Source organism: Bombus vancouverensis, chromosome 13, assembly GCF_051014615.1.
Source record: "Bombus vancouverensis nearcticus chromosome 13, iyBomVanc1_principal, whole genome shotgun sequence".
In the NCBI taxonomy this organism is placed as follows: Eukaryota; Metazoa; Arthropoda; class Insecta; order Hymenoptera; family Apidae; genus Bombus; species Bombus vancouverensis.
In genome coordinates, this window is record NC_134923.1 from 101745 (window position 1) to 173833 (window position 72089).

Consider the following 72089-nt stretch of genomic DNA (forward strand, 5'->3'; position numbering starts at 1 on the left):
CGTTTGCTGACTGTCGGAGGCACATTGTTGCTGTCTATGCAAAGACAAGTGCCCATTTCTTGTCGAAGAACTCCAGTCAATTCTAGCGTTTCACCCACATAAGTTTTCAACGCTGAAACATGAAAATATATAGTCGTTATTTTTTAGCTTTGCCTCTATTTCATCTTCATCTTATCTGCTTACGCGCTTAATAATAGAACTAGGTTTGGTCTACGTAAAAAGTAACTTCTTTTTATTAAGACTCATATTTATTAAGATTTAATAAGATACAATTTATTAAGATACATGTAACGAAAGGCAGGAAGTAGTAACATTTTACGTGAATTTGCATGGATCGAATATGCTGATGTGCTTACGAATAAGAGAGTATTGATCGATAATTATTAAAGCCAATTGTTTGTGACATGGGAATAAGCAAAAGTCATTTTTAAGTTTAAAGATCTTTAGTTTAGTATTGAAATGTGTTTAATGTATTTTAGCAAAAGTAGATAAAATAGGAATATTAAAAAGTTGTGTTTGGAAGACAAAATTTGACAAAAATGCAAAAATGCATATACAAATTCTATCTGTGGTCATTAATATATTTTTTCGTTATCGACAGAACATTTTCCCTTGATTTTATTGACATACTGGATTAATCACTTCTTTAAGTTACTCGTTCTTGAAACAACATCAAAATCGTATATTGTTTCGTGCTAAAGAATCTACTAAATCCATTGACAGTGAAACGATATTTCGTATACGGTTCTTACAAGAATTATTATTATTTAAGACTTAGGAAAACGTATATACAGTAGCCACGCACACTGTGCGTATTTCTGGCGCGCGTTTCCGTTCAGTGACAGTACTTCGGCGGACTGGATTGCCGAAGCGAAAGGGTTAAAAAAATGCGATAAAATCACATGTAGCTCTCTATTTGTCTAGTCGCTTTTGTAGCAATATCACTATGTCCTCTGACATACTTGAGGTTTCTTACAATTCACAAATTAAATGAACAACTGTGCAAGCGAAATCGCTGCTGTAGAATCCCCGCTTCTGTAGAATCAGTCGTATGGATTTCAAAATTTAGTGTGTCGCCGGGATTAGCGTTATCCAAAATACGCCACAGGAATAGAACATAAAGATATTTCTCAAAATTTGTTATTGCTGGTATGATATTGCTGAAATACAAGGCTGCAGTTTCTTAATGTCGTCAAAACATTCAGTTCTTTTTTGGTCAGTCACTTTTCGCGTGTGTCACGACCGGCATACTTCAAATCCGACGGACTGACGATAGAGATAAAGCACTCGGCGACAATGTATATCGCAGAAATGCCTAATGAACCATCAACATCCCAACGGTCCTTCCACCGAAGGTTCTAGAAGAAAGAGCACGTGGCAACGATCGCGGACGCCTAGCAAATGCATGGACGGTGGGGATGTTGAGGGATGACAAAAGAAAGTAATCGGATCCGATCGAAAGTAAAATCATAAGAGTCAGTCTTAGAAAGTCACGCCTAGAGTTCGGAAGTAGATTGTAAAGTGTATTGATGTTAGAAAAAAATAAAGTTTTCTTTTTTTATTTTTTACCTCAAATTCCTTTTTTATTTTGTTATTTTACGTGACACATACATCGACACTCTGTGTTACCACAGATTTTATACGAAATAGTGAAATTGGAAATTGAATACTGTATTCAGAGTTAAAATATAATGCTATATGGAAATGAAATAGCACTTCAAAAACTTGATAGATTTCGTTAATAAAATAAAGCAAAATAAATCTTTAATTCACTCACTACGAATTTATGGTATTGATTAAAATCAATGAATGTAGAGTTACTTCCGATTAAGGGTACAACTGTTATAAATTAAGAGCATAATTACATTGAATTAATGGGAAAATGTTGTTATAAATTATTGGTATAACTGTTAAGAATTAATGATGTAATTGTTTTAGATTAATGGCTTAAATGTTATAAATTAATGGCTTAGAAGGTATAAATGAATAGCTTAAATGTTATAAATTAATAGTTTAAATGTATAAAATAACAGTTTAAATGTTGTACATTATTGGCTTAGATGTTGAAAATTAATAGCTTAAATGTTATAAATTAATGGCTTAAATGTTATAAATTAATAGTTTAAATGTTATAAATTAATGGCTTAAATGTATAAAATAATAGTTCAAGTATTGTAAATTAATGGCTAAGATGTTGTAAATTAATAGCCTAAATGTTATAAATTAATAACTTAAATGTATAAAATAACAGTTCAAATGTTGTAAATTAATGGCTTAGATGTTGTAAATTAATAACTTAAATGTTATAAATTAATAGCACAAATGTTGTTGAGAATTGTGGATCTTTGAAGTCGAAATAATGTTATAAGAACACTAAATTTATACTGAGGATTAATTTTAAAATAGTAATATATTTATTTCATGGACGATTTCTTATATATTCATCGATACACACTTGCACGCGTCTCAGCACTTTCTTCTATACCCGACTGTTAACCGACTGAACAGTTTACATTCATCTGTTTTCGAAACGCCGCGCACACACATACATCCACACGCTGATATTCACATACAAGTATCTCTACTACACATTTAACCCAGTCCAACACAGAAAATTATACATATCTCAACAAATGTTATAAATTAATAGTTTAGACGTTATAAATTAATTGCTTATATGTTATATATTAATGGCTTAAATGTTATAAATTAATAGCTTAAATATTATAAATTAATTTCTCAAGTATTGTAAATTAATGGCTTAGACGTTATAAATTACTAGTTACAATGTTGTTATTTGATATTTTTTTTTATTTACCTTATATTTAAATTCTTCTTGGATGTTCACTGTCCGGAATTTCAGGCACGAAAGAGCTCGCGCGCGACTTCCGCGTTCCTTATATATCTTGACAAGGTGTCGAGATGTCAATAAAACGTTAACGATCTCTTGACATAGCGAAGGACGGGTTTTCCATGATAACAAAATCAAATTGAACAATTTCTTAATTTTTATCGTAAATTGGCGCCTTCGACGATTTAATACGGTATCCATTTTTATCATTTTAATAGTTTCTACAAACTAAGACTAAATTCACACCTCCTTGATACTAGTTTTCGACTATCAATTAGTTTGAACAAAAAGGGGAAGGAGCCTAACGGCAGTCGATGACGTTACTGTGAAATATGTTATGGTATTTAAATAATCAGCCAGATAAAATTCATATTAATCATTATATTATATTATCGATATTCGTTCATTTACTCGTGCTAATTACAAAATAAAATGTTCTCTTTTCTTGAATAACACCTACATCACCGTCTGCGATATTTAAATTTCTTATTTAATGCTTATTTAAAAGTCAGGTACCTTTTTAATTTCTCTCAAGTTAAACGAGTAAATTTACTCGTTATAGTTGTAACATAAAATGGCTATTTTCTTCAATACCACTTGCATCGCTGTACGTGATACAAATATTAATTATGTATCGAATAATATGTACCAATTGGCTGTAATCGCGGTTAGGTATTTCTTCGTTTGATCTATCAAGAGATCTATTAGGCTATTAGCGAAAGACTTATTGATTCCTCCAAGATGTATCTTAACTTAAATCTTAAAGATTAACTAAATGATTATATTTGATTAGTATTCGACAGTGTCTATCATATTCAGCCATCTTCTTTTATAATTGATACTGCTCGGATCAATTATTTTATAATAAATTGCAGATTATGCCACGGTATATTATAAGATATTTGTCTATAGCTCTTTTTTTCTAATTCGTTGATTTTATTATTAGTCTCGTTGGTTTTTCCTGTGAGTATCTGCTGTACGTACATTGCAAATACATAATGGATACGTACATTATATATATATTTTAAAATATAAAAATAAAAAATTAACAATACTATTATAAATATTGCTATTATAATTAATTAATAATAATTTAATTAGATAATTAAATTAAAATAATTTATAAATATTTAACGTAATAAAATAAAATTTTTTAATAAAATTGATAAAAATTGAATTATCTTGTATATAAGTATATATTAATATATAATTATTAGTTTTAAATATATTAATTTTAAAATCTTTATACATATATTTAATTTTATAAAAAAATTAAAATATAAATATAAATATTTTAACTTTAAATTGAAAAAATGCATTATATATAATTAAGTATTTATATATAAAAATTAATATAAATTATAAATATTTTATTATCTTGAGATATATAATTAAATTATTATTAATAATAGGTAATATTAATTTATAATTATTTATTTATATATATATATATATACGTCAGGTTTACATTAGAATTAGGGTTAGAGGCGTGAAACGAATCTTCGTTTGGGTTACACGTTGTCGTTATGCAATAGAGAAGACATTGACTAGTGCAAATACGATTACCATAGAACCGGACAAGTAACCGTGGTTATTAGATATTCGAGAGACTAATGACAATGATCCTAGGTTCAATAACGAATCCGCGGACAACGGAACGGTAGTCGTACGCACTCGTAAAAAATCTAAGTCGGATTCTGTGTTAATATTCGCTGACCGTAAGCAGTTAATCCTTTTTTGTCGATGAGACCGCAAGAGAGAGAGACTTTCCGACCCGGTGATACCCCAGAGGAAAAATATGACGGGGTGTGTCTAAGGACACGAGATCATCGGATTCGTCGGGGACATCCTACGTTCGGAAAGTAAGGGAAATTGACGTTGCTGCTAATTGGCCAATCTCCATATCGGTAGTTAGAAAAGGATGCTAGCCGCCCTTGAGGGAGGGTTGCTAGTGGAAAAATAGGTCTCTCCTGTCTTCCCGTAACTGGGACAAAGACTGTGTATCTGTTGAAGGATTTTAGGTAACTAGATATTAGTGTTTATGACGGTCCTCGGGCTAGCCGATCACGTACTGTGGAGACGCGTCGACATCTGGTAAACATCCTGCCCGGAGAATAGGATCTGCGTGTGGCGAGCTACGGGACAGAAACCGTTGGAATGTTTACTGCCATGTGCCGCTACAAATCTTTCTTTTAAGGATAGCTATAGGATTACTTAATGCCTTTGTTAGGTGGAGAGTTCGTCCCGTTGACCGTGTGACACCAATTACCTCTCAGAGAAAAGACATCGACTCCCGACTGTCGGACGCCAACGCTGCGACGCATCTTAGTCCCCATCAGAGATAAGGCCCCAACCCCGACTTTCGGACTCCTTGGAATCCACACCAAACCCCCCAACATCCCCAAGCCAGGGTGTATATAAGCCGAGACTTCACCCAGCCCGGGGAGTTCTCGTTCTAGTTGCTGTTCTTGTACAACACCCCTTTCTCTGTTCAACGTTATTCTACTGTAAGTGCCAAAGTCATAATAAAGTTCGATAAAAGAGAATTAATAGTTGGGCTACGACTCAGCTTTCTTTTCTCTCGCAACCCAAGTACCAACTTTACGTGACATTTTGGCGATCCGTGCCAGGATCCATCAACTTCAAGAAAACGAAATTACGCATTTCGGCATACGTGCATCATTGAAGATTGAGGGATCAGCGGACCTCTGCAGATCAGCTCACTTTGCGTGAAAACGACTTCTACGGAAAGCGGACTACGGTCATCACCAAAATTGAAACTGGTCACGAAAAGAAGAATATTCAGGTAAAGAACTGGATTCTTTTAAATATTATCGTACTCGTCGCAATAGCTTCGCTAGTACAGACTCCAACAACAGTACAATAACCACTATGAGCAAAAAATCAGAAGACACATCTTCTGTTAGCCCTATGGCTACTGGTGTGGATCCAAGTATTCGGGCCATACTAGACGCTATGCAGAAGCAGAACGAAATCAATTTAAGAAAACTGTTAAAGGAGACTATTAAAGCAGCGACTAGTCGGAGTTATCAGGGTAGTTTAGTTTCTAATAATTTGAACAAAAGCTTGGAGAAAACAGACGTTACTGTGGGAAATGAAGAAATGGTTTTGAAAGAATTTTCAAAAGAATTGCAGTCTAATGTAGAAAATTCTTATGAAAAGAAAGTATCAATTGACACCGCTTCACAGGATTATATTTTCATTAAAACAGACTTAATGTTTGATGTCAATAGCTCAACAGAATACCAGAAAGAGTCTGTGAAACGAAGGAAAGAAGATATTGCAGTATTGTATAATGATTTATCACCATCTTCGTCACAAGATACTCAAAATTTACAAGAATGGTTTGACAAAAAAAGTAAAAGTTTAGGAGAAGCAGAAAAAGATCATAACAAGAAGGATAATATTTCAATGAGAAATATTTTGGACGGCGATACAAATAAAGAAAACCAAATTGAAACGAAGGAATTAGAAGCAGTTAGTAAATCAACTGCTGAAAATGATACAAAATCAATAGACAACGTTGAACAAAATATATCGTTAGAATCCATACAAAAAGCAAGAGATAATGCTTACAATAATGAACATTTGCTTATAGAAGAAGACCAAATGATGACAGCGAAAAATGCGTGTGACACTACAGAATCAAAAACTTCAGCAGATCTTATGTCGAGAAATTTAGATGCTAATACACAAGAGAAGTCTTTAGAGAATAAAGATGACAAGAATCCATCTCCATCTATGTTAGATAGTAGTAAACGGAGCAGTCGTTATAATGTTGCTGCAAAGCCTGCTACTTCGCCAAAATTTGAAGAAATTGTTTATAATCAAACCAGACAATCAAACACAAATAAAATTTTGCGAAGCGCTTTAAAGACGAAATTAATCGAAGACAAGTCTGAAATAATTAATAAACAAAAGGCATCGGAAAATGTAGAAAATAAATTTGCCAAAGAAGAAAAAAGAGGTGTTAAACAAAAATCAATTTCAGATAGTGAAACATAGTATATAATTTTATATTTTAAAAATATGAGGCATACTATTTAAGATTGTCATCGATTTAAAATCAAAGTATGAAAAGGATACCCTGGAGAGAGTAAAACACAGAATCATTCCAACTAAACATTCAGATCGTAGCGACACCTAGGTATCGTCTTACAATTAAATCTCGGTCTCGAATGGATTAAAATGAAATACATACTTGCAGCTTCAACATCTTCAATATCGAGGAGATTCAAACTTTACAAATAAATGTAAATTGCGATGTAAAACAAAGCGATGTAAAAAGGGAAAAAGGAGGAAAGAAGGAACAGGGAAGCAAAGAGAAGAAACGAATTTTTCATTTTCTCGAAACTGGATCAAGTTTCAGGAAGACCATCCAAGTAATTGATGTCCTCTGTAATTATTTGTTAATCATGCGCGGAATCAGAACGATTCGACCTCGTTCCAAAGCAAATCGTTACTAGAGTAGAGACGGGAATTAATAATTCGTGTCAATTGTTCGATCGTGTTCACAAATTCAAATGCGGTTGAGTGGCGGAAACCATTTATAACACGTCCCATACAGCGTAGATCGCATACACGTCTTAGGGTGTATTTTTGGTACTTATATATACTCTATATATATTCTTACTCTATATATACTTATATGTACTCTATATATATTCTCTATCTTAGATATACCATAAAATATTTCGTGAAATCGCGTATTCGTGTCTAATGTCAGGGATTCTCTTTCCATAAGTCTGCGTTCTCTATATTATCTTTCTTCCTTATCAGTAGGCATTCTCACAATTTGATTAATACTGCTCGTACAGGAATGTTAGGTTTTTGACGTTGTAAAATTTCACGTGAAATAATAATGCCTATATATCGACTAATTTATCAATTAATTAAATCCGTGTATATCAAGTTTTCTATAATTTAGTACTTTCGTGTAACTACAGAAATTTGATGCAATATAAAACTTGATTAAAACAGCGATTCATTAGGAAACGAGAATAATGATGCAAATATTTTTTGTAGCCATTATATAGGATTTCGATCGCATAATTAATCAGTATCAACTTACCAGTCTTTAACGGAAGAACAGAAAGAAGGGCAGGCGGTACACAGACCGCAATCATGATCATTTTCATGTAGACTGTCAGACTGCCGTACATCTTCGTTGGTCGTTAGAAGTAGCGACGAGAAGCGTAAAAGAAGTGCACTAGCCAGAAGTATCTGCGACAGAAATCAGAATACACTCGTTTTCGCATGGTTGGATCAATTTCGCGTGGGACTAACCTGATTGAACCTAACGCGGGATAATTGCTCAACTCACGACCTTAACCAGCCCGCTTGATTCTCTGTAAATGCTTGAAATTGACGCTTGGATTCTTTCCAGATTAACTAGCTTTGCCCCTCCCTCCCTTTATCTATTTTCTTAGATCGACTTAGAATGGATCGAACAAAGGCACAAAAGAATTCGAAGAAAACAACAACTTATTATCCAAATTGTTCATCGAGGGTAATCAATGCTGTATACTTCCTAGAATTAGGATGAATAGGGATTTGGAGAAACCCACCGGCCATGTCCAGAATAATAAAATATCTCGCTTTTGCAATCTCGCGACTCGATCCGCAATGAGGGGTAAAGGATACCGATCCGCGACCGTATATTTATTTAGTTCTCGAAAATCTGCCTATCATCTATCTGAACCATTGTTCGTCTTCACGAGTAACACGGGGCTCGCGAACGGTGAATTACTAGGCTTTATGATTTTTGGCTGTAATTAAGTCGCTTGTTCTATCACGTACTACTCTGCGCTCGCGAAGTCTATTAGGACTCCTTGTACGGCGATGTTAGGATCAATTAATTGTACTTCTAACTGTCCTGTATTTTTTTTGTACAAGTACGTAGGGAACCCGTAACGGATGAATCTCTGAATTTTTGAAAAGAAAGATTAATCGACTTTTATCACTACCACGTACCTCATTGTCAACTTCATTGACGTCGATCTCGTTTTCAGCGTTTTACACATAGCGAGGCTAGTTTGTGTAATATTACGTCAAGATCTTGGCTTAAAATTTGACGAGCAATCGCGATATCGTATTTTTAAATAACTATCAGCCAGGACATGAAAAATTTATCTCTAACCACTAACACCTGCAACGGACAAGATTTGAGCGATACGTTTAGTACCAACATCTCTTATTCCTCGCATTACTACTATATCAATCGTTCTTTTGCCAGAAATTCTCATGACTACGGATTCTTTAATTAGCGAACACTCGGCTCCGAAATCGGGGTAAAATGGAAACGACTCACCCGGATGGCTTGATCTACCAGTTAGCGCGTCCACTACGTAGAAGTCGATTCGACATTCGGTATTGAAATTATATTCAGGGCACTGCTTTGTAAAGGATTTTCCTCCATAATCAGATTGGTAGCTGCGCACCATGCAGCGGAGTCGAAAAATTGTTAGATTCCACACTCGATTTTTTGCACTAGCGACGGAATTAACTCGCGCACGATGGTCGTAAGCTCTTGCACTGTTATAACCGGCACTGATCCCACTTCTGATGTCGGGTTTACATTAGAATTAGGGTTAGGGGCGTGAAACAAATCTTCGTTTGGGTTACACGTTGTCGTTATGCAATAGAGAAGACATTGACTAGTGTAAATACGATTATTATAAAACCGGACAAGTAACCGTGGTAGTTAGGTACTCGAGAAACTAATGACAATGATCCTAAGTTCAATAACGAATCCGCGGTCGACGGAATGATAGATGAACGTACTCACAAAATCTATGTCGGACGCGTAATGTTCACTGGTCGTAAAGAGTTACTCCTTTCATCAATGAGATCGCGAGCGAGAATGCCTTTCCCGTCCCGATGATGCCACAGAGGAAAACTATAATGGGGTGTGTCTAAGGACACGAGATCATCGGATTCGTCGAGGAAAGCCTTCGTTTAGGAAGTAAGGGAAATTGACGTTGCTGCTAACTGGTCAATCTCCATATCGGTGGTTAGAAAAAGATGCTAGCCGCCCTCGAGGGAAAGTTGCTAGTGGGAGACGCCGCTCGTTGAAAAATATGTCTCCCCTATCTTCCCGTAGTTGGGACAAAGACTGTTTGTCTGTTTGAAGGACTTTAGTTAACGAAACCTTAAGATTTATAACGGGCCCTCGGGCTAGCCGAACATGTACTGCGGAGACGCATCGACATCTGGCAATCATCTTACTCGAAGAATAGGGTCTGCGTGTGGCGAGCCACGGGACAGAAACCGTTGGAATGTTTACTGTCGCGTGTCGCCACGAATATTTCTTTTAAGGAGAGCTATAGAATTACTCCATACCTTTGTTAGGCAAAGCGTTCATCCCGTGACCGCGGCTACGTTCGGCGATTGACTGTCGCCTCGAGCCCAAGCTCATTATCACAACTCTCGAACAATTACAATCGGATTGAATAACTACAATTGTTCAATTACAGCTATAGTAGACTCTAGGTTACAATGTTGCGGGATTATCCAAAATTCCAAAGGCTCCGGTGTTCTTTCATCTCCGACATATATATACATATACATAACTGTGTGCGTATATATATAATATACGTATAACAGCCAAAGTTCAGCTCTCAAGTGTACGCAAAACTTTTATGTTCATTTTACGCTATACCAGTATGTTTCATGAATTTGTTTGCTAACAGTATCGAAACAAATAACAAGCAGAGGACGAGCTATTCATGAATTGTTTTGCCAGCGTGTACGCTCCCAATATTTTCTATTTGAGAAAACATACTTGTTGCTATTGCAACTACAAATATCTTTACAGTCGACGCTTTTGCCGCGAATCATTGGCTAACATGTAAAATCGAGAAAAAACATGGTTTATTGTGATGGAAATGTGGAAAACCGCAAAACCGATATAGAAGGGAAAATAAAGGAAAGGAAGGTAGGGATAAGTAGAAGCTTGGGGCCAAGTTTAATTCACTGAAACCGAGCTGCTTGTATTATCACAAAACAAAATTGCCAGTACGTCATTTCCGTATTCTCGTCCTCGCGAAAATGGTTTTGCTCGTTAAGAAAAAACGAAGAGACAGGGAAGAGAGGAAAAAGCAAACGGAGAGCGCTTTTAAAAAGCTGGCGAACCGTGTGTTACCACAACGAGATACGCGGTGCTATTTGTCGCTTTAAATTGTGTCGCAACTCGTTTTTGAGATCTTTGCCAGGGACGCGTTAAAACACGCTGCAAATATATTTCTGGCTTTTCTGGGGTTTAACTGAAATATGACAAATAACGTTGTAAAACATATGTACTTATGACTTACAGAGTAATTGAGTGTACAAAATATATAGTATACAAAATAGCCAGCGATTTAGGGCTTTAAAAGATCAAAAGAAAAGAAAAGAAAAGAAAAGAAAAGAAAAGAAGAAAGATAATATGTTGTGGCAGTCTAAGTCGATCTAAGAAAATAGATAAAGGGAGGGAGGGGCAAAGCTAGTTAATCCGGAAAGAATCCAAGCGTCAATTTCAAGCATTTACAGAGAATCACTATTGAAAGTTCAAAGGCCGACTAGTGAGCTTCATCCTATCTCATTTTTTAATCAGGCGATGGATCGACGAATCGTATTGATTTCGAGGATTATTATGGTTCTGTGGCAATTTTAAAGCGTGGTTTGTCTAATCTTGTCTCGTTAGCTACAGACTCTTTGGCGAGCAGCCTGAAACTTGATCCAGTTTCGAGAAAATGAAAAATTCGTTTTTCCTCTTTGCTTCCCTGTTCCTTCTTTCCTCCTTTTTCCCTTTTTACATCGCGTTAAGACCCGTTAAATAATATTGACTGCCGTGGACGCTGGCTGAGAAGTGCACTTTATAACTAGCTTTAAAATCACTGACGTCGATGAGGACAAAGGTAAGTTAGAGGGTCATTTATCTGAGCTGGTGTTATTCCGCTGTATAAACTATTTCCGGCCAGTACCTTTTATGTACTTTCGCTTCCGCTAACAAGCAACGCGCCATGTCCATCACTGTTCTATTATACCTTTCCGCTGTCCCGTTTAATTCATGTACGTATGTTGGGCAATTATTTATTCTTATACCTTTATCCCTAGCAAATTTATAAATTCGATTATTTAAATATTCTTTACCATTATCGCATCTTAATATTTTTAACCTCTTGCCCGTTAAATTTTCGGCTTCATTTACGAACTGTACGAAAGAATCAAAGACCTCATCTTTTGATTTTATACAATAGATCCTAGCTATTTTACTATAATCATCGATAAATGAAATGAAATATTTTTCTCCATTGAATCCGGTAGTCTTAAAGGGACCACATACGTCCGTATGAATAATTTCCATTATTTCCTTAGCCTTAGTTCGATTATTTTTGAAAGGTAAGTTATGCATTTTGCTTTCTATACACACCCTACATTTCAAAAGTTCCTTTTCAAATTCATTCGGTATGCCAGTCACTAGCTGCTCTTTACCCAAAATCTCTAAATATTTAAAATTTACGTGTCCTAGCATCCTATGCCATCTTTCCTTTTAACTCATACCACTACGTTCGGCGCTGTTTACTAAGTGCTTCTTCCCTTTCAATATACTTTTTATTCTATATGTCCCATTCTCTTTGAACGCTACAGCTGTAAGTTTATTATCCTCATCTATTACTTTCGCAATATTTCCTTTGAAAATAACCGTATTCTTATTGTCTGTTAGTTTACCTAAACTAATCAAATTTGCGGACATTTCTTTCGCGTAAAATACTTTCCTCATATTTATTTCATTTTGTTTTCCGAATGCTTCAAAATAACTTATAACATTCCCAACTCTTGTCGCTTTTATCGGTCTATTATCGCCTAAATATATAATATATTTACCGGTTCTTTTAGGTCGATAGATTTATCGAAATAATTTATATTATTAATTATGTGATCGGTACAACCGCTATCTAATAGCCACACTATTTCGTTCTTACTTATTTCATTCGTCTCACTGCTGTTTGCTGCGTGCGCCGTTGCTGTCCATATGCCTGCTCTTGAGTTTCCATGCTCGCCCGTGCCGGTTGCTGATTGACGATGAAAGTTTCCACGTCCTCTGCTCGTATTGCCTTTGTTCCCTCTTCCTCTGTTTCGACCACGTGTTGGCCCATGCCAATAGCCGTTACTGCTTCCCGCTTGGACGCCATTTTGACACTCTCTCGCAAAGTGTCCTAATCTTCCACATCTGAAGCATCCTTCCTTTTTTGCAGAAAAGGCGTTGGTTTGCCTTTCTCCTCGATTGGATTTATTTTTCTTCTCTGCTATCTCTATTTTATTTTTTACATACGCTACCGTTTGATCCTCTTCTTTCAATGCGTCTATTATGTCCGCTATGTAGCTGTATTCTTCGGGTAACGTATTCAGCATGTAATTCAGCTTTTCCCTCTCACTTACTTGTGCGCCCGCACTTTTTAATTCATTGATTAATTTTTCAAAGTCGTTAAAGAATGATGCTGAATCACTGTAGTTCTCCAGTCTTATGTTTTCCAATCTCCTTCTGCATACGATCTGCAGTGCCGTCGACTCTTTCAAGTACATTTCATCGAACCTTTTTATTATATCATACGCCGTTTTTCCTTCCCTAACATACTCCAATTGTCTGTTCGATATTGCACTATAAATTATATTAATCGCCTTCAAATCCTTTTTGTCCCAGTCTTCATCGTCTCTTTCGTTCTTCATTCTAGTTGTAACAACCTCGCATTCCTTATATTTGAGAAACATCGTGATTCTTTGCTTCCACATTCCATAATCCTCGCCGTCGAATATAGGTATCATGATTTCCGATCTCTCCATTTTAATTGATTCTTCTTTTTTTTCTTTTCTTACTCAAGCGTTTCTACGTGCTCGAAGTATATTTTGTTCCTCTGAAAGTTTTTTTTTCTTTACTGAAAACTCACTCGCAAGATCGTAACCACGCACTAAATATCTTGCAAAACTAGTAACCACGCTCTGCTACCATGTTAAGGAAATTCGAGGATTTGGGAATACAAATAATTAACTATATTTCCCACACAACAGTTATACATCTATATTACACTCTGAAGAACGTCTTGCACGCACGCTTGTTGCCAACCGACTATCCTAGATTCTTCTAACATCTGGCAACAGTCTTTTGTCTCCACTAAGACCTTGACGCCCTCTGGCCCTTACACACACACTCTCATGTACAGTGTAAATGTATCACTTCCCTAACACAATTATCCCGCGTTAGGTTCAATCAGGTTAGTCCCACGCGAAATTGATCCAACCATGCGAAAACGAGTGTTTTCTGATTTCTGTCGCAGATACTTCTGGCTAGTGCACTTCTCTTACGCTTCTCATCGCTACTTCTGACGACTAACGAAGATGTACGGCATTTTGACCCTTCTTTCCCTTCTTTCTATTCTTCCGTTAAAGACTGGTAAGTTGATACTGATGAATTATGCGATCGAAATCCTATATAATGGCTACAAAAAATATTTGCATCATTATTCTCGTTTCCTAATGAATCGCTGTTTTAATCAAGTTTTATATTGCATCAAATTTCTGTAGTTACACGAAAGTACTAAATTATAGAAAACTTGATATACACGGATTTAATTAATTGATAAATTAGTCAATATATAGGCATTATTATTTCACGTGAAATTTTACAACGTCAAAAACCTAACATTCCTGTACGAGCAGTATTAATCACAAATTGTGAGAATGCCTACTGATAAGGAAGAAAGATAATATAGAAAACGCAGACTTATGGAAAGAGAATCCCTGACATTAGACACGAATACGCGATTTCACGAAATATTTTACGGTATATCTAAGATAGAGAATATATATAGAGTACATATAAGTATATATAGAGTAAGAATATATATAGAGTATATATAAGTACCAAAAATACACCCTAAGACGTGTATGCGATCTACGCTGTATGGGACGTGTTATAAATGGTTTCCGCCATTCAACAATGACAGGAATAATTTTTTGTTACGAGTCGTTTAATTTATTCGTTCGTTAGGACGATTGGTCTGACAAATTCAAAGTCTTGTTCCGTATAAATATTTTTAAACAAGCACGTCATAAGCTTTGTATATTTTTTTTATCGCAACGAAGAAAGTTCAGAGAAATGTTGAAATTATTAATTACAAAAGAAGACATTTACGTTGTAAAAATGTTAGCGAAAACATTTGTGAAAAAGTTACTTTGTTTAAAAATTCTACAAAAAGAAATATTGAAAATCACGCCCCATTTATTCAGTTGCACGTATGAAAAGTATTTTGCATTCGCGCAAAAAAATCCCTTAAGGATACATATTTTATAATAATTGGAGTGTCAAAGTTATTACGCGGATTGGCGTACCTTAACCACGTGCCTTTTAATGAAACTACGTTATTCATTTGTTATTCGTTCCTAACTTTCAACTTTATGATTTTTGCGGAATAAAATTTTATATTCCGGTTCAGTTTATAAATGATTCAGGGTAAATACATTTATTACGATCGTTTAAAGTTTAAAGAAACACCGTTATAAAGTCGTAATACGAGACAAAGCGATTCAGAACTCGAATTCATTTGTTGGAACGACGCCATGGGCAAAAGTAAATAATGGAAAACTTTCTTCCAAAGACCATTTGATAGCGCCGACGTAATCAAGAGTGTGACGATATTGCCAGAGACGTTTCTGCAAATAGAAGACTAACTTATTTACGAATTGCCGTAACACGATTGCCGCTGGTAGTATGGTTAGTAATCGCTTTATTGAATTTTCGCTTGATGTGACATCGTCGAGAGTTTCTAGCGAAATTCTTCTCCCTGTAAAACTATGTTTCTACAGCAATGGCTGTAATTTTCGAGTTACCGTTTGCGAAGAAATCCTTTTCTTTGTTACGTGTAATAGATTATTTTTAAGTTTTAAGTTTTAAATTACATTGGTAACCTTCTATAATTTATTACTCGAAGGTGGTAATTTTTTCTTAAATAGTTTGTTTTTCCTATAATTTATTATAATATATTTTACTACAGAATCCTCAAAAACATGATGTATGTATATATATATCCTGAAATATTATCAGTCTATTGTCAAGTTATAGAACATTATGGAAATTGCCAATTAAAGTCATAAAAAACAAAAAATAAGGAAGTTCGTTAAAATAATCAAGATATAGAATTTATTCGAGTAATATAGATTACGGTAGAGATGGTGACGGTAACAATGAGTGGACTGATTCTTCGTGCGAAAACAAATTGGAAGCGCAGAGCGATGTATTGTTTCAGCGAATATCGATTTTAAAGCACGGTTTTAAAGCACGGTATAATCAATTTTTTTACATAAAATTATATTGTATAGGCTATTGTTATTTAAACATTTTAAATTGGATGGTTTTTACATATGCTAAAAAAATGGAAAATGATGATGATGAATCAATGACACGTAGAAAATTATAATCTATTGTATTGCTGTTATCTAATGGTGTTGTAGTTGACTGTATGTTGTTCAATATTGCTATGAAACTCTTCTGATTCATTGTCACTTATACGAAGGATGGAAGTATACGAAATTGATAAAATTATTAATAATATTTACGAAGAGAAAGTAAACTGTTGGATATATGACAAAATAATTCTATTTTAAATGAGAGACTGGTCAGCGTGGTTATTTTGTTTCCAAAATCAAACGAATTTAATGAATGTAATGGTAAGGAAGTAACTATAAGTGGCTGTTAAACTATTTTTATGCTTGAAAAGTAATTCGCAAAGTAATGTAAAGCAGTACTACTGAGTTGTACATAACCTCTTTCAGAATTTGTTCTTAACCTCTTGCTTCATAACTTCCTTAATTATACTCTTCAAACTTATTGACTACTTCGATGTTGTTACGAACAGAAACTGATAAAATATTAATCTTAAATATAGATTGAAATGAAAGCTTGTCACGTAAATATATATATATATATATATATATATATATATATATATATATATATATATATATGTACTACTTACTCAAACTATGGATCACATAACCTATACAAAAAAAAAAAAAAAAAAATTATTGTACACTATAAAGCAAGAGGTTAAATCCTTAATCTGTTAAGAATTAAATTTTTTATTGTAACTGCGAAAATTATAAAAGTACCAAGCGAAGCAAGTACGGAATATATGCGGAATATGAATCGCTCAACGAACCAAAGAGCGGCTCAGTGACAAAATTAGTAAAGTAAAGACCACAAATATTACAACATTATATTCTACCACAAAATAATTCTCTATACAAAAAAGGTACACAACGAATCGATTTTTCACAACGATAAGAGTCAACAGAACCAATCAAGACCAGGCGAGACTCTCATAAGACAACGATATCAGAGGGATCAAATCAGCGACTTCAATCTATGTTACAGAGTATAGTTATCAAGAAAAATTGCTCTTTTCATGAAAAGTATGGTAATGATACTCTTATAATACATTGTATATCTGGCAGTCGGATGTGCCCGTGGCCATCGGAAATGTAAAAACGACGCTTTTAGAAAGTGATAGCGCCATCGCGTTTTAAAAACGCGTTAGAAGAAGGACGGTTTCGCTATCCAAGGCGAATCGAAAAGTGTGCGTGTTGCGAGAATCAGAGTTGATCGAGACGTCGAAGCATAGAGTCGTTAGAATTGAGTTGCGAGTGTTGTCGAGTGTTAGAGTTGCTAGTGAGAGAGAGAGAGAGAGTGAGAGAGAGAGAGAGTGAGAGAGAGAGAGAGTTACCAAATAGTTGTCAAGTTATTTGTTGTAAATACGAGCGTTGCATTTAGTTTTCCTGTTAATCAAACATCGTTTCTCTGTCTAACTAATATCTGTATTTTCAATCCATTATTAATAAATTATAATTAATCGGACAAAATTACACCTTTAATATATTCCGATATTACATTACCGTGATGTAATATTTATCATGCTTATCGTAAAACGAATCGTTGGAATATTCCCGAAGCTAACGAAGCATTTCCCAAAAGTTAAACCGAAGAAATTAACGCGAATAGTTAAGTGAAATGTTTCCATTAACTTGCTGACCAACCGGCAAATAAAAAATCATAAAAATTGTTTCAATGTGTTGAGGTCACGCATAACTTCTTTTTTCATTGACGATTACCAAACAGGTAAAATTTCGAAATTGTACGAAGGCCACGTGACCAGATCGTATTGGAATTTGAAGTGCATGGAAAAAGACAACTCGAAGTACAAACCTTGAGCTGTACTACTCGAAGTACAAACGTGAACTAATGGATGCAGAAAAGCAATTAACGCCAAACATCCGAACAGCATCTTGGAGCCCGTCATTGTTCTGAAATAAAAGAAGTGACGAATTAAAAAGACACAGGACTAATAATAATAAAGGAAACTTAGTTCGTATTATAAATTGAATTTACATCAGAAAAGAAGCACGATCAAGCGAAACAGATCGTAGAAATGACAAATATCATCGATATACGTTTCAGTGTAATTTCACTTTTGAAAATTATTTAGTTTAATACGATCGTATTCATCGCTCTGAAACTTTCATTGTGCTGCAATTTGTGCTGCGTCTTTTTAATTTCTCTATCTTTCTGTGTTTTCGGAAAAATTACTTGAAAGATTAAGAATTGCTTGCCTTATTTTATTTTCGATTAGTTAGGATTTGATTATTCCAGGTAAGCTTTATTATTTATAACAGGTTTTATCACTTGTTTATTATTTAGGAGTTTGTTATTTTAGGATTAGTACCTTTTAGGATTTCTTATCCTTCGAGTTTCTGTTTCAGATATCTAGGTCTATTTCAAGATGTTTTATTACATTAGGATTATTTATTCGATTAAGATAATTTAAGAGTTTCACAATGTACAAAGAAATAATCGCGTGAAATTTAGATTTATGCTTTAAACGTATTAAACACGCGGTAATTTCAATGTCTATAGCCTCGAACGTGTTCTGATTAGTTGTGTCATTGTCTGTGACATTGAAATCACAAAAATCCATTGCAAGTGTGCTGTCATGCAATGTGGATGTAATTGGGTTTTTTGGGTATTTCCTGTATCATCTGATTTGTACAGTACTATTTTAACGCAAGGACAGGAAACTTATTATATATTTCCCGTCCATTATTTGAATCGTTGTGAAGTGTAACGAATTATATTCGATTCGAGGAGATGTTAATGAATTACCCATTTCATATGTAATTACATGGAAATAAAAATCATTGCAAAAATAATTGATCTAATGACAACGGAATTTCCAATATTTTTTTGTTTCGTCACGTCTTTTTCATAATATATCTTTTATAGGTACGTGATTTATTAATCGTTCGAATGGAAATAATTATTCGTATAATATTCAAATGATTCTAGCCATAAAATAAATTAAAACGATACCTGTCAATGATATGCAATCTGCGTATGACGTCAACCTCGATCTATGCTTATACAAGAAATTTTATCAATCAATGACTAGATATACAATAATCAAATATTATAAAATTTCCTGAAAACCTTTAGGTGTTAATATTAAGGTGTTAATATCTTTAATATTTGCAAGTTATTGTTTAGCGCTAATTAGTTAGAATGTAACAAGTGGTGTACCAGAATTGAGATAATTAAGCCACACGAACAATCTTATTTAGATCTTTTTAATTTTTTAATTCTCTTTTGCTCTAATACTTCGTAAAATTAATCTTCATTAGCTACTACACTTCATAGAATAACAAGAGATAATTTTTCTTATATAACGTTTCATTCATAAAATCTATCATTAAAGTACATCTTCATAAAAATATCATTCCATACTAACGGTATATTTGGTGTCATACGAGATAACAGTTACCAGTGATGACATATGTAACTTTATAAAGATATCTCGTTTTATTATATATTAAAAGAATGTACTCATTGCTGCTATATTTCAGATGAAAAAAAGGAGGCAACGATTTTACAGTAAAATCGTTCGTTTACAACTGATTCATTTACATTTCATGATAATACTGTGCATTCTGAATATGCTATGATTTGGTTTAAAATAATAAATAGTCCATTCTTGCATACTATTGTTCCAGCTTTACTTGTATTTTCGATATTGATATAAATAGAAAGACAATTAATGTCGTTCGAGTCTATTTTCGGATCATTTATATTACGTTTAATCCATATAGTTATTATATGAGACATAGTATCGTAAAATTTGGAAGAATAAAACGTTCGTACAGGATGTACATTTTATAAGAACTCCAACAAATCTGCGTGTGCACCTAAAATACAAACTGATAGTGATTGTTCATAAGTTTATATACATTATCTAATGTCAATCGAAGGTATCAATTCTTTTTCTCCATAAGAGTACTTTTTCATTTATATGTGTTCAAAAATACATGTGCTCAACCGTGAAGCATATGTCACCTACAACGAAAAAGAGTTTTCCTATACTTAATATTTCCTTTATATACCTATGAAAGTCTATTCTTCGCGTAGTATGAAATTATGAATAAATCTGGAATATTGTTCAATCTGAAAAGAAAAATAACTTATTGACATCATTCATTGATACGAGATTCAGAATGTTTGTTTTGTCTTCAGAGAAAGAAGGCAGCCCTTTCTTTTAATGTGAAATAGAAAGCGAAAATTTGAAAACAGATTTTTTGGAAATTTACTTGCAAATATCGTTTTCAATATCGTGATTTTCTTCCCAATGGTACTGTACTTTCAAATTTTCCAGTATCCCTCTAAAAACAAAAAGTCGAACCTCGTTATTATTAACGTAGGCACTACAAGGAAGAGAAGTATTAGAAAGCAGCTCCTTTTTATTATGGATTTCTTTATAATCATGTAAATAAGAAATTCCGGAAATTTTTTCCTCAAGAATTTAATTCTTGTGTTTTGATTGATAATTATTACACTGCATACTAACTTTTCGCATACTGTTCGCGTCTAACAATTTCCTAATAATAACTACTTCAAAATTACATATGTTCTTGCACGAATTCAAAAGTACGTATGATACAATTACAATTGATTCTAAAATAATAATTATTTAAAGATATTAAGATACTAATTAAACGTTTCACTATATTTCAAAATCTGGAACAACAAATTTTTATTTATAAAAAATGAAACTGTGTTTATATATTCTTTATCATGATGCTATTTCTTATTACCATGTCGACATTTTTTAAAATTCATTTTGTTATCTCTACGCAATATGAAAATTCATATACTGCTTAATATTTTTTACATATTATCCATCCACCGCATGATATCTCCTGAAAAATCAAAATATTAATGTTATATTATTACAATGCTTCTTAAATTTCAATTTTTGACAAATTTGAAATCCAATATATTTTGCACAATTATTATTTATCAAAAAATTCTAAGTTAGTAACTTTCTTTTCAAATGGCAAATAACATATACTTTGACTTACCTGTAAGTTTTTGTTCCTAATCATCATTTCCTCTTATAGAACATCATTATTGATCTTATAATTACTACCGGTGTCATAGATATTGTAGTGGCTACAACTGAATTAATAGAAAATGATAAATAACTGTGTATAACACTAACACATAACTGTGTATAACAATGACACATAACTTTTACTTACATATCAGTCGATAAGGGATTACTGTGATATCCTGTTGATGTTTCTTAAGGCACTTGATTAGGTGTGATACGGTATCATTCCTTATGGTATACTGTAGATAAGTATTTTAGAAAATGACAAGAATAAATCTAAATTATTCAGAGGTTCCAGTTTCGACTTAGACATAAATACAGGACCATTTGCAAAGAAGAAAGGGTGCGTTTCTACAGCCTCGTTATAGTAACCATGAATACCAATCTCTGAATTACTGGTTACTAAACATAAATATCCTATAAAATTTAATATATTTCTTTAATTTTTAATACATACATGAGTTAGTAGTTCTAAATTATGAATCATCCTACCTGTGATATTACACTTTTCCTTATAATATCATCACTCAAGTGAACAACATTAAGATCATGTAAACCATGTCATCCTATCTTACTGTGAAGATACTTAGTTATGTTATCTAACATTATAAAAATATCATCAAATTCAAGTCCTTTTATTCACATCACATGGCCACGACGATCTGGTTCTTCGTTATATAATGTTCTAAAATTTGTCGTACATATAGGATGTATAAACCGTGATATCAAGGTATCAGTTCTTCCTTCCCAAGGGACAGTTTCATTAAAATTCTGATAGAATTAAAAATTAATTATTAATATTCTAACAATCATATATGTTAAATACATTATAGTCAACGATATATACCTGAGCGAATGTAGGGGTGATTCCTTGATAATTATAAATGTCATCAGCCCACATCATTGTGCCACTTCTTTGTACTCCAGCCTCTAGATTAACAGCCTAAACAAACATACAAAATTTTATAGAAGCTGTACAAAATATAGTATATATGCGCAATATTGAAGCGTTCAAGGGGATATAAAGGTAATGTACATCACATACACGTGTACTCTCATGCAACAAAATACAATTAGATTTAATAGTATAAGCTCTTTTATTCATCATAATAGATTGGAAATTTAAGTGTCTTACGAGGGTGAGTAAAAAGTTACCCGCTCTGTCGGTATAGAATTTATTTTAAGCAATTGTCAAAAAAGACATACATCATTTTTTGACATAATCACTCAATTTCTGTATACACTTTGTCCATTTGCTGAAGGACCTTCGTATTTTCTCATTAAAAAATATTTTGGGCTGAGCTGCGAACCACGAATGCATCGTCGTCTTCACCTTTTCATCAGCTTTCTCGGCATCCATCTCGCACAAACTTTTTAAAACCCAAATCTGTCGTGCACTATTGCATAAGCAGAGCCGTGGCTGATTTGCAAATGATTTGCCACATTATCCAGCGTCACTCGTCTATTCCATAGAGCATAAGTTCATGAGCACGTTCAATGTTGTCATCGTGGATGTGGACGGGCGTCCAGCTGTTTTTTCATAACACTTGTGCGATCTTCTTTGAACTTTTGTGCCCATTCAAACACACTTCGTGACAAAACACTTTCTCCATAATGTGCATTAAATCTTTGATAAATATAGGCATCAAATATAACCTCCGACCACAAGAAACGAATCACAGCATCCTGCACTGTTTTCCTGCAAATCACCATTGCAAAGCGCTATTACTCGCGCAACGGTCACAAACGAATCGACGTAACACAATGAAACCTACGCAGCAGCACTGAACAGATATTGACGTCATACGAAGAGTGCAGATGGATCAGTACGGTCGACAGAAGTTTTAACTATCTGGAGTGCGGATAAATTTTTACCGAGAGTCGTATAGGAATCTATAATCTGTAAGTACACCTTTGGCTGAATGGAAATTTCTCTTACATATAGTCAAAAATGCAGAAACAGTGTATTGAATTGGAAAGTGATAAAAAATAAGTGAAGTTTCAAGGTTGCATGTGATTGCATGAGTACACAGGACGTTTTTAGCGAATAAAAAATAATTTTGAAAGACACGAGACTTATCTTGTATTTTATGCACTCTCTGTGTCCGAATTTCCAGAAGCTCTCTATCTTATGAAGTGTTTTAGATTAGCCGGAAAATTTTGTATGTACATACAAGAAGTATACGATCTAAGTGGAATATTCCATTATTCTCTTGATACAACAGAAACGAAATTTACAGAACTTCTCAGAAAGTTGGTTTATTATTACCAAATTAATAGAATTAATATACGTTTATCATCTTTACATACCTAAGTCGTGGAGGTTTATCGTGCGTAAAAAATTAGTGTCGTTTCAAAGTTACATTTCGTACATTTTAAGCCTATAATTTGTAACGTACAAAACAATGTAAGTTTGAGCTGTTTCTTATCTCCACAATAAGAAAATCCAACTTTACGTTTTTTACACAATGATATTTATGGAACAGTAATATCATATTATTGCATCGCTTGGAGAATGAAGTCAAGGTACGATGTGACCCTAGTGTAAACGCTGGGATACCCAGCTGTGCCGCACTTATAAGCGTAAGACACAATACCTATTAAATACGAGGTTAATTCATGTTGTATCAGCAGTGGTCCGCCGCGGTCAGCCTGAAAGGATCGTTAAATTTTTAATCAAAGATACTGAAATATATCGATCGAATTGTATTGAAATTATACTTATATACAGTAATAATCTTCTATTGATTTGTGTATTGAAATACTCCAATTTATAATGTACATGTTATATGTATTTTGAGCAAAACTAAGATTAGAAGGAAATTAGATTAAATACCACAATGAGGTGTGAGAAGTGGGCAAGATTATTAAATTGTGTTTATCTATTATTTCTAATGTTTAAGACGTCGATTTGATGTTAATTCGAATTAACGTGTCTTCAGATACCGTATAGTTTGTAGTAACTCTGTAACTTAATTACCGTACAAGAATCCTCTCCACCCTGAGCATGTTCGGCGCATATTATACCATCAGTGATATCAGGTGCATTAGGAAATTTGGAATAAGCTATTTTGCATTCGGCGTTCTTAATCACTGGCATTTGTACTTCCATTAATGCATTACGTCGTGGTCGTCCTACGAAGAAAATAAGAAAGATATTTAAGACTGGAACTGTTTAATTTTATTATAAAATTGATATCACTTACTATATCTTAATGCTCCCCATCCAGCAACAAGGGGGTTATAGCCGACGAAGTTGCTCTTTCGTAGGGGCTCTTTCGTACAAATGGGATATACGTACCCTGAAAAATAAAAGAATAAATGAAAATGCAGGAAACGAATGACCAAAAGTATGAGAAAGAATTGTACATGCTTTATGACACAATATATGTGTACAGTAAGAAATTTCAGGATATGATACTTCAGTAATACTCAATAGCATATATATATATATATATATATATTTGAGGACTTACTCGAAAATGGCAATTCCTCCACCAATCTAAGAATGGCAATATTATGATTGTGTATGTTTTCTATTCCATCCATATGTGCACAATGTGCTGCGGTCAAAACATGCCTAGCCGATATCAGGGAACCTCCGCACTTCCATAGTGGTTTGTCTGGGTTTCGGGGATTACGAAAACCTAATGCAGCGATCCATGGCCAAGCGCCTAAAATGCAATAGTCATAGTTGTGAATATACATAATTTTTTCTCACATAACGAGTAACAACGATTATTACCTATTCGATATTCGATCATACAGCAGACGATAAGTACATACGTACAAATACTCTGAAATACAGATTTGATAAAGACAGAAATTAAATTTTTATTCCAGTGGAATGCAAATTATCAAATAATTCTATATAATTTCTATTTGAACTATACTGAACTATAAAGTTCAAACGTGTAATTTCTGCCCTAACAGTTTTTGATCTCTATCCATATTATTACTCCTATATCAATTCTTTATTTCAAGCAAAAAGATACTCTTCCTAACATGAAGTAAAAGAAAGAAATAATTCAAGTTAATAAGTAAAGTTACTACCGATGAAATCATAGCATTATTATTTAGTCTAATTGAAATGTACATTGATGTGCTGTTTAATGCCTTTAAAGTTCATTCTTTGCAGTAAATGGCTTATTATTAATCGGAAAGAAAGACATAAAACGTACCAAGTTCAGCTGGTTTACCATCGACCACCCTGGTATGAGAGACGTTGCTAAAACCACAGTATGGTGGTCGCAAAGCCTTATACTTGTACACAGTTTTTATTAAAATTTCTCTCTTCTCTTTGTTTGGATCGTTCGGACAGCAAACGATCGTAACATTGCCCTGGTATCTGCACACTGATCGTCTATAAAAATCGGTGGCTGTACGGTACTGTATCTGCCATATTTCTTGCAGAGGTTTACATTTTCTGTAGTCAAGGCACCTGCCTTCTTGATTGTCCGGTGTGGTACATTCTGGATCAAACAATTTTAAAACATTTATACAGTTCAAAGATGCGTAAGAAAGCGACACCGATTACTCAACTTTCGAAGTAAAAAGCCGATCAAGTCCACCGGATTGCCCTACAGACACGTATTAATCCGTAAGAGTTAGTCATCATGTTGATAATAATTATCTAAAGAAACTTTTCACGTGAAAATATAAAATTTTAATTGATTAGATATTGTGTTAGCCATACTTAAGAAAGAAAATGAAAATGAATGAAATGAAAGAAAAGGACTACCTTCAACCTCATTTTTTAAATAAACACTTTGTCAGTTTTGCGGTAAATAAATTCTTAGGAATTCAGGACAGTTTTTAGTGAATCATTTTGTTTCGACCGTTCGCGGAGAGACGCGATCGCGAGATAGCACGTCAACGAGAGTTGTAAGTTCCCGTTACGATTAAATAATCGACGCCACGAACTGATCGATCCCCTTATTTCGATTATGATAATAAGGGTAGTTCAATGAAATTCCACAGAATTAACACAAATAAATTAACGTTTATTTCAACAACTTATTAACTAGAAAGATATAAAAGGAACAAAAAAAATGTAACTGCGTTTTGGTTGATAAGTAATGCGCGACATACCACATGTGTTGACGGTTCGACTTCTCGAAAAGTTCTGAACGCCTTTCGATTTTTTTCGTTTTTTCTGGAAGGCGACCCCCACTACGTTCGGATCACGCCACATTCTTTTACTGCGAGGTAAAATACGGGCCACGAGTCGACGTTTCTGGAAGTCGCCCTGCTTAATGAACCACGCGCTTGCCACTACAATGTTTGTTTGCCGGGCAGACGCGACGATCCGTCTGCGACATTATAGTGGCGCTATCGATAGTTAAGAATATGACCTATGGTAAGCCGCATGGCGTAACATTCTCCCCCCGTTGAGAGGGTACCGATCAAACTAGCGAGGTGTGGCTGAAATTCCCATCTTATTTCGTCTCGGTGGCTAGTTGTTCGGGTTTCTCGAGATCGGGTTGAATTGGCAGTGGGACAAGCCTTTTGACGCCCCGATCCAAAATGCTCTTTGCCGTCTGAACTGTAGCTGTCCGGATGACACCATCGGCGCCTGGATGAACCTTGATAACTCGGCCCAGAGGCCAATGCATGGAGGGAACGTTGTCCTCTCTGAGGATGACGATTGTGCCCTTTTGGATGCTGTGTCCACCCTTGCTCCATTTATTGCGGTTGGTTAGCTCGTTCAAATACTCCTTATGCCAGCGGTTCCAAAAATGTTGTTTAAGCTGTTGGATATGCTGCCATTTGGAGAGTCGGTTCGATGGAATGTCTCTGAAATCTCGATCACGTAAGCACATTAATGAATCGCCAATGAGGAAATGTCCGGGAGTGAGGGCTAGGAGATCATTTGGATCGGTGGAGATAGGAGTTAGCGGGCGGGAATTGAGGACTGCTTCTATTTCTATGATAAGAGTATTACGGTGTTAAGCTCATATGTTTCTGTTTCTCCACTCGCGCTGCGCCATAATATCCTTTGATATTTCCGATCCTCTGGTCGTACGAGGAATTGCCGATACATTTTCTCGATGTCGCCAGTCAGTACGTACTGATGAGCGCGGAATCTAATTAATATACAAAATAAATCTTCCTGTAACTTGGGTCCTGTGTAAAGTGTATCGTTTAGGGAGGTTCCGGCAGTGCTTGGTGCCGATCCGTCGAAAACTACACGGAGTTTGGTGGTTTGACTCGATGCTTTGGTCACGCCATGATGGGGTAAATAGTATCCGTTGTCGTCGGAGTGGTTGACATTGACCTTCGTCATGTGTCCCAATGCCAGGTATTCCTGTATTACCGTTCGATATTCTGATTCGAAGCGTTTGTCGTGCTGGAATCGGCGATTGAGTGAGGCGAGTCGTTTAATTGCCAGCGTTTTAGAGGATCCGAGTGACTGAAGCTGATCATTGAAAGGTAGAGCGACGATGTATCGTCCTTCGCTGGTGCGTCGGGTGTGGGCTTGGAAGTGTTCTTCGCATCGTCGATCTGCCCTCTGAGATATGTTTAATTGAGGGTCCTTCATCGATTTCCCAAAACCGCGAGGGGTCTGCTTGTAAAGTCGTCGTGGATGTGTGAAATATGTTTGTCGCGGTTTGGGAAGTTGGACTCCCCAACTATAATTATTTTACTACAGAATCCTCAAAAACATGATGTATGTATATATATCCTGAAATATTATCAGTCTGTTGTCAAGTTATAGAACATTATGGAAATTGCCAGTTAAAGTCATAAAAAACAAAAAATAGGGAAGTTCGTTAAAATATGTGATTTTCCAATCAAGATATAGAATTTATTCGAGTAATATAGATTACGGTAGAGATGGTGACGGTAACAATGAGTGGACTGATTCTTCGTGCGAAAACAAATTGGAAGCGCAGAGCGATGTATTGTTTCAGCGAATATCGATTTTAAAGCACGGTTTTAAAGTACGTGTGCGTTTGACTAGGTGTGTTAATTAATATTGCTGTCTGATTTTCGATATGTAAATACAATATCTACATATCTTTAAACTTATGATAATTGAACTAACAATTTTTTTTAATAATAACTTCACTCGTAAGTCAGCTGCGCACATATTTGATCGTTCTTTAAAGCTTGAATCTCTGCGAAGAGAAAAAATCTTTCAACCAACAAGAACTGGTTCTACGTTTTCTATCCATTTCCTTCCAGATAAATCTCTCTATCTAAAATCCTTATTTCCGTATTTCCTTGAAAAGGTTAAAGTCGTTTTGTATAAAATCCAATGTAGAGAAGAAGGAAGATCCGCAAAAGATTCTTTCAGCTTTCCCTATGTTTGAGCTCGAATCAAAGCAATCCTATTCCCAATAGGGTGACTATGCGTTTAACTTCTCATAGAATCTCTCTGATTCCGTGTGATACCTTCGGTGTTTTTGAAGTATGTAATTGATATCGTAACGTCAACGCTTTGCAGTGCGAATTCAATTTTGAGTTGCAATTTCCCTGTTTGCGTGGCAAAATCATAAAATCGATAGCGCACGTTTCGATAAACACGTTTTCTTTGCTGATGCCGCACTGTAAATATAAATATTTGAATAAATATCGCGAATTTCATGTTGCTAAAAGATTTATACTATTTATTCGTAAATAACTGTTGGATATGTTTAAGTTGAAACCACTGCATTAGGTCTTTTTTCTTGTTTAAAATTATTTGTATTGGTAAATTGAATGAAAGTTCTAACATGTAATTTGTTCTTCTTTTATAAATAGTTTACAGAGGATAAAGCGTGGGTAACTCAAGACTGTCGCGATCATGACACTATACATACTTATGTATAGCACGTATACTAAGCTAACTCAAATAGCAAGTCAGAGAAATGGAAACTTAGGAAAATCTAAAGGAAGATAAAACGTTCGAGCCTTGACAGGAATATGAGATGCTAAGTAATCTTCCTAAGTAATCTCCTCCAGCTTTTTCTATTTTGATCAATAATTATTAGTACATGTTAGGAAAACAAATAGAATTTTTGTTCTCAAGCGAGGTATAATTTAAATTTTGTATGTACACAAAAATGTTAAATATCTGTAATAAACATGGTACAATCAATTTTTTTACATAAAATTATATTGTATAGGCTATTGTTATTTAAACATTTTAAATTGGATGAAGGAAAAAAATGACGCAAATAAAACGTAGAACATTTTAATTAAAGAGACTAATATAGAGATTTATCTACTTAACTGTGATTAAATCATCTCCACTTAACGCTCTACCTCTTCTATTAATTATGCTTCGTTAAACTATGATTACAGAGAATGGGTTTTTTGATAAAATGACATTCTGACAAATATATATAGATCGATATATATAGATATAGATAGACAAATATATAGATTCTTACAACAGTAGTTACGAATGAACAGTAGTTATTGTATCAATTCCGTTCTTCAGAAGCTTCATTTGTGAAAAGACAATTCGCCAGAATATGGATTCACTGTAGTTATAGCTATAGGATTTCAATCTAGTTGACAGACTTGCTTTACGTAGAGAATATCTGTCTCTTGTTCTACCTTATCGCGATTCTCTCCTCATCTTATACGCTTTGTCGAACAAAGTAATATTGGCATATATCTCGGCTCTGGTTACAATCATTAGTTTCCGCCTAAACGGTTAGAATCACATAGCTCGCGCTCTACTCTCGTTTATTGAACATTCAGGCCATATGGTCGCATGCGACTAGTTTTATGTTAATTCCGACCGATTACAATACCTTTCTTTCGTTTACAAGGAACGACGAGACTGGCAGTTGCGTGATTTCCAATGCAAAAGCCGCGATATCTGCACGATAACCTAACCTCAACCGATTTTGTTGTACTATTCTTATGTGGACTTCGTTTGTACCACTTTCGTAACAAAAATAGAATACGTAGAACACAGCATTCCGTTATGCGATATTGTCGATTCCTAACATCCGAAAAATCAGAGATAATTTTTTCCCTACAGTTGTACATTTGTGTGAAAAATTACGAACGTAAAGTTGTTTGGTGCATGCACAGTCCTCCCCTACCCTGCATTTGCGTGGACATGCTAGAAAGATTCACTTTTCCACGGTGAAACTGTATGTATTATAATTTCATTTTTACAAAGGTCGAACATCCTACTATGCATAAATTTAATATTAATATAAGCAGGTTTCCTGTTGAGTATTACATCTGACGTATAAGCACACGTGTGTACGAGCCTTGGTTTTAAATGTCTTATAGTAGACACCGAAAAGATTATTCAGTTGGATATCTGACTCAACATCAATATTTTACTAGGAGATAACATGTTAAGAACACGTTGGTGGATGGCATGGGAGATGATGAATGAAGACATACTTCTGTGAGATACATAAAATAGTAGTCAGAACGTATTTTGGCGCTTGGGGACAGCAACAGCTGGTGATACTGTCATACACCTCCATTTATAAACTTTCGAAAATCGATGTGACCTTCAAACTTTAGTGTATTCTGTTTCACAGCACAAAATGTTTCCGAAACGTACGTTTATTGTTACAATGAACTTGACTAATGGCTCTGAAATACTATCCTTGAAAAAACAATGGGGGAATTAGAGCAAAAAAAAGAAGGAAATAAACAAAGACCTTGTTGGTTCGTAAAAATAAAATATGCTACAGGAAAAACTTTTTCCAACTGATTGAGATGCGACAGGCTTTAAAAGCTATGACGCGAATCGAGCGTTTGTCTACAAGAGCGCATTTTCGGTGGATATATAGATATACATGTATATGTGACGAAATATACTAAAGCAATATTGACCCTTTGTCGCTGAAAGTATCAAACTACAAAACTTCCTTTCAAATTTTCAGAATAAGGAAATCAGGATCATGATAAATAATTGGAACATAATTAAAAATAATATATCTTCTCTATAAGATAATGAATACATTGGTTCATTTAATTTTTATGGATATTCAAACGCTTCTGTGAAATAAAACGTCAAGATTATAGAGTATAAAATTCATAGCTATGAAATAACTAAAACTCTGATGTATTATTAAAAATATACGTTAGGTTCTATGTAGTGATACATACAAAGATTACATGTACAAACCCATAATTAACACAATGCTACCGCAACCATTCTGCAATCTACCTTGCCCAAAACACTCTTCCAGTCACCTCCAAACTCTTCAATTCTCTCCACCTAACCACCCACAAACCATTCACAAACATGCAATTCTCGACAAAAGAAGAACTTGTCGTCAGTTGTCCTTAACATCTCGTTCATTCATTTGGTCCCTATCCCCCTATTTCCTCCCACTGCGATGATCGCACTACATTTTTCCACGTCTCTATTCTATTCTCTGGATGACCTGAATTCTCGAGCAGTCAAGTGACGATTGATCTGTACAATTGATCGATTTCTGTTTACTACAGCCATGCAGGAAATTTCGTCTTGGAAAGCGATGTTGTGATTTCGAATGCTTGGACCATGTAAAAAACATTACCGGAACCGGTGAAATTTATGTCCTTGAGGATGAGAAATCCTCCAGCTCCTCGACTCACCAACAAACGTGATGAGCTCAATGGTGCTGTTGCGGCTATTTGAATTTTTCAACAAGGATCCAGATGGCGCCGTGGACGAAATTCAATCATTATAAACGTCAACGATCAACATCAGCCATCAGGCAATTTCATATTGGTGACTTATTTCTTCTGTGTTATTTCTTCTAATTTTATTGTTAGTTCTTCCATTTGTATTCCAAAAGATTGAACTCTTTTTACGTGCGTGTGTGTTTTTCTTTTTTTTGTAACTCGTCGAGTTGCAATTCTAATTTTTGCACTTCCTCCTTCATGTCCTCTATGTGCTTCTCGAACTCTTGTGTCGTCCTGTCTTTGTCGGAACATTCTACTTGAAGATCAGCGAGTTGATGCTCGGGATCGTAATTCAATTTTTGGTCATTTTATTGCTGTCATTTTATCAACTTCTTTCTTCTTCTTTCTTTTTTTTTTTTTTTGAACTTAAAATCTTGATTTAAGGTTTGTGTTTCACTATATGATTTATTATTATTAACTAGTTCAACATTATTTTCAGTAGATTTTTTTTCGCGTGATTTTTATACTTATTTAAATAGTTTAACATGAGCAAATGCATCGTACGTCAGATATACCATTTTTAATAAATTGTCGCCTTTACAACTCGAGTTACCTCTGAACGAGTCGCATGATTGATCAATAAGCCATGAGTAATTATGCAAATTCAGTATTTTTTTCATCTATCTATCTGAATATTATAACAAAGACTTTACATTGAATATTTTATTAAAATTGTAAGTTTTTCATAAACGCTTCAAAATCCACAGTCTATTGATCAACTCCTCTATCCTTTCTCTTTCTCCTCACTAAAATAGATAAATTCCTAATGTAGTTTGTGGATAATATTTTTTTTTTTTTTTCTAAAGCAAATCACATTTATCATCTGATATATTTTTTGAAATAATTTCTGTCTGTACATTTTCTTCTTTCCCCTTACTCCTCTTTCTCTTTCTAATGAATTCTTTTTATTCCGTAAAATAGTTTTTGTATATTCAATTTTGTTAAGTGCAATCCTTATTTCTGATAACTTACTTTTATTAGATAATTCTTGTGAATCTTCTACTACATCTTCCATATCATTTTGAGTGCGGCTTCTACCTTCAGTAAATTTAATATCTTGAACCGTATCATTAATTTCAATAGCTCTTTCGGTATCAAGTAAATCGCACTTATTATTTAATATACCTTTTGAATTGACTTCTGTCTCTGTAGTTTCTTCTTTTGTATCTTCTTCGAGTTTTCTTCGTTCTTCTAATCCACCCTTCTCATTTTCTAGGATCTTCCTTGTTGTTACGCCGCCTAAAACATCTGCACGCCAGCCCGCGCCAGCTCGCGCCACCGGACAACAACCAGCCTGCGTAACGTCACTTCGACCCTCAATAAACCTAAGGACCCACCATAACTTTCACTTCCCTGTATTGTTTCGCCATGTGTCTTCAATCCGTTTGTCTTGAAGAATTTCTAAAGCTTAAAAATATTCTCGAAACACAGTCGGTTTTTAGAGAGGTCCTTGGGTTTATTAGGCGTACTTAAAACACGGAGAAAGCGGGTATGCACCCATTAGGAAAATCCGAATAGCCCTCTAATAAAACAAGCTATGTTTTCCTCACGCACACAGTCATCTATCCACCACGATGGTAGGAGACTTCCTACTCATCCCTTCGAGCAGTAGTGCAGGTCATGACCAATCGACACCGCGGTTCGTTACCCTCACTTTTCCTAACGAAAGTGGGAACAACGAATCCGCGTTCTTTAGGCACAGGGGCACACCCACACCGAACTTTTCTTCCGTATTAGAAAAAGAGCGACAGACAGTCTAAAAACTAACGCCTAACGCGGCAGTCTACACATAGCGCGAGAGTCGCATACTTCACGAAAATCTTTTGTCGGTTCTCGGTGTTGTCGAACATACATCTTCTCTCCTAAATATATTATAGTGCTAAGTCCATTAATACATTAATTTCCATTATAAGAGCCCTGCTCTAGCGTACATATCTATCACATCTTCGTGCGACAAGTTGTTAACTATTTATTTCTCTACGTCAGTGTAATCTAAGTGTTGGAAATATATAATTTATAATTCAGTGAATCACAGTGTTATACAAACTCAATCACCCCTATTATCTCAACGGAAATCAGTCGCTGCTTTAATAGTCTCCTTTAACAGTTTTCTTAACTTGATTTCGTTCTGCTTCTGCATAGCGTCTAGTATGGCCCGAATACTTGGATCCACACCAGTAGCCATAGCCAAGCCGGTGAAAATTATCCTTTGTTCCGTGGTATATATAGGGTAAAACGAATGGTAGACCGCAGCATAGTGGTTTCCAACGATCCACACTTGTTCTAATTCCTCACTCAACGTCTTTCGTGTCCATTGACGTAGAAAAAGGTAAGTTATTGTAATATCGGAATATATTAAAGGTGTAATTTTGTCCGATTAATTATAATTTATTAATAATGGATTGAAAATACAGATATTAGTTAGACAGAGAAACGATGTTTGATTAACAGGAAAACTAAATGCAACGCTCGTATTTTTTATATTTGGTAACTCTCTCTCTCTCTCTCTCTCTCTCTCTCTCTCTCACTGGCAACTCTAACACTCGACAATTCTAACGACTCTATGCTTCGACGTCTCGATCAACTCTGACCCTCGCCAATGCATTCCTGCTCGGTCGTGCTCGCTCTTGCTCTCGTCCTCTCACACACACACACACACACGCACGCACACACGCACACGCACGCACACACGCACACGCACACGCACACGCACACGCACACGCACACACTTTCTGGCTCACATGCTCTGGCCTCTCGATTGCCACTCCTTGAAATATGAAACCGTACTTCTGTTTTGACGCTGTTTATCTTTTCTCGCGTCACTGTTACTAGGCGCTCTTGGATGTAAACAAACTACAAAAAGACGACGTACACGGTGTTTTCTAATTTCAGCCGATCTTCAATCAAAGCTATTCTACGATATTACAGAATTATATTTCCCCCTTTTTAATTAATTATATGTCGGAGAAGCAGGGGGGATAGGGTTGTCGGTATTTGAGGAGTCTTCGTTGAAGGTAGCCATCGTTGCGGTGTAACGAAGATACGATTTATTGACACAGGTATGAATAACACAGGTTTGACAATCTACCACGGCGGTGAGACGTCCGCGGCACTAGTGACAGTGGTCTCCGGTTCAATAACGAATCCGCGGCCAACGGGATGACAGATGGGCGTTCTCGCTGAATCTAAGTCTGACTCGTAAAAATAATTGCTGAGCGTAAAGACGTTACTCTTTGGTCGACGGGAGCGCGTCAAAGAATGCCCGTCCCGTCCCGATGATGCCACAGAGGAAAACTATAATGGGGTGTGTCTAAGGACACGAGATCATCGGATTCGTCGAGGAAAGCCTTCGTTTAGGAAGTAAGGGAAATTGACGTTGCTGCTAATTGGTCAATCTCCATATCGGTGGTTAGAAAAAGATGCTAGCCGCCCTCGAGGGAAAGTTGCTAGTGGGAGACGCCGCTCGTTGAAAAATATGTCTCCCCTATCTTCCCGTAGTTAGGACAAAGACTGTTTGTCTGTTTGAAGGACTTTAGTTAACTAAACCTTAAGATTTATAACGGGCCCTCGGGCTAGCCGAACATGTACTGTGGAGACGCATCGACATCTGGCAATCATCTTACTCGAAGAATAGGCTCTGCGTGTGGCGAGCCACGGGACAGAAACCGTTGGAATGTTTACTGTCGCGTGTCGCCACGAATATTTCTTTTAAGGAGAGCTATAGAATTACTCCATACCTTTGTTAGGCAAAGCGTTCATCCCTTGACCGCGGCTACGTTGGGCGACAGACTGTCACCTCGAGCCAAAGCTCACCGTCACTAATCTCGAACAATTACAATCGGATTGAATAACTACAATAGTTTAGTTACAGTTATAGTGGCCTTTAGATTGCAATGTTGCGGGGCTATCCCAAGGTTCCGGTGTCCTTTCATCTCCGACATATATTTAACTATATATATTAACTATATATTTTCCCTAGGAACAGTAAGATTTTAACGATACAACTTTATTAAGAGATCTTAATGTCATAAACGGTATCGAAACTTCGTAATTAATATTGTTAAGGAAGAAAATATTGGTAATCTCCTCGAACGACGAGCGCTTGATATTCACAATTAGAACTCGATATCTTAGCTTCTTATAATATCCTAATAAAATGTTATTTATCGATTACAATTGTCCTGTCGTATTTTATTGTGTTTGCTTTATAAATGTGAACTTTATTCAAAAAGAGTTCATCGATATAACGGTATTGAAGAGAACTACTCGAGAAACTATATCTAGCCCTTGGATGGAGGGATTGCTTGCTTCTTACAATCGAATAATTGGAGTGTAACTAGAAACACGAACGGTAGTTTAGCAATGGAGAAGAACTTTAGAACGACAGCAATTTTCTTCTTGTTTCTTTGAGAAAGGCACCGTTCATTTTATGTTTGCGAGAATGGGGTTGTTGGACGAATTTGATTAAAAAGGAAAGATCTTTAACAAATATTCTTCCCATTGATACATTCCTATATTTTTGATTTAATTATTTGAAAATGCAATTTTGCATATACCTATGTGCTATTATATACTATAATCGTAGGCGTTTCTTTAAAATGATGTACTATTGAAACAAGGCAAAGTATCGTCGAATTCTTCTAGATTCAATTTCTCAAAAGAATGGCTCTATTGATTAACCAAACATAGTTCCCATAAGCATATACGTACTTCTCAGAAAAGATAGTTATATCTAGATCAATATTACTCCCCACAGTGACCTATATGTCAAAGAAAAAAAAGACACATCAAGTATTAAATCATACTACTATTACGTCCACTATCTCTACAAATCCTCCACTCTTGGAAAAGTCTATCTTATTCAAACGTAACGTAACTCAAATTAAATCTTTTCCATCATCATAAATACGAAACATTTATAAAATTATCATTTTCGATTATTTACTCAACATCTAGCTAACAAAATCTTCTCCATCGCCGTACCCCTTAATCCTGACCGCGTACAATTAACGTATGAATAGTTAATTTATTGAAATTTAAACGACCATTTTACGCTACTTGTACTCGAATGATTTTAGGATCTTGCTGTATCTCTTGCACAGTGTTATACTGACAGGCGAGAAACATAGAAACGTAACTTCCGATCCACTGATTTACCCTAAACAGACGATGATAGGTTATACGGTGCACGCAATACAGAAGCGTTTCCGATGCAATTCGAAGGTGCGTTGTTACAATGGAGTTCATCGATCCATAATGACTATTTCCCCGCCAACTACAGCCTGTAATAACGGAATAGCCAATAAAGTATATCCTGTCGATTTAATCGTTACCCCCACGGTGCACCGCGCGCACGGAGATCGGATCGGTGATTTTCACGTGATGTTTCGCAAATCGTGAGGCGCTCGCGTGATTCGCGCGTTTTAAGCGTTCCCGCTCTTCCCGTCCGATAGAAAGAGAAAGGGAACAGGGGTGGAAGGAAGAGGGAAGATACGTGATGCGGGTTCAACCTGCCGCGGGAACCTTTAAAGAAGGTCGGTGCAACGGGGGAGATGTAATTTTAATAAGTTGGAGAACAAGTCATTGTAAAAGATGGATATTCAGATGTTGGAGATGCAGCAGATTTACGACTCGCTGGAATTAAGTTAGTTAAGGTGTTGAAAACCTAACGTCTTTTCAAAGGCGTTTGCCGCGTTTCTTTTCAAATCAAAATACATACATACGATACGTACAATGTATGCGCCTAAAGTTTTAAAGTTAATTTCTATTCAAGGAATGGACTGTTTTATTATAGGTTTAGGAAATTGAAAAGAAGCAATTGCTTGTTTCTAAGGAAGAATCGCGAGAAGTACAGTTAGAAACTGTATTATGAATCACTTTTCCTGGTTTCCGTAACGAGGAAGTGAAAAAAAAAACGCAGACAAGTCAGCGTTTACCGTAGCTAAATGGAAGATACGCAGGTACGAGTCGTTACAGTTTTGTCGTTGCAACGATTCCCGCTGCGTAATTTGATAATGAACAGTTGAAAAATAGCAGCGTTGTGTCCGTACTCTTTAATATCCCATTATATGGAAGTTAACGACCGGAAAATACACCGCTCAATTACTTGAAGGAAGTAGCTCATGAGCAAGTCTTTTGTATCCTCGCAATGGTATAATTCCTGTAACGTCTCGTTCTCGGAGGATTTATTTCGTTGATTTGTACTTGTTTATTGCTTTTGTGTTTTCATGAATGGAGCATGTCGCATGCGAATCGTAATATGGTTTTAATGGCGTTTCGACTTCAATGATATCAGCGGCTGATTGCGCTTCCCGTAAGAAGCTTCCAATCATTATGTATTTTAGGAACAACAAATAAGGATATTTAGAGAACGAATTAATTATTCAATTGTTCGCGCAAGAAATACCTGTCTCTTTTTCGAAAATTATAAATGCTGTTTTCAAAGAGTTCCTTAGCTCACCATAAACCAGATAAGAATCTTTGGTTCCGTCTAGAAAAAGAAACCTTCAGATCAAACCGAAAGGGGTTCGGATTATATTTTCTAATCGTATTTGTATATTTCTTTTTACGGTCAGCTTGTCATCCACGTACAATCGAACAGAGAGTCCATTAATTATTTCCCTTCGACTTGTTTCAGGGGGAGCATCTCTGAAGCCATGCCGGCTGACGAGTTCGCTGGAAATCGAAACAGAAGCAAACCAAGACTGCAACCACCTTAACGAACCGCTATTATCACTGGCAAGGTCATCGGGCAGATCTAATCATGCTCACGCCGACCATGCTTCCTGTGCACTCGTTCCTCTTTCTTAACGACGTCAACCAGAAGATCGGGTGCTAAGAAATTCGAAATCGAGTTGATTGAAAATCTCAAGGAATATTAAAAAAAATACGAATAAACAATTTGATATAGAAATCATCCATTTTGGGCAAAGAAAAGAAACAATCAGAAAAAGGAATAACCACAGAAGCTCTGAATTTCATTGCTTCCTAATGGTACTTCCTTGGATATTTTTACATTCTGGAGGCGTGAACGAACTCTGAAAAACAGAAACGACTTCTATCGGATGATCGAAAGAACTACCTGGACACTGAGTATAATTATTCACACGTGCGGATGCCATTTCCGGCATGTTTCTCCATGAAGAAGGTCAGCTTCAGTTTTTGCCACTTGTAGATAGAAGTTGAAGTGGCGGACGTCTTAACGAGGTTGCTAGAATGTCAAAGAAATAGATGAGGGAAATATTATGAAGATATATTTATGAATATCTAATTGAGCATTTAATTAAGAACTTAATCGAAAGACCAAAATAAGTTGGTTCTTGAGACCAAGTACCTATCTAAGTATAATAGTCTTTTGTACTTACGGTTTAGTAAGAGGACTCGAGTAAAACGATTACTCGTTAAAAGGAACAATAGAATAATCATGCCTCCGCAGACGGTGGTCTCTGCTTTCATGCCTCATCGCGGAGAATCACAGCGAAAAAAGTGTCCCGAAGCGTGAGCTGAAAGGTGGCTATCTAGGCTGCCTAGTGAATGCCGTCGCCATGGTGGAGCTGGCGTGTAGCAACTCCCTAAGTCCAGGAACCTAATCCTGCGTCAGAAAGACAAAATTCGCTACGGAGAAAAGTAAACAAAAATATATATATAGGGAAGAAGCGACAAAGATTAAAGATCGTTAAGAATTACAGGTAATTTAATGATAAAAGGGAGAAAGAATTGTGTAAAAATTCTACTGGAAAAGAAAAGAAAGATTAAGCCTCCAACGAGAAAGACGTGCTCAGAAGCGAGTCCTGCGTAGCGCCATGTAGAGGAGCAGGAAGAAAATATTGGTAATCTCATCGAACGACGAGCGCTTGATATTCACAATTAGAACTCGATATTTTAGCTTCTTATAATATCCTAATAAACTGTCATTTATCGATTACAATTGTCCTGTCGTATTTTATTGTGTTTGCTTTATAAATGTGAACTTTATTCAAAAAGAGTTCATCGATATAACGGTATTGAAGAGAACTACTCGAGAAACTATATCTAGCCCTTGGATGGAGGGATTGCTTGCTTCTTACAATCGAATAATTGGAGTGTAACTAGAAACACGAACGGTAGTTTAGCAATGGAGAAGAACTTTAGAACGACAGCAATTTTCTTCTTGTTTCTTTGAGAAAGGCACCGTTCATTTTATGTTTGCGAGAATGGGGTTGTTGGACGAATTTGATTAAAAAGGAAAGATCTTTAACAAATATTCTTCCCATTGATACATTCCTATATTTTTGATTTAATTATTTGAAAATGCAATTTTGCATATACCTATGTGCTATTATATACTATAATCGCAGGCGTTTCTTTAAAATGATGTACTATTGAAACAAGGCAAAGTATCGTCGAATTCTTCTAGATTCAATTTCTCAAAAGAATGGCTCTATTGATTAACCAAACATAGTTCCCATAAGCATATACGTACTTCTCAGAAAAGATAGTTATATCTAGATCAATATTACTCCCCACAGTGACCTATATGTCAAAGAAAAAAAAGACACATCAAGTATTAAATCATACTACTATTACGTCCACTATCTCTACAAATCCTCCACTCTTGGAAAAGTCTATCTTATTCAAACGTAACGTAACTCAAATTAAATCTTTTCCATCATCATAAATACGAAACATTTATAAAATTATCATCTTCGATTATTTACTCAACATCTAGCTAACAAAATCTTCTCCATCGCCGTACCCCTTAATCCTGACCGCGTACAATTAACGTATGAATAGTTAATTTATTGAAATTTAAACGACCATTTTACGCTACTTGTACTCGAATGATTTTAGGATCTTGCTGTATCTCTTGCACAGTGTTATACTGACAGGCGAGAAACATAGAAACGTAACTTCCGATCCACTGATTTACCCTAAACAGACGATGATAGGTTATACGGTGCACGCAATACAGAAGCGTTTCCGATGCAATTCGAAGGTGCGTTGTTACAATGGAGTTCATCGATCCATAATGACTATTTCCCCGCCAACTACAGCCTGTAATAACGGAATAGCCAATAAAGTATATCCTGTCGATTTAATCGTTACCCCCACGGTGCACCGCGCGCACGGAGATCGGATCGGTGATTTTCACGTGATGTTTCGCAAATCGTGAGGCGCTCGCGTGATTCGCGCGTTTTAAGCGTTCCCGCTCTTCCCGTCCGATAGAAAGAGAAAGGGAACAGGGGTGGAAGGAAGAGGGAAGATACGTGATGCGGGTTCAACCTGCCGCGGGAACCTTTAAAGAAGGTCGGTGCAACGGGGGAGATGTAATTTTAATAAGTTGGAGAACAAGTCATTGTAAAAGATGGATATTCAGATGTTGGAGATGCAGCAGATTTACGACTCGCTGGAATTAAGTTAGTTAAGGTGTTGAAAACCTAACGTCTTTTTAAAGGCGTTTGCCGCGTTTCTTTTCAAATCAAAATACATACATACGATACGTACAATGTATGCGCCTAAAGTTTTAAAGTTAATTTCTATTCAAGGAATGGACTGTTTTATTATAGGTTTAGGAAATTGAAAAGAAGCAATTGCTTGTTTCTAAGGAAGAATCGCGAGAAGTACAGTTAGAAACTGTATTGTGAATCACTTTTCCTGGTTTCCGTAACGAGGAAGTGAAAAAAAAAACGCAGACAAGTCAGCGTTTACCGTAGCTAAATGGAAGATACGCAGGTACGAGTCGTTACAGTTTTGTCGTTGCAACGATTCCCGCTGCGTAATTTGATAATGAACAGTTGAAAAATAGCAGCGTTGTGTCCGTACTCTTTAATATCCCATTATATGGAAGTTAACGACCGGAAAATACACCGCTCAACTACTTGAAGGAAGTAGCTCATGAGCAAGTCTTTTGTATCCTCGCAATGGTATAATTCCTGTAACGTCTCGTTCTCGGAGGATTTATTTCGTTGATTTGTACTTGTTTATTGCTTTTGTGTTTTCATGAATGGAGCATGTCGTATGCGAATCGTAATATGGTTTTAATGGCGTTTCGACTTCAATGATATCAGCGGCTGATTGCGCTTCCCGTAAGAAGCTTCCAATCATTATGTATTTTAGGAACAACAAATAAGGATATTTAGAGAACGAATTAATTATTCAATTGTTCGCGCAAGAAATACCTGTCTCTTTTTCGAAAGTTATAAATGCTGTTTTCAAAGAGTTCCTTAGCTCACCATAAACCAGATAAGAATCTTTGGTTCCGTCTAGAAAAAGAAACCTTCAGATCAAACCGAAAGGGGTTCGGATTATATTTTCTAATCGTATTTGTATATTTCTTTTTACGGTCAGCTTGTCATCCACGTACAATCGAACAGAGAGTCCATTAATTATTTCCCTTCGACTTGTTTCAGGGGGAGCATCTCTGAAGCCATGCCGGCTGACGAGTTCGCTGGAAATCGAAACAGAAGCAAACCAAGACTGCAACCACCTTAACGAACCGCTATTATCACTGGCAAGGTCATCGGGCAGATCTAATCATGCTCACGCCGACCATGCTTCCTGTGCACTCGTTCCTCTTTCTTAACGACGTCAACCAGAAGATCGGGTGCTAAGAAATTCGAAATCGAGTTGATTGAAAATCTCAAGGAATATTAAAAAAAATACGAATAAACAATTTGATATAGAAATCATCCATTTTGGGCAAAGAAAAGAAACAATCAGAAAAAGGAATAACCACAGAAGCTCTGAATTTCATTGCTTCCTAATGGTACTTCCTTGGATATTTTTACATTCTGGAGGCGTGAACGAACTCTGAAAAACAGAAACGACTTCTATCGGATGATCGAAAGAACTACCTGGACACTGAGTATAATTATTCACACGTGCGGATGCCATTTCCGGCATGTTTCTCCATGAAGAAGGTCAGCTTCAGTTTTTGCCACTTGTAGATAGAAGTTGAAGTGGCGGACGTCTTAACGAGGTTGCTAGAATGTCAAAGAAATAGATGAGGGAAATATTATGAAGATATATTTATGAATATCTAATTGAGCATTTAATTAAGAACTTAATCGAAAGACCAAAATAAGTTGGTTCTTGAGACCAAGTACCTATCTAAGTATAATAGTCTTTTGTACTTACGGTTTAGTAAGAGGACTCGAGTAAAACGATTACTCGTTAAAAGGAACAATAGAATAATCATGCCTCCGCAGACGGTGGTCTCTGCTTTCATGCCTCATCGCGGAGAATCTCAGCGAAAAAAGTGTCCCGAAGCGTGAGCTGAAAGGTGGCTATCTAGGCTGCCTAGTGAATGCCGTCGCCATGGTGGAGCTGGCGTGTAGCAACTCCCTAAGTCCAGGAACCTAATCCTGCGTCAGAAAGACAAAATTCGCTACGGAGAAAAGTAAACAAAAATATATATATAGGGAAGAAGCGACAAAGATTAAAGATCGTTAAGAATTACAGGTAATTTAATGATAAAAGGGAGAAAGAATTGTGTAAAAATTCTACTGGAAAAGAAAAGAAAGATTAAGCCTCCAACGAGAAAGACGTGCTCAGAAGCGAGTCCTGCGTAGCGCCATGTAGAGGAGCAGGAAGAAAATATTGGTAATCTCGTCGAACGACGAGCGCTTGATATTCACAATTAGAACTCGATATTTTAGCTTCTTATAATATCCTAATAAACTGTCATTTATCGATTACAATTGTCCTGTCGTATTTTATTGTGTTTGCTTTATAAATGTGAACTTTATTCAAAAAGAGTTCATCGATATAACGGTATTGAAGAGAACTACTCGAGAAACTATATAGAGGATTTAATTAATGTGTGGATCAACGTATGTATCACTATATGTAACAATAATATTGACTGTATATGTACGTGTGTAATAAAAGATTTCCGGTTTACAATGTTTACGATACTGATATAAAAATACCATATAGAGGATTTAATTAACGTGTATATCTACGTATATATCATTATATGTAACAGTAACATTATGTGCATATGCGTATAATATTGGTTAAATGTTAAATGTTAATATTGGTTAAATGCGTTAAAGTGAAATGTTATTTACCTATTCAAGATAGCAAAGTAGACATACCATATAGGGGATTTACTACTGTTAACACTCGGTATTCTCGTATTCAAAGTATTTAACCAAATAATTTGGGAATCCAGCGGACGAGCTTGTATTTAATATGATTATATTTAATATAACAACTTTACTCAATATACGCGTAGGATTTTAAATGTCATGAGGGTTGCAGCGGACTCAATTTTAATGTACCTCGATATCTTAGCTTCTTATAATATCCTAATAAAATGTCATTTATCGATTACAATTGTCCTGTCGTATTTTATAGTGTTTGCTTTATAAATGTGAACTTTATTCAAAAAGAGTTCATCGATGATTATCCATTACAGGTTGTTAATAAACCTGAATTATGCACAAAGGAATTGCCGTTAATAACTTAAGATTCTCTGCCCGTCGTACAGGGTACACATAGTAATTATTCTCGACGATCGTAACGTTTAAGTCCAATTCGAGCTTATAGTCCCATGCGAGTTAAACAACGACAATAGTTTGAATTTCTATTTGTTCGTTTGTCGTCTGTTTATACCCGGAGCACCTGCTGTAAACCAATACAAAATTTATTAGATCTATAAATAACACATATAAAACTTATTAATTTATAATTAATATAAAATAGGAGAGCACGAAACTTCCTATTTTATGGATATGTTAAATCTTTGTAAAAAATACCATATCATTAGTATCATTTTAATCGTTCTAAAGGATTTAGCCGCATAAAGCTGAGACCCTTGGAAGAATCGATGTGACAAATTGAAATTGTGCGAAGGTTCCGGTACGAACATCACAAGCCGAACATCGATACCAGGGGCACAGGCACATGTTCTGGGTTCATTATATATTTATAAAAGGCTGACGATTCAGTAGATGGTCCGGGTAAATTTAAATTGTAAATGAACGCATTGCTGGTTTCAAGTAAAAGCCTGGATAAGAGCGGATATGGTATGAGAGTCTGTCGTGGAAAGGGGAACAGGCCGCTTTTATTTGTAAAGTTTGAATCTCCTCGATATTGAAGATGTTGAAGCTGCAAGTATGTATTTCATTTTAATCCATTCGAGACCGAGATTTAATTGTAAAACGATACCTAGGTGTCGGTACGATCTGAATGTTTAGTTGGAATGATTCTGTGTTTTACTCTCTCCAGGGTATCCTTTTCATACTTTGATTTTAAATCGATGACAATCTTAAATAGTATGCCTCATATTTTTAAAATATAAAATTATATACTATGTTATTCTATAACGTATTATGTACAGTTATATATATATATATATATATATATATATATATATATATATAATAATTCTATATTGAAAAAAATATGAAATTAACATGATATATACATTACTACATAAGTTATATATAAAATATGTATATTATACCCTTGCCTACTGACTGATATGAATTTCTTTCGGTCTCGAATGCGTTAAAAGAGAGCGCAAAGAAGTCGAAATTACTTATTGTAATTAGTAAAACGACCTGAGAGGCAGACAGATACAAGAAAGAAGGAATATTATATTAGCGGCATTATCATGTTTTTGCTCTCTTTAATTCTTTCATCGAGACAGACAATCTACAGGTATTAATCGACCAATTTCTCCAAGCTGATAACTTCGAATTGATGTTTATATATAAGAAGTGTTATGTGTTAATCTGTCTAAATATATATATATATATATCTGTCATATATATATATATATATATATATATATATATATATATATATGAAATATAGTGCGATCATCGCAGTGGGAGGAAATATATATATATATATATATGTACTACTTACTCAAACTATGGATCACATAACCTATACGAAAAAAAAAAAAATTATTGTACACTATAAAGCAAGAGGTTAAATCTTTAATCTGTTAAGAATTAAATTTTTTATTGTAACTGCGAAAATTATAAAAGTACCAAGCGAAGCAAGTACGGAATATATGCGGAGTATGAATCGCTCAACGAACCAAAGAGCGGCTCAGTGACAAAATTAGTAAAGTAAAGACCACAAATATTACAACATTATATTCTACCACAAAATAATTCTCTATACAAAAAAGGTACACAACGAATCGATTTTTCATAACGATAAGAGTCAACAGAACCAATCAAGACCAGGCGAGACTCTCATAAGACAACGATATCAGAGGGATCAAATCAGCGACTTCAATCTATGTTACAGAGTATAGTTATCAAGAAAAATTGCTCTTTTCATGAAAAGTATGGTAATGATACTCTTATAATACATTGTATATCTGGCAGTCGGATGTGCCCGTGGCCATCGGAAATGTAAAGACGACGCTTTTAGAAAGTGATAGCGCCATCGCGTTTTAAAAACGCGTTAGAAGAAGGACGGTTTCGCTATCCAAGGCGAATCGAAAAGTGTGCGTGTTGCGAGAATCAGAGTTGATCGAGACGTCGAAGCATAGAGTCGTTAGAATTGAGTTGCGAGTGTTGTCGAGTGTTAGAGTTGCTAGTGAGAGAGAGAGAGAGTGAGAGAGAGAGAGAGAGAGAGTTACCAAATAGTTGTCAAGTTATTTGTTGTAAATACGAGCGTTGCATTTAGTTTTCCTGTTAATCAAACATCGTTTCTCTGTCTAACCAATCTGTATTTTCAATCCATTATTAATAAATTATAATTAATCGGACAAAATTACACCTTTAATATATTCCGATATTACATTACCGTGATGTAATATTTATCATGCTTATCGTAAAACGAATCGTTGGAATATTCCCGAAGCTAACGAAGCATTTCCCAAAAGTTAAACCGAAGAAATTAACGCGAATAGTTAAGTGAAATGTTTCCATTAACTTGCTGACCAACCGGCAAATAAAAAATCATAAAAATTGTTTCAATGTGTTGAGGTCACGCATAACTTCTTTTTTCATTGACGATTACCAAACAGGTAAAATTTCGAAATTGTACGAAGGCCACGTGACCAGATCGTATTGGAATTTGAAGTGCATGGAAAAAGACAACTCGAAGTACAAACCTTGAGCTGTACTACTCGAAGTACAAACGTGAACTAATGGATGCAGAAAAGCAATTAACGCCAAACATCCGAACAGCATCTTGGAGCCCGTCATTGTTCTGAAATAAAAGAAGTGACGAATTAAAAAGACGCAGAACTAATAATAATAAAGGAAACTTAGTTCGTATTATAAATTGAATTTACATCAGAAAAGAAACACGATCAAGCGAAACAGATCGTAGAAATGACAAATATCATCGATATACGTTTCAGTGTAATTTCACTTTTGAAAATTATTTAGTTTAATACGATCGTATTCATCGCTCTGAAACTTTCATTGTGCTGCAATTTGTGCTGCGTCTTTTTAATTTCTCTATCTTTCTGTGTTTTCGGAAAAATTACTTGAAAGATTAAGAATTGCTTGCCTTATTTTATTTTCGATTAGTTAGGATTTGATTATTCCAAGTAAGCTTTATTATTTATAACAGGTTTTATCACTTGTTTATTATTTAGGAGTTTGTTATTTTAGGATTAGTACCTTTTAGGATTTCTTATCCTTCGAGTTTCTGTTTCAGATATCTAGGTCTATTTCAAGATGTTTTATTACATTAGGATTATTTATTCGATTAAGATAATTTAAGAGTTTCACAATGTACAAAGAAATAATCGCGTGAAATTTAGATTTATGCTTTAAACGTATTAAACACGCGGTAATTTCAATGTCTATAGCCTCGAACGTGTTCTGATTAGTTGTGTCATTGTCTGTGACATTGAAATCACAAAAATCCATTGCAAGTGTGCTGTCATGCAATGTGGATGTAATTGGGTTTTTTGGGTATTTCCTGTATCATCTGATTTGTACAGTACTATTTTAACGCAAGGACAGGAAACTTATTATATATTTCCCGTCCATTATTTGAATCGTTGTGAAGTGTAACGAATTATATTCGATTCGAGGAGATGTTAATGAATTACCCATTTCATATGTAATTACATGGAAATAAAAATCATTGCAAAAATAATTGATCTAATGACAACGGAATTTCCAATATTTTTTTGTTTCGTCACGTCTTTTTCATAATATATCTTTTATAGGTACGTGATTTATTAATCGTTCGAATGGAAATAATTATTCGTATAATATTCAAATGATTCTAGCCATAAAATAAATTAAAACGATACCTGTCAATGATATGCAATCTGCGTATGACGTCAACCTCGATCTATGCTTATACAAGAAATTTTATCAATCAATGACTAGATATACAATAATCAAATATTATAAAATTTCCTGAAAACCTTTAGGTGTTAATATTAAGGTGTTAATATCTTTAATATTTGCAAGTTATTGTTTAGCGCTAATTAGTTAGAATGTAACAAGTGGTGTACCAGAATTGAGATAATTAAGCCACACGAACAATCTTATTTAGATCTTTTTAATTTTTTAATTCTCTTTTGCTCTAATACTTCGTAAAATTAATCTTCATTAGCTACTACACTTCATAGAATAACAAGAGATAATTTTTCTTATATAACGTTTCATTCATAAAATCTATCATTAAAGTACATCTTCATAAAAATATCATTCCATACTAACGGTATATTTGGTGTCATACGAGATAACAGTTACCAGTGATGACATATGTAACTTTATAAAGATATCTCGTTTTATTATATATTAAAAGAATGTACTCATTGCTGCTATATTTCAGATGAAAAAAAGGAGGCAACGATTTTACAGTAAAATCGTTCGTTTACAACTGATTCATTTACATTTCATGATAATACTGTGCATTCTGAATATGCTATGATTTGGTTTAAAATAATAAATAGTCCATTCTTGCATACTATTGTTCCAGCTTTACTTGTATTTTCGATATTGATATAAATAGAAAGACAATTAATGTCGTTCGAGTCTATTTTCGGATCATTTATATTACGTTTAATCCATATAGTTATTATATGAGACATAGTATCGTAAAATTTGGAAGAATAAAACGTTCGTACAGGATGTACATTTTATAAGAACTCCAACAAATCTGCGTGTGCACCTAAAATACAAACTGATAGTGATTGTTCATAAGTTTATATACATTATCTAATGTCAATCGAAGGTATCAATTCTTTTTCTCCATAAGAGTACTTTTTCATTTATATGTGTTCAAAAATACATGTGCTCAACCGTGAAGCATATGTCACCTACAACGAAAAAGAGTTTTCCTATACTTAATATTTCCTTTATATACCTATGAAAGTCTATTCTTCGCGTAGTATGAAATTATGAATAAATCTGGAATATTGTTCAATCTGAAAAGAAAAATAACTTATTGACATCATTCATTGATACGAGATTCAGAATGTTTGTTTTGTCTTCAGAGAAAGAAGGCAGCCCTTTCTTTTAATGTGAAATAGAAAGCGAAAATTTGAAAACAGATTTTTTGGAAATTTACTTGCAAATATCGTTTTCAATATCGTGATTTTCTTCCCAATGGTACTGTACTTTCAAATTTTCCAGTATCCCTCTAAAAACAAAAAGTCGAACCTCGTTATTATTAACGTAGGCACTACAAGGAAGAGAAGTATTAGAAAGCAGCTCCTTTTTATTATGGATTTCTTTATAATCATGTAAATAAGAAATTCCGGAAATTTTTTCCTCAAGAATTTAATTCTTGTGTTTTGATTGATAATTATTACACTGCATACTAACTTTTCGCATACTGTTCGCGTCTAACAATTTCCTAATAATAACTACTTCAAAATTACATATGTTCTTGCACGAATTCAAAAGTACGTATGATACAATTACAATTGATTCTAAAATAATAATTATTTAAAGATATTAAGATACTAATTAAACGTTTCACTATATTTCAAAATCTGGAACAACAAATTTTTATTTATAAAAAATGAAACTGTGTTTATATATTCTTTATCATGATGCTATTTCTTATTACCATGTCGACATTTTTTAAAATTCATTTTGTTATCTCTACGCAATATGAAAATTCATATACTGCTTAATATTTTTTACATATTATCCATCCACCGCATGATATCTCCTGAAAAATCAAAATATTAATGTTATATTATTACAATGCTTCTTAAATTTCAATTTTTGACAAATTTGAAATCCAATATATTTTGCACAATTATTATTTATCAAAAAATTCTAAGTTAGTAACTTTCTTTTCAAATGGCAAATAACATATACTTTGACTTACCTGTAAGTTTTTGTTCCTAATCATCATTTCCTCTTATAGAACATCATTATTGATCTTATAATTACTACCGGTGTCATAGATATTGTAGTGGCTACAACTGAATTAATAGAAAATGATAAATAACTGTGTATAACACTAACACATAACTGTGTATAACAATGACACATAACTTTTACTTACATATCAGTCGATAAGGGATTACTGTGATATCCTGTTGATGTTTCTTAAGGCACTTGATTAGGTGTGATACGGTATCATTCCTTATGGTATACTGTAGATAAGTATTTTAGAAAATGACAAGAATAAATCTAAATTATTCAGAGGTTCCAGTTTCGGCTTAGACATAAATACAGGACCATTTGCAAAGAAGGAAGGGTGCGTTTCTACAGCCTCGTTATAGTAACGAATACCAATATATAGTAATGAATACCAATCTCTGAATTACTGGTTACTAAACATAAATATCCTATAAAATTTAATATATTTCTTTAATTTTTAATACATACATGAGTTAGTAGTTCTAAATTATGAATCATCCTACCTGTGATATTACACTTTTCCTTATAATATCATCACTCAAGTGAACAACATTAAGATCATGTAAACCATGTCATCCTATCTTACTGTGAAGATACTTAGTTATGTTATCTAACATTATAAAAATATCATCAAATTCAAGTCCTTTTATTCACATCACATGGCCACGACGATCTGGTTCTTCGTTATATAATGTTCTAAAATTTGTCGTATATATAGGATGTACAAACCGTGATATCAAGGTATCAGTTCTTCCTTCCCAAGGGACAGTTTCGTTAAAATTCTGATAGAATTAAAAATTAATTATTAATATTCTAACAATCATATATGTTAAATACATTATAGTCAACGATATACACCTGAGCGAATGTAGGGGTGATTCCTTGATAATTATAAATGTCATCAGCCCACATCATTGTGCCACTTCTTTGTACTCCAGCCTCTGGATTAACAGCCTAAACAAACATACAAAATTTTATAGAAGCTGTACAAAATATAGTATATATGCGCAATATTGAAGCGTTCAAGGGGATATAAAGGTAATGTACATCACATACACGTGTACTCTCATGCAACAAAATACAATTAGATTTAATAGTATAAGCTCTTTTATTCATCATAATAGATTGGAAATTTAAGTGTCTTACGAGGGTGAGTAAAAAGTTACCCGCTCTGTCGGTGTAGAATTTATTTTAAGCAATTGTCAAAAAAGACATACATCATTTTTTGACATAATCACTCAATTTCTGTATACACTTTGTCCATTTGCTGAAGGACCTTCGTATTTTCTCGTTAAAAAATGTTTTGGGCTGAGCTGCGAACCACGAATGCATCGTCGTCCTCACCTTTTCATCAGCTTTCTCGGCATCCATCTCGCACAAACTTTTTAAAACCCAAATCTGTCGTGCACTATTGCATAAGCAGAGCCGTGGCTGATTTGCAAATGATTTGCCACATTATCCAGCGTCACTCGTCTATTCCATAGAGCATAAGTTCATGAGCACGTTCAATGTTGTCATCGTGGATGTGGACGGGCGACCAGCTGTTTTTTCATAACACTTGTGCGATCTTCTTTGAACTTTTGTGCCCATTCAAACACACTTCGTGACAAAACACTTTCTCCATAATGTGCATTAAATCTTTGATAAATATAGGCATCAAACAAAACCTCCGACCGCAAGAAACGAATCACAGCATCCTGCACCGTTTTCCTGCAAATCGCCATTGCAAAGCGCTATTACTCGCGCAACGGTCACAAACGAATCGACGTAACACAATGAAACCTACGCAGCAGCACTGAACAGATATTGACGTCATACGAAGAGTGCAGATGGATCAATACGGTCGACAGAAGTTTTAACTATCTGGAGTGCGGATAAATTTTTACCGAGAGTCGTATAGGAATCTATAATCTGTAAGTACACCTTTGGCTGAATGGAAATTTCTCTTACATATAGTCAAAAATGCAGAAACAGTGTATTGAATTGGAAAGTGATAAAAAATAAGTGAAGTTTCAAGGTTGCATGTGATTGCATGAGTACACAGGACGTTTTTAGCGAATAAAAAATAATTTTGAAAGACACGAGACTTATCTTGTATTTTATGCACTCTCTGTGTCCGAATTTCCAGAAGCTCTCTATCTTATGAAGTGTTTTAGATTAGCCGGAAAATTTTGTATGTACATACAAGAAGTATACGATCTAAGTGGAATATTCCATTATTCTCTTGATACAACAGAAACGAAATTTACAGAACTTCTCAGAAAGTTGGTTTATTATTACCAAATTAATAGAATTAATATACGTTTATCATCTTTACATACCTAAGTCGTGGAGGTTTATCGTGCGTAAAAAATTAGTGTCGTTTCAAAGTTACATTTCGTACATTTTAAGCCTATAATTTGTAACGTACAAAACAATGTAAGTTTGAGCTGTTTCTTATCTCCACAATAAGAAAATCCAACTTTACGTTTTTTACACAATGATATTTATGGAACAGTAATATCATATTATTGCATCGCTTGGAGAATGAAGTCAAGGTACGATGTGACCCTAGTGTAAACGCTGGGATACCCAGCTGTGCCGCACTTATAAGCATAAGACACAATACCTATTAAATACGAGGTTCATTCATGTTGTATCAGCAGTGGTCCGCCGCGGTCAGCCTGAAAGGATCGTTAAATTTTTAATCAAAGATACTGAAATATATCGATCGAATTGTATTGAAATTATACTTATATACAGTAATAATCTTCTATTGATTTGTGTATTGAAATACTCCAATTTATAATGTACATGTTATATGTATTTTGAGCAAAACTAAGATTAGAAGGAAATTAGATTAAATACCACAATGAGGTGTGAGAAGTGGGCAAGATTATTAAATTGTGTTTATCTATTATTTCTAATGTTTAAGACGTCGATTTGATGTTAATTCGAATTAACGTGTCTTCAGATACCGTATAGTTTGTAGTAACTCTGTAACTTAATTACCGTACAAGAATCCTCTCCACCCTGAGCATGTTCGGCGCATATTATACCATCAGTGATATCAGGTGCATTAGGAAATTTGGAATAAGCTATTTTGCATTCGGCGTTCTTAATCACTGGCATTTGTACTTCCATTAATGCATTACGTCGTGGTCGTCCTACGAAGAAAATAAGAAAGATATTTAAGACTGGAACTGTTTAATTTTATTATAAAATTGATATCACTTACTATATCTTAATGCTCCCCATCCAGCAACAAGGGGGTTATAGCCGACGAAGTTGCTCTTTCGTAGGGACTCTTTCGTACAAATGGGATATACGTACCCTGAAAAATAAAAGAATAAATGAAAATGCAGGAAACGAATGACCAAAAGTATGAGAAAGAATTGTACATGCTTTATGACACAATATATGTGTACAGTAAGAAATTTCAGGATATGATACTTCAGTAATACTCAATAGCATATATATATATATATATATATATATATTTGAGGACTTACTCGAAAATGGCAATTCCTCCACCAATCTAAGAATGGCAATATTATGATTGTGTATGTTTTCTATTCCATCCATATGTGCACAATGTGCTGCGGTCAAAACATGCCTAGCCGATATCAGGGAACCTCCGCACTTCCATAGTGGTTTGTCTGGGTTTCGGGGATTACGAAAACCTAATGCAGCGATCCATGGCCAAGCGCCTAAAATGCAATAGTCATAGTTGTGAATATACATAATTTTTTCTCACATAACGAGTAACAACGATTATTACCTATTCGATATTCGATCATACAGCAGACGATAAGTACATACGTACAAATACTCTGAAATACAGATTTGATAAAGACAGAAATTAAATTTTTATTCCAGTGGAATGCAAATTATCAAATAATTCTATATAATTTCTATTTGAACTATACTGAACTATAAAGTTCAAACGTGTAATTTCTGCCCTAACAGTTTTTGATCTCTATCCATATTATTACTCCTATATCAATTCTTTATTTCAAGCAAAAAGATACTCTTCCTAACATGAAGTAAAAGAAAGAAATAATTCAAGTTAATAAGTAAAGTTACTACCGATGAAATCATAGCATTATTATTTAGTCTAATTGAAATGTACATTGATGTGCTGTTTAATGCCTTTAAAGTTCATTCTTTGCAGTAAATGGCTTATTATTAATCGGAAAGAAAGACATAAAACGTACCAAGTTCAGCTGGTTTACCATCGACCACCCTGGTATGAGAGACGTTGCTAAAACCACAGTATGGTGGTCGCAAAGCCTTATACTTGTACACAGTTTTTATTAAAATTTCTCTCTTCTCTTTGTTTGGATCGTTCGGACAGCAAACGATCGTAACATTGCCCTGGTATCTGCACACTGATCGTCTATAAAAATCGGTGGCTGTACGGTACTGTATCTGCCATATTTCTTGCAGAGGTTTACATTTTCTGTAGTCAAGGCACCTGCCTTCTTGATTGTCCGGTGTGGTACATTCTGGATCAAACAATTTTAAAACATTTATACAGTTCAAAGATGCGTAAGAAAGCGACACCGATTACTCAACTTTCGAAGTAAAAAGCCGATCAAGTCCACCGGATTGCCCTACAGACACGTATTAATCCGTAAGAGTTAGTCATCATGTTGATAATAATTATCTAAAGAAACTTTTCACGTGAAAATATAAAATTTTAATTGATTAGATATTGTGTTAGCCATACTTAAGAAAGAAAATGAAAATGAATGAAATGAAAGAAAAGGACTACCTTCAACCTCATTTTTTAAATAAACACTTTGTCAGTTTTGCGGTAAATAAATTCTTAGGAATTCAGGACAGTTTTTAGTGAATCATTTTGTTTCGACCGTTCGCGGAGAGACGCGATCGCGAGATAGCACGTCAACGAGAGTTGTAAGTTCCCGTTACGATTAAATAATCGACGCCACGAACTGATCGATCCCCTTATTTCGATTATGATAATAAGGGTAGTTCAATGAAATTCCACAGAATTAACACAAATAAATTAATGTTTATTTCAACAACTTATTAACTAGAAAGATATAAAAGGAACAAAAAAAATGTAACTGCGTTTTGGTTGATAAGTAATGCGCGACATACCACATGTGTTGACGGTTCGACTTCTCGAAAAGTTCTGAACGCCTTTCGATTTTTTTCGTTTTTTCTGGAAGGCGACCCCCACTACGTTCGGATCACGCCACATTCTTTTACTGCGAGGTAAAATACGGGCCACGAGTCGACGTTTCTGGAAGTCGCCCTGCTTAATGAACCACGCGCTTGCCACTACAATGTTTGTTTGCCGGGCAGACGCGACGATCCGTCTGCGACATTATAGTGGCGCTATCGATAGTTAAGAATATGACCTATGGTAAGCCGCATGGCGTAACATTCTCCCCCCGTTGAGAGGGTACCGATCAAACTAGCGAGGTGTGGCTGAAATTCCCATCTTATTTCGTCTCGGTGGCTAGTTGTTCGGGTTTCTCGAGATCGGGTTGAATTGGCAGTGGGACAAGCCTTTTGACGCCCCGATCCAAAATGCTCTTTGCCGTCTGAACTGTAGCTGTCCGGATGACACCATCGGCGCCTGGATGAACCTTGATAACTCGGCCCAGAGGCCAATGCATGGAGGGAACGTTGTCCTCTCTGAGGATGACGATTGTGCCCTTTTGGATGCTGTGTCCACCCTTGCTCCATTTATTGCGGTTGGTTAGCTCGTTCAAATACTCCTTATGCCAGCGGTTCCAAAAATGTTGTTTAAGCTGTTGGATATGCTGCCATTTGGAGAGTCGGTTCGATGGAATGTCTCTGAAATCTCGATCACGTAAGCACATTAATGAATCGCCAATGAGGAAATGTCCGGGAGTGAGGGCTAGGAGATCATTTGGATCGGTGGAGATAGGAGTTAGCGGGCGGGAATTGAGGACTGCTTCTATTTCTATGATAAGAGTATTACGGTGTTAAGCTCATATGTTTCTGTTTCTCCACTCGCGCTGCGCCATAATATCCTTTGATATTTCCGATCCTCTGGTCGTACGAGGAATTGCCGATACATTTTCTCGATGTCGCCAGTCAGTACGTACTGATGAGCGCGGAATCTAATTAATATACAAAATAAATCTTCCTGTAACTTGGGTCCTGTGTAAAGTGTATCGTTTAGGGAGGTTCCGGCAGTGCTTGGTGCCGATCCGTCGAAAACTACACGGAGTTTGGTGGTTTGACTCGATGCTTTGGTCACGCCATGATGGGGTAAATAGTATCCGTTGTCGTCGGAGTGGTTGACATTGACCTTCGTCATGTGTCCCAATGCCAGGTATTCCTGTATTACCGTTCGATATTCTGATTCGAAGCGTTTGTCGTGCTGGAATCGGCGATTGAGTGAGGCGAGTCGTTTAATTGCCAGCGTTTTAGAGGATCCGAGTGACTGAAGCTGATCATTGAAAGGTAGAGCGACGATGTATCGTCCTTCGCTGGTGCGTCGGGTGTGGGCTTGGAAGTGTTCTTCGCATCGTCGATCTGCCCTCTGAGATATGTTTAATTGAGGGTCCTTCATCGATTTCCCAAAACCGCGAGGGGTCTGCTTGTAAAGTCGTCGTGGATGTGTGAAATATGTTTGTCGCGGTTTGGGAAGTTGGACTCCCCAACTATAATTATTTTACTACAGAATCCTCAAAAACATGATGTATGTATATATATCCTGAAATATTATCAGTCTGTTGTCAAGTTATAGAACATTATGGAAATTGCCAGTTAAAGTCATAAAAAACAAAAAATAGGGAAGTTCGTTAAAATATGTGATTTTCCAATCAAGATATAGAATTTATTCGAGTAATATAGATTACGGTAGAGATGGTGACGGTAACAATGAGTGGACTGATTCTTCGTGCGAAAACAAATTGGAAGCGCAGAGCGATGTATTGTTTCAGCGAATATCGATTTTAAAGCACGGTTTTAAAGTACGTGTGCGTTTGACTAGGTGTGTTAATTAATATTGCTGTCTGATTTTCGATATGTAAATACAATATCTACATATCTTTAAACTTATGATAATTGAACTAACAATTTTTTTTAATAATAACTTCACTCGTAAGTCAGCTGCGCACATATTTGATCGTTCTTTAAAGCTTGAATCTCTGCGAAGAGAAAAAATCTTTCAACCAACAAGAACTGGTTCTACGTTTTCTATCCATTTCCTTCCAGATAAATCTCTCTATCTAAAATCCTTATTTCCGTATTTCCTTGAAAAGGTTAAAGTCGTTTTGTATAAAATCCAATGTAGAGAAGAAGGAAGATCCGCAAAAGATTCTTTCAGCTTTCCCTATGTTTGAGCTCGAATCAAAGCAATCCTATTCCCAATAGGGTGACTATGCGTTTAACTTCTCATAGAATCTCTCTGATTCCGTGTGATACCTTCGGTGTTTTTGAAGTATGTAATTGATATCGTAACGTCAACGCTTTGCAGTGCGAATTCAATTTTGAGTTGCAATTTCCCTGTTTGCGTGGCAAAATCATAAAATCGATAGCGCACGTTTCGATAAACACGTTTTCTTTGCTGATGCCGCACTGTAAATATAAATATTTGAATAAATATCGCGAATTTCATGTTGCTAAAAGATTTATACTATTTATTCGTAAATAACTGTTGGATATGTTTAAGTTGAAACCACTGCATTAGGTCTTTTTTCTTGTTTAAAATTATTTGTATTGGTAAATTGAATGAAAGTTCTAACATGTAATTTGTTCTTCTTTTATAAATAGTTTACAGAGGATAAAGCGTGGGTAACTCAAGACTGTCGCGATCATGACACTATACATACTTATGTATAGCACGTATACTAAGCTAACTCAAATAGCAAGTCAGAGAAATGGAAACTTAGGAAAATCTAAAGGAAGATAAAACGTTCGAGCCTTGACAGGAATATGAGATGCTAAGTAATCTTCCTAAGTAATCTCCTCCAGCTTTTTCTATTTTGATCAATAATTATTAGTACATGTTAGGAAAACAAATAGAATTTTTGTTCTCAAGCGAGGTATAATTTAAATTTTGTATGTACACAAAAATGTTAAATATCTGTAATAAACATGGTACAATCAATTTTTTTACATAAAATTATATTGTATAGGCTATTGTTATTTAAACATTTTAAATTGGATGAAGGAAAAAAATGACGCAAATAAAACGTAGAACATTTTAATTAAAGAGACTAATATAGAGATTTATCTACTTAACTGTGATTAAATCATCTCCACTTAACGCTCTACCTCTTCTATTAATTATGCTTCGTTAAACTATGATTACAGAGAATGGGTTTTTTGATAAAATGACATTCTGACAAATATATATAGATCGATATATATAGATATAGATAGACAAATATATAGATTCTTACAACAGTAGTTACGAATGAACAGTAGTTATTGTATCAATTCCGTTCTTCAGAAGCTTCATTTGTGAAAAGACAATTCGCCAGAATATGGATTCACTGTAGTTATAGCTATAGGATTTCAATCTAGTTGACAGACTTGCTTTACGTAGAGAATATCTGTCTCTTGTTCTACCTTATCGCGATTCTCTCCTCATCTTATACGCTTTGTCGAACAAAGTAATATTGGCATATATCTCGGCTCTGGTTACAATCATTAGTTTCCGCCTAAACGGTTAGAATCACATAGCTCGCGCTCTACTCTCGTTTATTGAACATTCAGGCCATATGGTCGCATGCGACTAGTTTTATGTTAATTCCGACCGATTACAATACCTTTCTTTCGTTTACAAGGAACGACGAGACTGGCAGTTGCGTGATTTCCAATGCAAAAGCCGCGATATCTGCACGATAACCTAACCTCAACCGATTTTGTTGTACTATTCTTATGTGGACTTCGTTTGTACCACTTTCGTAACAAAAATAGAATACGTAGAACACAGCATTCCGTTATGCGATATTGTCGATTCCTAACATCCGAAAAATCAGAGATAATTTTTTCCCTACAGTTGTACATTTGTGTGAAAAATTACGAACGTAAAGTTGTTTGGTGCATGCACAGTCCTCCCCTACCCTGCATTTGCGTGGACATGCTAGAAAGATTCACTTTTCCACGGTGAAACTGTATGTATTATAATTTCATTTTTACAAAGGTCGAACATCCTACTATGCATAAATTTAATATTAATATAAGCAGGTTTCCTGTTGAGTATTACATCTGACGTATAAGCACACGTGTGTACGAGCCTTGGTTTTAAATGTCTTATAGTAGACACCGAAAAGATTATTCAGTTGGATATCTGACTCAACATCAATATTTTACTAGGAGATAACATGTTAAGAACACGTTGGTGGATGGCATGGGAGATGATGAATGAAGACATACTTCTGTGAGATACATAAAATAGTAGTCAGAACGTATTTTGGCGCTTGGGGACAGCAACAGCTGGTGATACTGTCATACACCTCCATTTATAAACTTTCGAAAATCGATGTGACCTTCAAACTTTAGTGTATTCTGTTTCACAGCACAAAATGTTTCCGAAACGTACGTTTATTGTTACAATGAACTTGACTAATGGCTCTGAAATACTATCCTTGAAAAAACAATGGGGGAATTAGAGCAAAAAAAAGAAGGAAATAAACAAAGACCTTGTTGGTTCGTAAAAATAAAATATGCTACAGGAAAAACTTTTTCCAACTGATTGAGATGCGACAGGCTTTAAAAGCTATGACGCGAATCGAGCGTTTGTCTACAAGAGCGCATTTTCGGTGGATATATAGATATACATGTATATGTGACGAAATATACTAAAGCAATATTGACCCTTTGTCGCTGAAAGTATCAAACTACAAAACTTCCTTTCAAATTTTCAGAATAAGGAAATCAGGATCATGATAAATAATTGGAACATAATTAAAAATAATATATCTTCTCTATAAGATAATGAATACATTGGTTCATTTAATTTTTATGGATATTCAAACGCTTCTGTGAAATAAAACGTCAAGATTATAGAGTATAAAATTCATAGCTATGAAATAACTAAAACTCTGATGTATTATTAAAAATATACGTTAGGTTCTATGTAGTGATACATACAAAGATTACATGTACAAACCCATAATTAACACAATGCTACCGCAACCATTCTGCAATCTACCTTGCCCAAAACACTCTTCCAGTCACCTCCAAACTCTTCAATTCTCTCCACCTAACCACCCACAAACCATTCACAAACATGCAATTCTCGACAAAAGAAGAACTTGTCGTCAGTTGTCCTTAACATCTCGTTCATTCATTTGGTCCCTATCCCCCTATTTCCTCCCACTGCGATGATCGCACTACATTTTTCCACGTCTCTATTCTATTCTCTGGATGACCTGAATTCTCGAGCAGTCAAGTGACGATTGATCTGTACAATTGATCGATTTCTGTTTACTACAGCCATGCAGGAAATTTCGTCTTGGAAAGCGATGTTGTGATTTCGAATGCTTGGACCATGTAAAAAACATTACCGGAACCGGTGAAATTTATGTCCTTGAGGATGAGAAATCCTCCAGCTCCTCGACTCACCAACAAACGTGATGAGCTCAATGGTGCTGTTGCGGCTATTTGAATTTTTCAACAAGGATCCAGATGGCGCCGTGGACGAAATTCAATCATTATAAACGTCAACGATCAACATCAGCCATCAGGCAATTTCATATTGGTGACTTATTTCTTCTGTGTTATTTCTTCTAATTTTATTGTTAGTTCTTCCATTTGTATTCCAAAAGATTGAACTCTTTTTACGTGCGTGTGTGTTTTTCTTTTTTTTGTAACTCGTCGAGTTGCAATTCTAATTTTTGCACTTCCTCCTTCATGTCCTCTATGTGCTTCTCGAACTCTTGTGTCGTCCTGTCTTTGTCGGAACATTCTACTTGAAGATCAGCGAGTTGATGCTCGGGATCGTAATTCAATTTTTGGTCATTTTATTGCTGTCATTTTATCAACTTCTTTCTTCTTCTTTCTTTTTTTTTTTTTTTGAACTTAAAATCTTGATTTAAGGTTTGTGTTTCACTATATGATTTATTATTATTAACTAGTTCAACATTATTTTCAGTAGATTTTTTTTCGCGTGATTTTTATACTTATTTAAATAGTTTAACATGAGCAAATGCATCGTACGTCAGATATACCATTTTTAATAAATTGTCGCCTTTACAACTCGAGTTACCTCTGAACGAGTCGCATGATTGATCAATAAGCCATGAGTAATTATGCAAATTCAGTATTTTTTTCATCTATCTATCTGAATATTATAACAAAGACTTTACATTGAATATTTTATTAAAATTGTAAGTTTTTCATAAACGCTTCAAAATCCACAGTCTATTGATCAACTCCTCTATCCTTTCTCTTTCTCCTCACTAAAATAGATAAATTCCTAATGTAGTTTGTGGATAATATTTTTTTTTTTTTTTCTAAAGCAAATCACATTTATCATCTGATATATTTTTTGAAATAATTTCTGTCTGTACATTTTCTTCTTTCCCCTTACTCCTCTTTCTCTTTCTAATGAATTCTTTTTATTCCGTAAAATAGTTTTTGTATATTCAATTTTGTTAAGTGCAATCCTTATTTCTGATAACTTACTTTTATTAGATAATTCTTGTGAATCTTCTACTACATCTTCCATATCATTTTGAGTGCGGCTTCTACCTTCAGTAAATTTAATATCTTGAACCGTATCATTAATTTCAATAGCTCTTTCGGTATCAAGTAAATCGCACTTATTATTTAATATACCTTTTGAATTGACTTCTGTCTCTGTAGTTTCTTCTTTTGTATCTTCTTCGAGTTTTCTTCGTTCTTCTAATCCACCCTTCTCATTTTCTAGGATCTTCCTTGTTGTTACGCCGCCTAAAACATCTGCACGCCAGCCCGCGCCAGCTCGCGCCACCGGACAACAACCAGCCTGCGTAACGTCACTTCGACCCTCAATAAACCTAAGGACCCACCATAACTTTCACTTCCCTGTATTGTTTCGCCATGTGTCTTCAATCCGTTTGTCTTGAAGAATTTCTAAAGCTTAAAAATATTCTCGAAACACAGTCGGTTTTTAGAGAGGTCCTTGGGTTTATTAGGCGTACTTAAAACACGGAGAAAGCGGGTATGCACCCATTAGGAAAATCCGAATAGCCCTCTAATAAAACAAGCTATGTTTTCCTCACGCACACAGTCATCTATCCACCACGATGGTAGGAGACTTCCTACTCATCCCTTCGAGCAGTAGTGCAGGTCATGACCAATCGACACCGCGGTTCGTTACCCTCACTTTTCCTAACGAAAGTGGGAACAACGAATCCGCGTTCTTTAGGCACAGGGGCACACCCACACCGAACTTTTCTTCCGTATTAGAAAAAGAGCGACAGACAGTCTAAAAACTAACGCCTAACGCGGCAGTCTACACATAGCGCGAGAGTCGCATACTTCACGAAAATCTTTTGTCGGTTCTCGGTGTTGTCGAACATACATCTTCTCTCCTAAATATATTATAGTGCTAAGTCCATTAATACATTAATTTCCATTATAAGAGCCCTGCTCTAGCGTACATATCTATCACATCTTCGTGCGACAAGTTGTTAACTATTTATTTCTCTACGTCAGTGTAATCTAAGTGTTGGAAATATATAATTTATAATTCAGTGAATCACAGTGTTATACAAACTCAATCACCCCTATTATCTCAACGGAAATCAGTCGCTGCTTTAATAGTCTCCTTTAACAGTTTTCTTAACTTGATTTCGTTCTGCTTCTGCATAGCGTCTAGTATGGCCCGAATACTTGGATCCACACCAGTAGCCATAGCCAAGCCGGTGAAAATTATCCTTTGTTCCGTGGTATATATAGGGTAAAACGAATGGTAGACCGCAGCATAGTGGTTTCCAACGATCCACACTTGTTCTAATTCCTCACTCAACGTCTTTCGTGTCCATTGACGTAGAAAAAGGTAAGTTATTGTAATATCGGAATATATTAAAGGTGTAATTTTGTCCGATTAATTATAATTTATTAATAATGGATTGAAAATACAGATATTAGTTAGACAGAGAAACGATGTTTGATTAACAGGAAAACTAAATGCAACGCTCGTATTTTTTATATTTGGTAACTCTCTCTCTCTCTCTCTCTCTCTCACTGGCAACTCTAACAGTCGACAATTCTAACGACTCTATGCTTCGACGTCTCGATCAACTCTGACCCTCGCCAATGCATTCCTGCTCGGTCGTGCTCGCTCTTGCTCTCGTCCTCTCACACACACACACACACACACACGCACGCACACACGCACACGCACACGCACACACTTTCTGGCTCACATGCTCTGGCCTCTCGATTGCCACTCCTTGAAATATGAAACCGTACTTCTGTTTTGACGCTGTTTATCTTTTCTCGCGTCACTGTTACTAGGCGCTCTTGGATGTAAACAAACTACAAAAAGACGACGTACACGGTGTTTTCTAATTTCAGCCGATCTTCAATCAAAGCTATTCTACGATATTACAGAATTATATTTCCCCCTTTTTAATTAATTATATGTCGGAGAAGCAGGGGGGATAGGGTTGTCGGTATTTGAGGAGTCTTCGTTGAAGGTAGCCATCGTTGCGGTGTAACGAAGATACGATTTATTGACACAGGTATGAATAACACAGGTTTGACAATCTACCACGGCGGTGAGACGTCCGCGGCACTAGTGACAGTGGTCTCCGGTTCAATAACGAATCCGCGGCCAACGGGATGACAGATGGGCGTTCTCGCTGAATCTAAGTCTGACTCGTAAAAATAATTGCTGAGCGTAAAGACGTTACTCTTTGGTCGACGGGAGCGCGTCAAAGAATGCCCGTCCCGTCCCGATGATGCCACAGAGGAAAACTATAATGGGGTGTGTCTAAGGACACGAGATCATCGGATTCGTCGAGGAAAGCCTTCGTTTAGGAAGTAAGGGAAATTGACGTTGCTGCTAATTGGTCAATCTCCATATCGGTGGTTAGAAAAAGATGCTAGCCGCCCTCGAGGGAAAGTTGCTAGTGGGAGACGCCGCTCGTTGAAAAATATGTCTCCCCTATCTTCCCGTAGTTAGGACAAAGACTGTTTGTCTGTTTGAAGGACTTTAGTTAACTAAACCTTAAGATTTATAACGGGCCCTCGGGCTAGCCGAACATGTACTGTGGAGACGCATCGACATCTGGCAATCATCTTACTCGAAGAATAGGCTCTGCGTGTGGCGAGCCACGGGACAGAAACCGTTGGAATGTTTACTGTCGCGTGTCGCCACGAATATTTCTTTTAAGGAGAGCTATAGAATTACTCCATACCTTTGTTAGGCAAAGCGTTCATCCCTTGACCGCGGCTACGTTGGGCGACAGACTGTCACCTCGAGCCAAAGCTCACCGTCACTAATCTCGAACAATTACAATCGGATTGAATAACTACAATAGTTTAGTTACAGTTATAGTGGCCTTTAGATTGCAATGTTGCGGGGCTATCCCAAGGTTCCGGTGTCCTTTCATCTCCGACATATATTTAACTATATATATTAACTATATATTTTCCCTAGGAACAGTAAGATTTTAACGATACAACTTTATTAAGAGATCTTAATGTCATAAACGGTATCGAAACTTCGTAATTAATATTGTTAAGGAAGAAAATATTGGTAATCTCCTCGAACGACGAGCGCTTGATATTCACAATTAGAACTCGATATCTTAGCTTCTTATAATATCCTAATAAAATGTTATTTATCGATTACAATTGTCCTGTCGTATTTTATTGTGTTTGCTTTATAAATGTGAACTTTATTCAAAAAGAGTTCATCGATATAACGGTATTGAAGAGAACTACTCGAGAAACTATATCTAGCCCTTGGATGGAGGGATTGCTTGCTTCTTACAATCGAATAATTGGAGTGTAACTAGAAACACGAACGGTAGTTTAGCAATGGAGAAGAACTTTAGAACGACAGCAATTTTCTTCTTGTTTCTTTGAGAAAGGCACCGTTCATTTTATGTTTGCGAGAATGGGGTTGTTGGACGAATTTGATTAAAAAGGAAAGATCTTTAACAAATATTCTTCCCATTGATACATTCCTATATTTTTGATTTAATTATTTGAAAATGCAATTTTGCATATACCTATGTGCTATTATATACTATAATCGTAGGCGTTTCTTTAAAATGATGTACTATTGAAACAAGGCAAAGTATCGTCGAATTCTTCTAGATTCAATTTCTCAAAAGAATGGCTCTATTGATTAACCAAACATAGTTCCCATAAGCATATACGTACTTCTCAGAAAAGATAGTTATATCTAGATCAATATTACTCCCCACAGTGACCTATATGTCAAAGAAAAAAAAGACACATCAAGTATTAAATCATACTACTATTACGTCCACTATCTCTACAAATCCTCCACTCTTGGAAAAGTCTATCTTATTCAAACGTAACGTAACTCAAATTAAATCTTTTCCATCATCATAAATACGAAACATTTATAAAATTATCATCTTCGATTATTTACTCAACATCTAGCTAACAAAATCTTCTCCATCGCCGTACCCCTTAATCCTGACCGCGTACAATTAACGTATGAATAGTTAATTTATTGAAATTTAAACGACCATTTTACGCTACTTGTACTCGAATGATTTTAGGATCTTGCTGTATCTCTTGCACAGTGTTATACTGACAGGCGAGAAACATAGAAACGTAACTTCCGATCCACTGATTTACCCTAAACAGACGATGATAGGTTATACGGTGCACGCAATACAGAAGCGTTTCCGATGCAATTCGAAGGTGCGTTGTTACAATGGAGTTCATCGATCCATAATGACTATTTCCCCGCCAACTACAGCCTGTAATAACGGAATAGCCAATAAAGTATATCCTGTCGATTTAATCGTTACCCCCACGGTGCACCGCGCGCACGGAGATCGGATCGGTGATTTTCACGTGATGTTTCGCAAATCGTGAGGCGCTCGCGTGATTCGCGCGTTTTAAGCGTTCCCGCTCTTCCCGTCCGATAGAAAGAGAAAGGGAACAGGGGTGGAAGGAAGAGGGAAGATACGTGATGCGGGTTCAACCTGCCGCGGGAACCTTTAAAGAAGGTCGGTGCAACGGGGGAGATGTAATTTTAATAAGTTGGAGAACAAGTCATTGTAAAAGATGGATATTCAGATGTTGGAGATGCAGCAGATTTACGACTCGCTGGAATTAAGTTAGTTAAGGTGTTGAAAACCTAACGTCTTTTCAAAGGCGTTTGCCGCGTTTCTTTTCAAATCAAAATACATACATACGATACGTACAATGTATGCGCCTAAAGTTTTAAAGTTAATTTCTATTCAAGGAATGGACTGTTTTATTATAGGTTTAGGAAATTGAAAAGAAGCAATTGCTTGTTTCTAAGGAAGAATCGCGAGAAGTACAGTTAGAAACTGTATTATGAATCACTTTTCCTGGTTTCCGTAACGAGGAAGTGAAAAAAAAAACGCAGACAAGTCAGCGTTTACCGTAGCTAAATGGAAGATACGCAGGTACGAGTCGTTACAGTTTTGTCGTTGCAACGATTCCCGCTGCGTAATTTGATAATGAACAGTTGAAAAATAGCAGCGTTGTGTCCGTACTCTTTAATATCCCATTATATGGAAGTTAACGACCGGAAAATACACCGCTCAATTACTTGAAGGAAGTAGCTCATGAGCAAGTCTTTTGTATCCTCGCAATGGTATAATTCCTGTAACGTCTCGTTCTCGGAGGATTTATTTCGTTGATTTGTACTTGTTTATTGCTTTTGTGTTTTCATGAATGGAGCATGTCGCATGCGAATCGTAATATGGTTTTAATGGCGTTTCGACTTCAATGATATCAGCGGCTGATTGCGCTTCCCGTAAGAAGCTTCCAATCATTATGTATTTTAGGAACAACAAATAAGGATATTTAGAGAACGAATTAATTATTCAATTGTTCGCGCAAGAAATACCTGTCTCTTTTTCGAAAATTATAAATGCTGTTTTCAAAGAGTTCCTTAGCTCACCATAAACCAGATAAGAATCTTTGGTTCCGTCTAGAAAAAGAAACCTTCAGATCAAACCGAAAGGGGTTCGGATTATATTTTCTAATCGTATTTGTATATTTCTTTTTACGGTCAGCTTGTCATCCACGTACAATCGAACAGAGAGTCCATTAATTATTTCCCTTCGACTTGTTTCAGGGGGAGCATCTCTGAAGCCATGCCGGCTGACGAGTTCGCTGGAAATCGAAACAGAAGCAAACCAAGACTGCAACCACCTTAACGAACCGCTATTATCACTGGCAAGGTCATCGGGCAGATCTAATCATGCTCACGCCGACCATGCTTCCTGTGCACTCGTTCCTCTTTCTTAACGACGTCAACCAGAAGATCGGGTGCTAAGAAATTCGAAATCGAGTTGATTGAAAATCTCAAGGAATATTAAAAAAAATACGAATAAACAATTTGATATAGAAATCATCCATTTTGGGCAAAGAAAAGAAACAATCAGAAAAAGGAATAACCACAGAAGCTCTGAATTTCATTGCTTCCTAATGGTACTTCCTTGGATATTTTTACATTCTGGAGGCGTGAACGAACTCTGAAAAACAGAAACGACTTCTATCGGATGATCGAAAGAACTACCTGGACACTGAGTATAATTATTCACACGTGCGGATGCCATTTCCGGCATGTTTCTCCATGAAGAAGGTCAGCTTCAGTTTTTGCCACTTGTAGATAGAAGTTGAAGTGGCGGACGTCTTAACGAGGTTGCTAGAATGTCAAAGAAATAGATGAGGGAAATATTATGAAGATATATTTATGAATATCTAATTGAGCATTTAATTAAGAACTTAATCGAAAGACCAAAATAAGTTGGTTCTTGAGACCAAGTACCTATCTAAGTATAATAGTCTTTTGTACTTACGGTTTAGTAAGAGGACTCGAGTAAAACGATTACTCGTTAAAAGGAACAATAGAATAATCATGCCTCCGCAGACGGTGGTCTCTGCTTTCATGCCTCATCGCGGAGAATCTCAGCGAAAAAAGTGTCCCGAAGCGTGAGCTGAAAGGTGGCTATCTAGGCTGCCTAGTGAATGCCGTCGCCATGGTGGAGCTGGCGTGTAGCAACTCCCTAAGTCCAGGAACCTAATCCTGCGTCAGAAAGACAAAATTCGCTACGGAGAAAAGTAAACAAAAATATATATATAGGGAAGAAGCGACAAAGATTAAAGATCGTTAAGAATTACAGGTAATTTAATGATAAAAGGGAGAAAGAATTGTGTAAAAATTCTACTGGAAAAGAAAAGAAAGATTAAGCCTCCAACGAGAAAGACGTGCTCAGAAGCGAGTCCTGCGTAGCGCCATGTAGAGGAGCAGGAAGAAGCGCAGTCTTCCTCAGGCATTCCAGCGTCGAGTAATGCTGAAGCATATCCTGACGGGGCAACCGTCGTCAGCGGGCTCCAGGCACCAGCACAATGACTACCAGGCGAGCTCGGGCTCGTTGCACGGCGGCCACCACCACCACCATCATTCTGGTCACCAATAGGATCAACAGCAACACCATCATTACAACCAAAACAGCAACGTTCGTGGAACGACAGGGGGCAGCCAAGGACGGGGAATCGACGTTTACGACTCGGTGGTCCATCAAAGAGCCAACGTGCATCAGGCTGCCACCACGCCATCTTCCACTCACAGACACCCTTTGAATCATTCTCAGTTGAGCGTGAACAATCTTTCTCAACGATTGAATCACTCGCACGCTCTTAATCTGTCCACGTTGTCCACGTCGAAGCATTCTGTGAACAGCGTCAGTCCTGTTGCCGGTGGGAATAACAATAACAATAATAATAATCTGTCGACTACATTGGGGGTGATATCCCCGGCGCCGCTGCACCAGGACAGCAGACCTAAAGCGAATGGAGGCTTTGATATCTCGAGACTGTCCAGATTACCCAGTCAGGCGACATCTTCGCCTGCACCTGCTCTTCAGGGTACGACTACCGGGGGACAGTTAACCGGTCCCGGTTCCACGGCGTACCCCTTGAACGCTTCCTGGTCGTCGTCCCTGTCAAGGAATCACAAGGATGTCAACCACGAGGTTGGCGCGAAAGAGACGTTGACCAGTTTGGGTTTATTGTGTCTAGTGTCGTTGTTACTGGCGCTACTCTCGTTGATCTTCTTGCTGAAGATCTCACCGTTAACGGTGACGCCGAGTAGCCTGATCAGCCCGGAAGAGTATACGATTGTCTACGAGGTGACGTTAGCACTGTGCGCACTCGCCCTCTCCCTAAATCTCTGCTGTCTCCTCATGTGCGCTATACAGTTCCTCTTCACTGTGAAACTCGTCAATACTTCGTATCAAGGACATTGGTGAGTTGAGTTTTCGTTTTATGCTACGCTGGGTAAATCTGTGATTTATAACGCTTTAAATACTTTTGTACATAATCCGTACTTTACTTAACCCGAAGGTCGAACAAGGTGTGAAAAATATATACGTTTAAAGTTTGTATCCTTAAGATACTGTTATCTTTGAAAATCCGGAAGTCAAACAAAATACACAAAGAGAAACTTCTAAAAGTGCAAATAAACGTTGAGATACAAATATCCTTTAATCCGAACTATACATATGATGGAAAGAGGACTCTCATAGTCATCGACATTTTCCCTCCTAAATGTCAACAGCATCCATATTTACATTGTTGCTGTTGTACATGTAACTTTTCAAACTTACTTAGGTATTGATAAAGAAAAGAAAAATAAGCATTTTCCTGGTAGCTGGGAATTCGCGGGATTCGCGGTCGAACGATGATTACCATTAATTTCTATAATCTGGCGACGCTATCCTCAATCATTATCCTTGTGCCGGAATATAAGTTCTCATTCGTCCATGCGTGGCCTATCTGTGTGCGTCTGGAACAAACGCAGTGTCCCGTATCCCGTGCGATATATCAGAGGCCTGTCTAGTGTTTCTTCTCACGCGGCCTGGAGGACGAAACGCAAAAATTCACATCCTGTACTTGACGTGCAAGCGTTCACCGACCACGTGTCCCGTTTTTACTGATCAAACACGTGTCTGCAATCACAATACGATACTGTGTGGTGAGATGTATCCGTAAATGCGTATGTTTCGTGACGCGAACCTTGAAAATGAAAATTACACTTTCGTTTATTCCTCGAGCGTCGTGCACGCAGGAAATCGTATAATAATTTTATTAGTAAGATTTTTTTTATATAGACTACGCTATATTAATTTGTGACCAAGCTGAAAGATCGTGACACGCCCTTTGTGTAGAAATTGCAATATTCTCCGTTTTACCTAGTAATTCTCCCAGCAAATTCAGCACGCACGTTCGCGAAAAATATTATCGAATACACACAGTGCAGTGCAGATCAAGTTACAAAGGGAATATAGATATGCTCGCCTCCCGTGACACGCAACTCGAAAGCGAAAATAAGGCTCGTTAAAGACGATACATAATCCTCGAGATGGGATCTGTGGTTTCTGCTCGGAAGTTCCCTTATCGTTGGTCAATCGGATTTCTTTTTTATCTTTTTCTTTGCCGACCGAGACAAAGTAAGCATCGCCGACTCTAATTACTAGCGAATGGAAACGCGCGTTAAGTTATGCAGATTGGCCGAAATCGTCGGCCAAATCACTGTGTGTTACGTCGCGTAACACTCTACCTAGCCGAGGCCACACACCGCGGGCAAGATGGCAACCAGATGTCTTCGGATACTCACTGCGTACCCTCAACAGTCTCAAGTACCTTCCATAAATCTCATAGATTTCCTAGTAAAGGTCCTTCAAACCAAACAAACGTCTGTTTCCGAAGAATTTCCAAAGACTATTGTCTACCACGGCGTGACAAGGGAAAGTTAGTTTTTCTCACGTACGCTGCAACTTTCCTCCCACTAACCACTTTCTCTCGAGGGCGGTTAAGACCCTTCGTGTGACCAATTAACAACGAAGCCTATTCCCTCACTCTCCTAACTAAAATCGTCACCAACAAATCCGATGGTCCCGTGCGCTAGACACACCCATCCTTAGCTTTCCTCCGAGACAGCATCGTCTCCCAAGACAGTACTGATTTTACATCCTTCGAACGGTCAACATCCTGCAACCGGGTATACACACCCATAGATCAGTCACTCACTCATCTCGTACGTACGCACCAGCGTAACTGTCTTCGTTATAAGTTGTTGGAATAAACGGTGAAATATAACTTACTCTGCTGTGTCATATTCATTTAACCACCTCTGTTATCTTAACCGAAACAGGGGAACGACTACTTCGCGGCGTCGATTCACCGAATCGTAGCGAGAATTTACGCCTCTCGCTGACGCGTTTTCCTCGCTACCGCGTCTCTCCGCGAACGGTCGTAACACTGTGATTACCCTCAACGGACACGCCGTTTTAAGTTTTCTCTTCGGTTCTTTAATTCCGTCCTTTTTCTTTCGCTCAGTTTTTTGGCCAGTGGCGGGTCTTTTATCGCGTGGCGAGTTTGATTCGCGTGGGAAAATGTCGTGTGCTCTTCGGCAGATAGAAAGATCATTGTTTCTTAAAGCATCCAGACGTTGTGCGTGATTGGCATATTAAAGTTTCTTGCGAATGTTACCGTGTGACCATGTCTCCCTTGTGACCGCAATTGTGCGACGATGTTTTCCTGCAAATATTACCATCTAACAAGTTTTTCCAACGAATATTACTGTTCGATCAGGTTTTACTCGAATCTTGTTCTTCCCTTGATAGGGTC

The 72089-nt window shown here is 36.1% G+C and overlaps 1 protein-coding gene, 3 long non-coding RNA genes and 1 pseudogene across 5 annotated transcripts; all 5 read right to left on the reverse strand.

Moving 5' to 3' along the window:
* Window positions 1-23548: 23548 nt before the first annotated feature.
* On the reverse strand, window positions 23549-47174 carry LOC143303517 (venom serine protease Bi-VSP-like). Its single transcript, XM_076623804.1, has 6 exons — window positions 47057-47174; window positions 25524-25814; window positions 24819-25016; window positions 24549-24644; window positions 24323-24477; window positions 23549-23994 (listed from the first exon to the last, which is right to left on the reverse strand). Exons 1-6 carry the CDS (start codon window positions 47136-47138, stop codon window positions 23839-23841), a joined length of 978 nt encoding a protein of 325 aa, XP_076479919.1. The 5' UTR covers window positions 47139-47174; the 3' UTR covers window positions 23549-23838.
* LOC143303501 (uncharacterized) lies at window positions 41976-43424 on the reverse strand. Its single transcript, XR_013059889.1, has 3 exons — window positions 43096-43424; window positions 42813-42941; window positions 41976-42565 (listed from the first exon to the last, which is right to left on the reverse strand). It is a non-coding gene; the product is annotated as an uncharacterized LOC143303501 (long non-coding RNA).
* A 1549-nt stretch (window positions 47175-48723) lies between the features above and the next one.
* On the reverse strand, window positions 48724-52031 carry LOC143303525 (uncharacterized). Its single transcript, XR_013059916.1, has 4 exons — window positions 51141-52031; window positions 50425-51064; window positions 50245-50341; window positions 48724-50082 (listed from the first exon to the last, which is right to left on the reverse strand). It is a non-coding gene; the product is annotated as an uncharacterized LOC143303525 (long non-coding RNA).
* Window positions 52032-53158: 1127 nt separating this feature from the next.
* LOC143303477 (venom serine protease Bi-VSP pseudogene) lies at window positions 53159-53570 on the reverse strand (annotated as a pseudogene). The gene is made up of 2 exons (XR_013059839.1): window positions 53500-53570; window positions 53159-53428 (listed from the first exon to the last, which is right to left on the reverse strand). The product of XR_013059839.1 is annotated as a venom serine protease Bi-VSP pseudogene (transcript).
* Window positions 53571-67659: 14089 nt separating this feature from the next.
* LOC143303485 (uncharacterized) lies at window positions 67660-68586 on the reverse strand. Its single transcript, XR_013059859.1, has 3 exons — window positions 68258-68586; window positions 67975-68103; window positions 67660-67727 (listed from the first exon to the last, which is right to left on the reverse strand). It is a non-coding gene; the product is annotated as an uncharacterized LOC143303485 (long non-coding RNA).
* Between the last annotated feature and the right edge of the window lie 3503 nt (window positions 68587-72089).

Bases quoted from the DNA above. Each gene is read 5' to 3' on its own strand.
- LOC143303517 (XM_076623804.1), bottom strand. From the start codon at position 47,138: ATGACGGGCTCCAAGATGCTGTTCGGATGTTTGGCGTTAATTGCTTTT. The intron at 25,815-47,056 runs GTACAGCTCAAG...TGTTTGATCCAG, and splicing joins TCACGTTTGTACTTCGAGTA to AATGTACCACACCGGACAAT. The intron at 24,478-24,548 runs GTAAGTGATATC...TTTTCTTCGTAG, and splicing joins ATGGGGAGCATTAAGATATA to GACGACCACGACGTAATGCA.